Genomic DNA, 72,089 nt, shown 5'->3' on the forward strand with positions numbered 1-72,089 from the left:
ACATATAACTACTGCACAATAAAATGTAAAGAATACAGAGATGATTCCTACAAAACCTACGTAGAAGCTCTTTGGAAACTGTGCACTCACTCGAAAAGCGAATAGGGTTTAGAGCTTACCGGGCTCTGCCATCTCTGTTTGTGCTGATTGATTTGGAAGATTCAACGTCTGCTTGTGCTGCTGTTACTGTGAGTGTATAGATGCTTTAAATAGAGATGAATTTGGAACGCAGCTGCCCACTTCACTGATGCCAATGCACCCCTTTATGGGGCTGATTGTTTGAAGGGACTGGTGCCTGTGAGGTTAGGGCTTTTCGGCTCGCTTGTTTTGACAGTGCACATACTAGCACACAGATCCACAGTGATCAGGTTTTAACTTGTCAATGAATCAAAAGGATAAGGCAGCGTCAACTGGATTTATGATCCATGTAATTGGGCTCAAAGCATACGAAGAGGCTCATTTTCAAAGCACAAAGACTCACAAAGTTACATAGGTTATTCATGTAACTTTTTAAGTCTAAGTGCTTTGAAAATGCCTCTCAATGTAACTTTGTAAGTCTGTGTGTTTTAAAAATGAGCATTTTCATGTGCAGTGATGGATGTCGGAGGATTATTTATGGAACAGTGGTAATGTCCATGGCTGATCTGTACCTTGCTGCTTTTCATGTCGTTGTTTATGCTAAGCTCAAGCCTAAAAACACAGAAGGAATTAACTCAGTTTCATTAGTGAGTATGGAAATAGTTTATTTTTCGCTCATAGACAGCTTTAGAAAAAAACATTTCCAAGTAGGGATCAAGAAGACAAATTATGTTGTATACCTACCCAGTGTGTTTTTTGTTTTTTTTTTGAGAAAAAGGTGCTGGTACTCAAATGCCAGGCCATCCTTCAGCGGTGGGGTGATCACTCAGGGACCCACCCCACAATAGCCAGACCCCCTGCAACCAGTCACACACATGGCAGAATTGGTGTGTAGGGCCTGAGCTCTTTCATTAAAACTTGGGGACCATGGGTCAATTTTAGCAGACAATGGAAAAGGAGCCAGTACTCTCAGTACCCCCTCAAAAAAAGCCCTGTGTATACCTCAAGGTAGTGTTTCACAACTGGATTAGAGAACAGGTTAATAACTAAGTATTTAAGGAAAAGTATGTATTCTAAAGCATACTGTCTGCTAAGGGTGTCATTTAAGTTGTGGTGCTTCCAAAAGAGTATACATTTTGTAAAATGTCTCTGATGGGGTGGCCAATCAGAACCTTGCAAGCCACAAGTAGCTCCCTCACTGTGAAAGTGCAGCTCTTTCAATTCCACTAGCATAGTTATCCACTTATGTGGGCAAATGAGAGAACAAGGAGCCATTCCAGGGTCTACAAGTGAAGAGAACAGGAAAATGCTGTCCAGAACACCAATGGGAAGAGGCAGTCAGGGCCAGCAGTAGGAAGGTACAACTAGGGCAATTGCCCTGGGTACCCATACCAGAAGGAGCTCCAAGCATACCCAAGGAGGAAGGAGGCACAACCTGTTGCAAGTTTTGAGGATTTTTCCCAAACGTCTGCTCTGGGCCCCCAGCATGTTGATCATCAGGCCTGACGGCTGTCCAGGACTCTCATGATAGAACTGAAAAAAAGGTAAGTCTGAAACTTCCACAGTGAAGAAAACAAGGCTAATGGGAAGAGGATGGCCATGAAATGCATGGGCCAATAAGAGGAGGAGGAGGAGGTGAATCCATCGTATTGCTGTAGAAGACAAGGGATAGTTGATCGGGAGCCAGAACGCAGAAGGGAAACATAGGCAATGAGTCTGCAAAATGAAAAGTCATGATGGCAGTTCATGGTACTGTGAAGGAGATCCCAGAGGAGGGGTGAATGAAAAAAGTGAAGACAGGATGAGAGACAGACTGGAGAAAAGAGAGGATATTGAGATAGACTACTGGGGAAAAGCTGTTTGAAAGATTGCTGGGGATGGGTTTAGGTGCTCCTTGAGAGACATTGTGGGGAACACAGATAACACACAATTTTTTAAACTTCTTTCAGTGTACATCATTTTGAATTTTACTTTATCTCCAGCACAGTCTATGAATTTAAACAATACTTCACTGGTCTGTTTGTACTTTGATAGTACTCTGATACTCCCTTGTGTTTGCTAATATTGTTATTGCTTTAGATGACTGGGCAGTGTACTGTTTTCTATTTTGTTTTATTTTAGTAATTATTGTCTGGGTTGCGGTGTTTGTATTCTCATTTTTTTTTTATTTGCATAACATCTAAGCATGGCATTTACACCAGCTAAAGGGCCAGATAAGTCGTCATTCCCTAAATGGAAGCACATTTTCTGCCACTTCCACTAGTCATCTATAAAGAATAACAGGCACTTCCTTTTCTTTATAAATTAGGCTTGAAATAGGTCCCTGCTTACCATGTTATACTTGGCCTCCTGTTATAGAATTACCCTCCTGAGAAGTTCTAAGAGAAGAGGACATTTCTCTGGGTAAGTGACATTATTTTGCTCTGTGCTTGGTAACTTAAAGATTGGGTTTAAAAGAGGAATTGTAGGTTATTGATAAACACAGTTAGAATGTATTTTTTTTAAAGAAGCAAACTTTTATTAGCTAGACTCCAAACCCTTTTCCCCATAGTTTTAAAACTTAAATTTTCTGCCACAGCTTTAACAGACTCTAGAAGGCACAGCAGGGTCTAGTTTGGTCCTCACAGTATTCTAAATGGGGCCTCACCAGAGACTTGTACAAGGACACTGTCACCTCTTTTTTCCTGCTGGTCATCTCTCTCCTTATGCACCCGAGCATCCTTCTGGCTTTAAGTATTGCCTTTTCTACCCGTTTGGCCACCTTAAGGTCATCAAACTTAATCACCCCCAAGTCCCACTCTCCTTTCATACACAGAAGCTTTTCACCCTGTATACTATATCGTTCCTCGGGTTTTTGTGATCCAAGTGCATTTCATAGCATTAAATCTTAGTTGCCAATTTTTGGATCATTCTTCAAACTTCGCCAGATCGTTTCTCATGCTATCTACACCCTCCAGGGTGTCCACCCTATTGAAGAGTTTGGTATCATCTGCAAAAAGACAAATCTTGCCAGAAAGTCCTTCCATAATGTCATTCACAAAGATGTTAAAAAGAGATGGCCCAAGGACCAACCCCTGTGGTACACCACTTGTAACATCCTTTTCCTCAGAGCAAACTCCATTTACCACTACCCTCTGTCTCCTTCCGTTTAAATAGTTTTAACCCAATCAGTCACTTTAGGTCCCATACCAAGGGCAGTCAGTTTACATATCAGTCGCCTGTGTGGAATCATGTCAAAGGCTTTGCTAAAATCTAAGCACACCACATCTAGCACCCATCTCACATCCAACTCTTTGGTCACCCAGTTGAAGAAGTCAATCAGATTAGTCTGACAAGATCTGCCTCCAGTGAAACTATGCTGCCTCGGGTCCTGCAGTCCATTTGATTTGAGAAGCTTCACAATCCTTCACGTTAGAAGCATTTCCATTAGTTCACTCGCCATTGAGGTCAGACTGACCGGTCTGTAATTGGCAACCTCCTCCTTGCTTCCATTTTTGTGCAGAGGGACCACATCTGCCCTTCTCCAGTCCTCTGGGACCACTCTAGATTCTAGGGAAGCATTAAAGAGGTCAGACAGTGGAGCCACCAGAACTTCTCCAAGTTCCATGAGTACCCTCGGATGTATCCCATCAGGTCCCATCGCTTTGTCTACTTTTAGTTTAGCCAGCTCCTCACGATCACAGTCTTCTGAGAATCGATCCTGGTCTAATCCTCATTAGCATTTGTCCTCTGTGGTCCAGCCACTGGTATTTCATCCATGATTACTGAACAGAAATATTTGTTTAGCAGTTCAGCTTTACCCATATCAGCTTCTACATATCCCTCTCCCTCAGCCTTGAGCATCACAATGCTATTATGGCACTTCCTCCTGTCACTTACATATCTAAAAAATGTCTCCTCCCCCCCCCCCCCCCAATTTTACCGCATTGGCTATCTTTTCCTCCATTTGCTTCTTTGCATTCCTGACAGCTTTTCCAGCTTCTCTTAGCTTTTTCAGGTATTTTTGCCTATCTTCCTCTTTCTGAGTCATCATGTAATGCATAAAGGCTAACCTTCTTTCCCTTACCTTTCCAGCTACTGTGTTTGAAAACTGGGCATCCAAATGGCAGATGGCGTTTAATGTAAGCAAGTGCAAATTGATGCATGTGGGAAAGAGGAGCCCGAAATATAGCTACGTAATACAAGGTTCCACATTAGGAGTCACCAACCAGGAAAGGGATCTAGGTGTCATCGTTAATGATACGTTGAAACCCTCTGCTCAGTGTGCGGCAGCAGCTAAGAAAGCAAATAGAATGTTAGGTATCATTAGGAAAGGAATGGAAAACAAAAATAAGGATGTTATAATGCCTTTATATCGCTCCTTGGTGCAACCGCACCTCAAATATTGTGTTCAATTCTGGTCACCGCATCTCAAGAAAGATATCATGAAATTAGAAAAGGTATAGAGAAGGGTGACAAAAATGATAAAGGGGATGGGATGACTTCCCTATGGGGAAAGGCTAAAGTAGCTAGGGCTCTTCAGCTTGGAGAAAAGACGGTTGAGGGGAGATATGATAGAGGTCTATAAAATAATGAGTGGAGTGGAATGGGTAGTTGTGAATCACTTGTTTATTCTTTCCAAAAATACTAGGAATAGAAGGCATGCAGTGAAGCTAGAAAGTAGTAAATTTTTTAAAAATTGGAGAAAATATTTCTTCACTCAATGTGTAATTAAACTCTGGAATTTGTTGCCAGAGAATGTAGTAAAAACAGTTAGTTTAGCGGGGTTTAAAAAAGGTTTGGATAGCAACCTAAAAGAAAAGTCCATAAGCCATTATTAAAATGGACTTGGGGAAAATCCACTGCTTATTTCTGGAATAAGCAACATAAAATGTATTGTACTGTTTTGAGATCTTGCCAGGTACTTGTGACCTGGATGGCCACTGTTGTAAACAGGCTGGGCTTGATGGACCTTTGGTCTGTCCCAGTATGGCAATACTTATGTTCTTATGTTCCTAGTGCTTTTATAAAATAGTCACTCATGTCCAGTCCTAGTGGTATGCAAACGCTCTCACACAAATTTATACTTGCTGGAAAGCAGGTGTCAATTTGTGTAGGTTCTCTATGGGCGCACCCACATATATTGTTTCTCCTCTCCAGGAACACCAGATAAGGAAACGTGATCTTGCCAGCATGCATACTTTCATGCAGTGTTATAAGAGACCTTTTCTGCATATAGAATATGCTTTTCACAAGGATAAAGCTTTATAAAATTATTGTATTTGAAGGTGTTGCTGCTCGAAAAATAGCTTTCATTTTGATTGTTAAAAACTCTGGATTGCATTTGGATCCGGTTTTCTGCAAATTCAAAGATTACCTTTGTAATTTTTTTTTTTTACATAAAATGCTGCTTCGCTTAGGAGTCTGTGTGTCTATAAGATATGCTAAAAATAGGCACCTTCCTGCTCAATCTAGGCGCCCCATTACACAATTACTTTCAAAGTGCTTTAAAACTTCTAATTTCACATCCAAGGTAATGCATCTCAATTTCATTTCACACTTCTGTTCTGATCTTCAAATGATGAATCCTTTACAGATGTCTCCACTTTTTTTCCACAGGATGAGACATGGAGAAATGCAAATAGTTGCACACTTTGTAGCTCAGACTTCCCATTTCAAGAACAGCAGTGTCTCAGTTTGTGGCAAGCCAGCAATTTGGACGAGTGGCCTAGTGGTTAGAGTGGTGAACTTTGGTCCTGGGGAACTGGGTTCAATTCCCACTGCAGTCACAGGCAGCTCCTTGTGACTCTGGGCAAGTCACTTAACCCTCCATTGCCCCAGGTACAAATAAGTACCTGTATGTAATATGTAAGCCGCATTGAGCCTGCCATGAGTGGGAAAGCACGGGGTACAAATGTAACAACAACATGGAATGTTGCTACTATTGGAGATTCTAGATGGAATGTTGCTACTATTGAGATTCTGTTGCTACTATTTGAGATTCTACATGGAATGCTAATGTTGCTATTCCACTAGCAACATTCCATGTAGAAGCCTGCCTTTGCAGGACGTCAGACTCACAGAAACAGAAGCCTGCGCGGCCACATTGAGTGGCCTAGTGGTTAGAGTGGTGGACTTTGGTCCTGGGGAACTGGATTCAATTCTCACTGCAGGCACAGGCAGCTCCTTGTGACTCTGGGCAAGTCACTTAACCCTCCATTGCCCCAGGTACAAATAAGTATCCGTATATAATACATAAGCCACATTGAACCTGCTATGAGTGGGAAAGCGCAGGGTACAAATGTAAGAAAAAAAAATATTGAAGCTCTCTCCAGCGTTGACTCTAAGTCATTATCATCAATCTTTATTATGATGAATCAATTCTTTTAGAAGACTTGGCAGTGTTGTCCTGATGAAGGTTTTTTAGCCAAAACATGGCCTGCGTTGAGGACACTCAGCTGGGACTTTTATATTTTGGAAGAATAAACTATCCTTATTTATCCATCCTGGTACTTAGTGTTCTTCCACTTCTGCGTTGTCCGTATTTGTTTTCTTGCACTTTGGAACTCAATAATGAATCCTTTACAGATGTCTCCACTTTTTTCCACAGGACGAGACATGGAGAAAGGCAAATAGTTGTGCACTTTGTAGCTCAGACTTCCCATTTCAAGAAAAGCAATGAACAGTCCAAAAATACTTCAAAAATGTCGGAAATGGGAAGTAGCAGGCTTTCTACCCCTACGCAAGACAGGATGTAGCTAGAGATTGTGGCAGCCATTTTGGCAGTGGAGGGAACATGAACAGAAATGACTGGGGGTCACTTCTGCCCCGAGTAGCCACTGGACCATCGAGGATGCCTGGTAGGCTGGGAGGGCTAATGGTGAGTCTAGGAGGGGAACTCATTCTGTTCAGGGGGAGAAGAGAGAGGGAGGAGGTCTTCTATTGTTCGGGGGAAAGGGAGAGCTAGGGGACTTAGCATTAAATTTTGGTTTCAGCTGAAAATGTACTGGGACACAAATTTGGGGCTGTTTCAGTGCTGAAACTGAAATGAGAATTTTTGGGCTCAAGTTTGTAGTCCTTTCATCGCAGAATCAACTACTCAGTGTTCATTTTATGTCACACATAGTGCGTTATGGACTCCTTTTAAGTTGCCAGAATTGTCTGAGAACGGGTCAGGTTTGTGCTGGTCCTGTAAGTCAGCTGTTGAGAACTTTTTACCATATGCTGTTTGCATGCTCAAATGTAAAGCAATTCTGGGGTCCAGTTTGAGACAGGATTATGAATGTGTTAAATTCTGAGGTTGAACTTGCTTAGAAAACTGTTAGTTTGAGGTCAGCTACTTTATCTCATTTTTTTGCATAAGGAAAGCGCTAAGCTGTTTACTACTACTACTACTTATCATTTCTATAGTGCTACTAGACGTACGCAGCACTGTAAAGAGCTAAGCTGTTTGATGTACTGATGGGGATATCTCAAGCAAGGCATTCAAACGTTTAAGAAAATTTGGACTCCACTGAATGCTTTTTGTCAACTAGTTAATGTGTAATTTCATTGGGTTCTCGGTTGTTTGAGAATTATGCGCTGTGGGTTGGGGAAAATCCTTATATTTGTTTTTTGGGGTTTTTTTTAATAATAAAAATTATGAAGTTTAAAAAAGTACAAGCAGTGCAAAGAAGAGGTGTACTTTTACACCCACATATAGACTTGTTTAAGGGTTGGGGTGAAGTATGGGGAAAGTAGTGATTTAAATGCATAGTGCATAAAATAACATATGTACACACTTTGCATGACAGCATTCATGGCTGCTCCTCAGCAGGCATAAATATCAAAGGCATCAGTCTAGCTGTGATTTCTGCTGTTTCTCCCCTTGTATTTTATGAAGACACCTACACCCTTAAAGGGGGGAGGGGGTTATCAACATGGGCTACCATTAAGAAAGAATATTATACCACAACTCATGCTATTTTAGCCCACATCAATAACTTCCCTCCTAAGTGCTATTCTTACATAGTCATATATGTTGAGGTTGGGTAGAGTGTAGGTGGGACTCACATTTATTTAGTTATTTTAATTTTATTGATAAAATCATAGCCCACATCATCATCTGCAATTCTGAGCAGCTAATAAAATACAAACATAATTCTAAGCATAAATTGCAAATATAAACTTATGGAATGTGTGCATAACTTCATCATTGAGGCACAATCACTTACCCCAGCACTACAGCTGGTATAAGTGCTCATGCCTAAGCTATAGGCGTATATATATATATGCCAGTTATGCTAGACACACTGGGGCCGATATTCAGACCATGAGAAGGAGCCCAGCTACCACAGTCGGCAGCGAACCTGGAAAATCAATGCTTTGGCCGTATCTGGCAAACAGCATTGAATTTCAGGGGTTTTTGCCCTCTAAAAACATAGTTGGTTAAGTCATGGGCTGACCAGGTAAGTTATAGCAGCCAAAGATAGACCTGCTATTTACGTGGGTCTATCTGGCTGCTAAACTTAGCCAGTCAGCCATTAAATATTGGCACCAACCAGCAATGTCATGCGACATAGCCGGTAACTGGGCTAGCTGCTAAGCACTAATATTCAGTCGAGATAGCCAGCTAAATATTAGCGCTTAGCTGGCTTTAGGCTATTTAACCAGCTAGGAGGCATTCCAGGCCAGTGAAATAGTTTTAAAAATCAGGCAGACTGTTATAGAATTACCCTCCCCACCCCCCACCTCCACACACACACACATGCCCCAGATTCTAAATAAGTCACACAAATTTGGATACCCAGAGCAGATGCGCATGTAAACTAATTAGCTAATGAGATGTCAGAAATCAATAATTGGAGTTATCAGTAGGGTTACCATATTTTGTCCTCTCAAAAAGAGGACACATGTCCAGCCCCCTGCCCCGCCCCTTTCACATCCTCGCCCTGCCCCCGTCACATATTCCCCTCCCCTCACCCCAGGTCACATATTCCCCTCCCCTGCACCCCTGTCACCTCCCCTCCCCCGGGTCACCTCCCTCCCCTTCCCTTACTTACTATCTACTGCTCTGGTGGTCTAGTGACCTCTTTGGGGCAGGAAAGAGCCCTGCATCCTGTTGCTGTGACGGTCTCAGGATTCAAAATGACCACCGAGAGTTGAAGGGGAGGCTAGGATAGGCCCGACGTCCACCCGTTTGTCCAGAAATCTAGACAAACTGATGGACTGGCAAAACCCGTCTGGACGCCCGGACATGTCCTCAAAAAGAGGACATGTCCGGGTAAATCCAGACATATGGTAACCCTAGTTATCAGCAGCAATTTGGATTTCCAGGTGCATCTGCCCTAGTCGCTAATCTATAACATCTGCACCTAAATTTCATAGTACGTAACTCAAAAGGAGCAGAGCTATGGAAGGGGTACCCAGAAATTAGGAGCAATGTTATAGAAGAATATCATATCTGTGCCTAACTTAAGAACATAATTGCCATACTGAGTTAGACCAATGGTCCATCTAGCCCAGTATCCTACTTCCAGCAGTGGCCAATCCAGGTCACAAGCACGTGGCAGAAACCCAAGTAGTAACAACATTCCATGCTACCAATCCCGGGGCAAGCAGTGACGTCCCCCATGTCCATCTCAATAACAGACTATGGACTTTTCTTCCAAACCTTTTTTTAATCCCAGATATGCTAACTGCTGTTACCACAAGTTGGGCGTCGTCATTACACCAGGTTTCAGCAGGTGTAAAGTGAATGCCCGATGTCATTCATGAGATCTGTGCTAAACTAGGATTTTCCAAAGGATGCACGCCTTTCCAGAATACTAATTTAATACAGATCTTTTCAGCACCTACCTTTGAGAGCCATATACAGAATCTGGCCCACACTGACTAAGAAGAAGAAGGTCAACTGCCCCATCTCAAAAGAGAGAGGAAGTGATTTATAGCCTAGAACTTCATCATGTTAGCTGTATAACTGTTAAATATAATGTGGTTTTTAAGTCTAACTATATTAAGCTTGTCTAATGAAAGGTTAAATACAAAAGTGCAATGAAATGTTGGCCAGGAACACAAACAATCTCAGTTTACAGGCAGGCATCCATTTATTATTCCTCCTAGTAAAGATCATACATTCATAATAGCACAATGAGATTTCTGAGAAGGAGAAAAATAGAAACAGATTGATACAATCAAACAAACTGAGACAAAGAAAAGAGTTAATTGCTTACCACTTTTGTCTAGAAACTTGTCACTGGTAAAGTTTTATGAAGTTTTCTCACTACCGTGTTTCCCCGAAAATAAGACACTGTCTTATATTAATTTTTGCCCCCAAAAATGCGCTAGGTCTTATTTTCAGGGGCTGTCTTATTTTTCGGGGAAACATCGGGGTTGGATCGGGGTTGGCCCGCCCGCCCTCCATCGCTCCCGGAACTAACCTTAAATGCCTCCTTTCACCTTCGCAGCAAGCAGCAGCAGGGCAGGCCACTCCTTCCTTCTGTGTCCCGCCCTCGCCTGACGTAACGTCCGCGAGGACGGGGCACGGAAGGAAGGAGAGGTCTGCCCTGCTGCTGCTTGCTGCAAAGGTGAAAGGAGGCGTTTAAGATTAGTTCCAGGAGCGACGGAGGGTGGGTGGAGGGGGGGGGGCCCAGCGACCACGGGGGGGGGGCGGCCCGGGGGCGGTCTTGGGCGGCTCTCGGCAGCTCTGCTTTCAAACAAAAATTTGCTAGGTCTTACTTTCGGGGGAGGCCTTACTTTCGGGGAAACAGGGTAGTATAGGCAAAACATTTTTTGCAACTACTTTACGTTGCCTTATAGTTGAGATACCAAGTTTAGAATTTCTGGTACTGTTTCAGGAGAAAGATATATCTCATTTAAAAAGGTTTTCCTCCCTCTGATATTTTGTTATTACTTGTTTCTTATTTGTAAGTGGCCACATATATAGGGATACATTATATATATATGGTGCCTGAAAAATCTGAGCTGTAAAAATACCTCTAAATTTAGGCATGCTTAATAGAATAAGACTAAATTTCCATGCAGATTATAGAATACGCCAAGCACTCATCTGCGTGATTACATTTAGTCATGGGCAGTTGGTGTAAATCCCGATGCCTAAATTAGGCTTGGACTGGGTGTATTCTATGACAATGTGCATAGGTTTGAGAAACACTCATGACCCGCCCATTCCACACCAATGGCCACACCCTCTTTTCAACTATGTGACTTAGAATTTACGTGCATCATGCTTCAGAATACGCCGAGAAAGTTGTGCAAGTAAATTCTAATTAATGGCAATTAGTGTCAATAATTAGTTAACAAGCCAATCAGCGCTGATAATTGCAACTTAACAAGCAAGTTGCAATTATCAGCGCTGATTGGCTTGTTAAGTAATTACGTTGCACGTGCAAATCCAGAATGCGACTGAATTTGCACACACAACTTAAGTCACGCAATATAGAATCTGGGGGATAGTGTGTATTTCTATAAAAGTGGCACCAGGAATGCAAGCAAATGATTAGAATACTGTCACATACGGGCTCATGTGTGCACGTTGATGGCTCCCCCTATCCAGAGGGCACAGCAATGTCAAAAAGCTGCTCATGGGAAAAACGAATGTGTAACAGCCTTCATCCATGTGTGTGGAAGCAGCATTTTAAAATCATTGCTCTTGTTCTCCATGCACCCCAATCTGGACGCTCCAGTTTCCCCACAATCAACCCTGGCACAGATTTCCCCCAGCACTCCTACTGGTCTTCCTTGGACCCCTTCGCTTTCCTTAACCCCCCCCCCCAATACAATTAATTCCCCTACCCCAGCCAAAGCTCCAATTTTTCCCAAGGACTCTCCTATTGAAAGAAGAACCTCCCCTAGTAACAATTGTAACAGTGAACCCCCAATCCCTATCCCAAGCTTTACTGAGATCACTCATTCAGCAGCCTGACGTCTAGCAGTAGTACTATAAGATTTATAACCCAGGGTCATAACAGTAGGACCAGTGAGGATCTCTCCAGCTCCCACTAGACAACAGGGACCCCAGAAAGGCTGGGGATAGAGATTGGGGGTAGAAGGTGGGGTCTACTGCAGGGACACCTGGGGGCAGGGCTTTTTTTGAGGGGGTACTTGGGGGTACTGAGTACCGGCACCTTTTCCATTGTCTGCTAAAATCAGTCAATCTTTTCTAGCAAAAAAGGTGCCGGTACTCAAATGCCAGGCCACCCTTCAAGGGCAGGGGTGATCACTGAGGAACCCACCCACAATAGCCAGGCCTCCTACAACCAGTCACAGAATCTATGACAAGGCAGAATTGTTGTGTAGAGCCTGAGCTCTTTCATTAAAGCTTGGAGTCCATGGGTCAATTTTAGCAGACAATGGAAAAGGTGCCGGTACTCAGTACCCCCATGTACCCCCTCAAAAAAAGCCCTGGCTAAAATTGACCCATGATCCCCGAGTTTTAATGAAAGAGCTCAGGTTCTACACACCAACTCTGCCTTGTCATAGATTCTGTGACTGGTTGCAAGGGGCCTGGCTATTGTGGAGTGGGTTTCTCACTGGTCACCCCATTCCTGAAGGGTGGCCTGGCATTTGAGTACCGGCACCTTTTCGCTAGGAAAAACGCACTGCCTGGGGGATTGGATGCTTTAGTGGGGATAGGGGCATCAGATGTGTTGAGGGATTCATTGTTGCCAGGGTGAACAGAGAAGGAAGAGGATGCCTTATATGAGTTGGGGGGGGGGCGCACTGGAAAGCCAGCAATGGTGATAGGGAGATATATCCCTGGAGAAATAATTGAACCTCAGCATTGACCCCTGCCCCCCTAAGACAGGCGATTACACATGCCTGGGCAGCTGTAAATGCATGTTGTCTTTTACAAGAATTTCATGATACCAGGTGATTTTCAGTTGATTAGAATGAAAGACTTTTTAGGAATTGTTGCAAAGGAATTAGGGGGTCCTTTTATAAAGGCGCGCAGAAAAATGGCCTGTGGTAGTGTAGGTGTTGGTTTGGGTGCGCGCAGATCCATTTTTTTAGCTTGCCTGTAAAAAAGGCCTTTTTTAAATTTTTGCCGAAACTGGACGCGCGGCAAAATGGAAATTGCTACGCTTCCATTTTGGATCTGAGACCTAAGCACCAGCCATTGACCTGGCAGTAAAGACTCAATACAGTAACTGGGCGGTAATGACCTACACGCACAAAATGCTACTTGGCGTGCGTCTGTTACACATGCCCAAAAATAAAAAATATTTTTCAGATGCGCATATCAGATGTACGTGAAAAATTAAATTACCACAAGAGCCATATGGTAGTCTGGCGGTAACTCCATTTTGGCACGCGTTGGGCATGCATAGATGCTTACGCAGCTTAGTAAAAGGGACCCCAGGCTTGCATTTCTGATGTAGGCTATGAAAACTTTAAGGCTGTTTATAGCTATTCTGCATACTGTTTTAGATTCTTTAATTTTTAATTTTTTAATTTGTATTTCTTATCTTTTCATTACTCTTCATTTAATTTTTGGGGCTGCATTTCAATTAAAAATTGTAATTGTGATTGTGATTAATCACGCAATTAATCAAATGATTAACGGTATGTATGTTTCCCCCCCCCCCCCCCAACACTCACACACACTGCAGCTCCTTGTGACTCTGAGCAATGGAGGGTTAAGGGGTCCTTTTACTAAGCTGCGGTAAAAAGCGGCCTGCGGTAGTTTGGATGTGTGAAATCGGCATGCACTGGGTCATTTTTTAATGTGGCTGTGAAAAAAAAAGGCTTTTTTTTTAATGGGAGCAATAAATGGTCATGCACTAAAATCAAAAGTAGCATGTGGCTATTTACTGCCTGAGCCCTTACTACAACCCATTGACCTAGCTGGAAGGGCTCATTTGCTACTCACACCAATTTGGACACACTGCCGATTACTGCTGGGAATGCCCTCTGCAGTAGAAAATAGAAAAATATTTTCTACCACGGGAAAAAGCACATGCCAACTTCAAAATTACCGCTGGGCACCCACACTACCCCAGCGGTAGTGTCGATTTGGCATAAGCTACTACTACTTTAGGGCAGGGGAGTAGCTACTTGGGGCTACGGGGGCCTGGGCCCCCGTAGATTTGGTCCTGGACCCCCCCTGCCAATGACCCTCTCGACCCCCCCTCCCGCTGCCAACCCTCCCCCGCCGTCGCCGTGGGCTTCCTTTGCTGGCAAGGGACCCCAACCCCCGCCAGCTGAGGTCCTCTTGCTTCTCGCGCAAGGCTTCATTCTGTTTCTGACGTCCTGCACATTGTACGTGCAGGACATCAGACTCACAGAAAGAGAACAAAGCCTTGCAAATCAAAGGGGGGGTCGAGAGGGTCGTCGGCACGGGAGGCAAAGTTGGTGGTGGCGGCAGCAGGGGGGGGGGTCGGCAATGGCAGGGGGGTGCTAAAATGTACCCCCTCACCTGGGCTCTGGACCCCCCTCCTGTCAAAGTCTGGCTACGCCCCTACTCTAGGGAATCAATTTGAAGAGAATGACTTGTTTTTTCTAGAAATATTGGGGATTGGGAGTAGAGCTACATTTTTTTTTTAAGGGATCAAGGGTTTAGGGAGGGTTTGTTTTCTCCCAATCACTGGTCTGTTTCTGCAGGATCATCAGCCCATGCATTCGTTTTAATAGCAAACTGTCCCCCTTGTTTAGTAAACCATGCTAGCGGCTGCTGTGTGGCAATGGGCTGTGTTGGCAATAGTGCACAGCAGCTGCTAGTGTGGCTTAGTAAACAGGGGGGAGGGTTATTTATTTTGCATAATAATAAACAGCTTTGTGTGCATTTGCTTGCTTCATAAGTCATTGCCATTTTCTGTGTGTAAGGGTCATAAATTTTGAGTTTAGCGACTTTATTGGGAAATAATTTGTTATTGTGTATTAATTAGCCAATAACACCTGCTATTCTTATAATGCAGCTTAGGAAAACTTCTTAGATCTGGCTTATATAAGTTCAGTCCCTGAGAGCCAAGAGCAGGCCACATGTACAGAATATCACTAATGATTTGGGTACGGTGGAGGTGGCAGGCATGCAAATCTTCTTGTGCACATGCGTAAGGAATATGATACAAATCGGGCTTTTTTTGTGACCCTCAGAGACTGAAAAGGGACAAGCCTTCCTTAGGTTTTAAAGCCTTCTTGGGCAGAAGAATATCCACCTATATTGGTATCTTGGGCCTGGACTCGAAAAGGAAAATAATGAAATCTAAATCCTGAGCAAAAACAGAGTCTATACAAAAAATCATAACTTGTGTTTTTTTGGGTAATACAGCAAAATTCATCTGCCTATTTGGTGTCAACGTCTTCAAATGGGTTAGTTAGTTCATTGCATAGCATGACATTAATAAACCCTACTCCTAAGCCAAAATATGTAAGTATGATCTCAGTCTCTGCCGTAACAATACCAAAGTGTTCTATTAATATGGACAACAACTAGCTCCTCCCAAATGAACCTTTACATTTAGAGGACAATTGTCAAAGTCATTTACGCTTGCAAAAAGTAAGTTATCTGTGCTAATGTTGCTCTCCACAACATGCATACTTTAAGCTGCATATTGTGAGCACATTCCGGGGTGGGGGTTGTTTAGGTCAGGGTGGGCACATTCCGGGGGGGGGGGAGGGTTGTTTAGGTCAGGGGAGTTAAATAACAAGCATAGATCGCATTTCCACCTCTACACTCATTTTCCAAAGGAACTCTACCCAGACAAAAAGCAGGTGCAAAATGTCAATGGGTACTTTATACTCACAGCAAGTTTCAAAAGGAAAGCGTGTGCCTTCTTTCTCTTTGAAAACTGATGCAAACTTGAAAGCTAAACCTTCCCTGCAGACAATTCTATAAATTTACAGTATTGATGTGACAAGTCCACTTAGGGCCCTTTTACTAAAAGAGTGTTAAGCCCTATTGCGCAGTTACCCCTGATTCTGTAAAAGTCTCTAAAAATTGCACTCTCAAATTTAGGTGTGCACCCAATTTGCACGTGTAATTTAATAGCATAATGAGCCAATTAGTGCAAATAATTGGCTTTTAACAATTATTGGCAATCATTAGATTTAATTGGATCTATGCCTAAAATTTACATGCAGCCCAAAAAAGGGGGCATGGAAAAAAGAGGGCCATGGGCATTGTGGGATGGATTGGGGATGTGATTTAGAGTTATGCATATAATTATAGAATATGGGTGTTCTGCACATAAATTAAGGCATGTGCATTCGAACCACGTTTTCGTTGGTGCAAATGGCAGCACCTAAATTTACACGTGACCTCTCCACTTAAGCGTTATTCTATAAACCATGTTAAACTTTAGGCACAGCTTATAGAATACCACTTAAGCATTAGGTACTATTTAAATAATTTACCCCTTAGTGCACTAAAAAAAGGTTTTAGCACAAAGCTCATTAAAGTGCTTTGCAGTAATTTGCCTGTTTGCACGTGCTAAATGTGCGTTATTTATATTTTTTCAAATTTGTTGGGAGCGCAGGCCATGGGCGGAGAATGGGTGGGGAAGCATTATCCAGCTAGTGCAATGTGATTAGTGCTGATTAATTGGATAACTTAGACGTATAGGTCATTTTACTAAGGTACCCTAACAGATTTACTTATTTAAAAATTCCTATTCCACCGTTTTTTTTTCTGTAGCAAGTTGTGCTCGTCATCTTTCTGATTGGTTTCGTTCCACTCAGTTTTTTTCCTGCACTCCGACAGAGACTTCATGTCTCAAACCATTACACTTTTCTTACTGGCTTCATGCCCCAGTGGGGAGGGCCCCCTCTTTGGGATATTTTGCAGTTATTTTCCGTCCCCTGCACCAAGCTTGGAGATGGATGTGCAAATTCTACTCTGTAAATCCTAAAATATCTCCATTACTCCCTATTCAAGGTAATTTAGCTTTTCCCGCTGGTGATTCTTCACTGGCTTTTTGTAGATGGTCCTCAAGGGGGATTCGTTATCTTTTCCAAGTGGTTACAGAGCAGGGAGCCATAAAGCCCTTTGTGAATCTGTGTGAAGAATTTGGTTTGAATGATTCAGATATGTTTGCTTATTTTCAACTTCGTCACTGTAAATTCTGTAGCTCCTCAAGCATTATCATTAGAGGTATGGGAGTGTCTAAATGATATGCTAGACCTTGAAGCTCAGCAGCAGACGCCATTGAAATATTTTCATTCTTACTTAAGAGTCTCGATTGCAAAATATGACTTCTCCAAAGTAGCGCAGCAATGGAATCTAGAGTTGGGTTTGAAGCTTCGACCAGAACAACTGGAAGCATGTTTGCTATCAATCTATCATTTTACAAAAAATGCGAATTGGTGGGAGCTACACTATAAATTTGCACTGCGGCTACACATCGCCCCCTAGAGCTTTTCGAGCTACAACATGAGACAATAGTCTATGCCCACGTTGCTGTAATGGCGGAGCTCATTTGCTCTGATAGTTTGTATCCAGCATATTCTGTTTGGTGCTACGTGATCAGTGAGTTGACAACACATATACAAGTAGGACTCTTCGTTTTGCATTCATTACTTGGTGTATTTATTGACCCCTGATGCAGACGCTTTTTAGCGTCGAAACACGGCCTGTGTCGGGTCGTTATCTCTGATATAATAAAGACTGTTGGACTCATGTCTCCAGTGGTGAATCGTCTATTAGTCTCTACTTTTGCCTTCTGTGATTCGTCATCATAGAGAACTTTTCCTGTTCTATATTTTGGAGCTCATTTGGGACATATGTTCTGGTCCTGCTCTTCGGCCAAGACTTTCTGGAAAGACCTGCCTCATCATGTTTCGAAGCTTTGGAATGTGATCTGGTGCCCCTCACCCAATCAGTTATTTGACATTTTCCATATCTTGGGCCCTATACCACAAGGTCTGAAGGCTTTTCTTAAAAGGTCTATGCTGATGGCAAAAAAAGTGATTCTTCAATTGTGGCTCGATTCCAATGGACCTACAATATCTCACTGGCGTTCCTCTATGATACATCTCTGCACTTTAGAATGGTCAGGAATTTCTGACTTAGCCTCCAAGAAAGGAGATCTATTTTGTTCAACCTGGGCTCCTTTTTGGGACTCACTCACTCCAATGGCACGCAGCAAGATTTTGAACTTGTAACTGGACAGAGAATCAATGGATAAGGGGAGAGTAGGGGAGGGGTGGGAAGGTGGAGGGTAAAGAGGGAAGGGGCAGGGTTTCTCGGAAGGAAATAAAAAAACTTTTATGTCTATAAATAATGTTTGATTTTGTAAGTTTGGATACTATTTGAGAGGTGCTGTCTACTATATTTCCTATGTATCCTGTTGTTTCTCTCAATAAACAAGATTTATAAAAAAAAATTCCTAGTCCGCCTACAACTAAGTGGATCACAGCAGAACATACACAAAAAAAAACCATAAAACAAATTATAGATTAAAGCTGTTCTCATGACAGTCAAAACAGGAATATCAGCCCCATGCTTTCATAAACAAATATGTCTTTAAAAGATTGCAAAACTGTGCCATGCTGCTATTGATTAATGCACGCTAAATGATAAGACGCCCATAGGAATATAATGGGCATCTTATCATTTAGCACATGCTAATCATTAGCGGGTACACTTTAGTAAAAGGACCCTTCAATGCAGAAACACTTAGGGCTTCTTTTACAAAGCTGCAGTAGCGATTCCTGCGCGGCAAATGAGAGGAAGCCAATAGGAATTGAATGGACTTCCTCTCATTTACCGCATCGGGAATCAGTACCACAGCTTTGTAAACGAGGTCCTTAGTGCCTCCTAAATAGGAGACAGTCAGTGCTCCTGCATTATACTTACAAGCCTTATGCACCAATGGAAACATTTGCCTGGGACCTGCAAAAGAAATGAAAAATACTGCTGGGCAGACTTATATGGTCTGTGCCCTGAAAAGGACAGGTACAAATTCAAGGTAAGGTATACACATGAGTTTGTCTTGGGCAGACTGGATGGACCATGCAGGTCTTTTTCTGCCGTCATCTACTATGTTACTATGTTACTATGTGGTCAAATTTGGCCATGTCAATACCAAACCTATCTTTAGCCAGTAACAACTTAACCAGCCAGCGCTGAATATCGACTTGGCTGGTTAAGTTGGAACCAGCCAAAAAAAACCCCGGATATTCAATGCCGGTCACCGGAAATGGTCCAGCATTGAATATCCGGGCTCAGCGCTGACCGCAGGAGGCAGCCCGGCTACTTTCTGCAGTCTGAATATCGCCCCCCCCTGAATATACTGGCACGTAAAATATAAGCTTAGTGCATGGGAAAGTCTCACATCAAAATGCATTAAGCCCATATTTTAGCAAGTTTAATAAAAGGTAAAGGGAATGGTATTTGATATACTGCCTTTCTGTGTTTACAATCATAACAGTTTATATATTATATACAGGTACTTAGTTTGTACCTGGGGCAAAGAAGGGTTAAAGTTGCTGCCCAGAGTCACATGGAGCTGCAGTGGGAATTTAACCCAGTTCCCCTGGTTCCCAGGCCACTGCACTAACCATTAGCCTTATCCTAATTAAAATAAAAGGGCCCTTTATTTATTATGCTGTGCAATATATATAATATTGGATACCACTAGGAGCTAGGAGGGTACATGTTTGTCTGTCCCTCGCGGGGGGGGGGGGGCAAATTTGAATTGATGGAATAATGGAACAAAGTGAGAATCTCTCAGACAAGTTGAAAACTCAGAAACGTCATCTTAGGTCTTTTGGAGAACAAATAAACCTCTTTAAAAAAAAAAAAAAACCTCATTGCCCTATTATGGGATGCAAGTAAAGGGAAAAGGAAATGGGAGATATACCACCTTTCTGAGCTTTTTGCAACTACATTCAAAGTGGTTTACATATATTCAGGTACTTATTTTGTACCAGGGGCAATGGAGGGTTAAGTGACTTGCCCGGAGCCACAAGGAGCTGCAGTGGGATTTGAACTCAGTTCCCCAGGATCAAAGTCCACTGCACTAACCACTTGGCTACTAGGCTGTGGAATGTTGGTGACTGCTACATTCCAAAAGCCCTGCCCTTCTGAGAAGCTTGGCCTAGAGTAGTGATTCTCAACCAAGTCCTCAGGACGCACCTAGCCAGTCATGTCTTCAGGATGCTCACAATAAATATGCATGAGATAGATTTGCATACAGTAAAAGTAGTGCCTGGATCTGACTGGCTTTGTGTGTTCCAAGGACTGGGTTGAGAATCTCTGGCCTAGAGCAAGAAAAAGAGACACAGAGGAGTAAACAAACACATGACGCAGCTGGCCACACGGCACATATACCCACAACCTCTTTCTACATACGTATGCACTCCTTGACACATACACACAAATCTCTATGGATACACAGTCCTTTGGCCATACCCCAAGGCATACATACACTATCATAACCACAAAATCTTACATGCCTCCCCACATACACATTAATCACCATCCAACATGATCCCCAATATCCAAACCTCACAACCTACCCTGTCCATAGGAGCCAACTCTGTGGGTGCTTGAGCACCCCCAATATTGACCAAACTCCTTGTCTATGTCCAGGGAGGGCTAATTTACATAGGGTTTAGCACCCCCAAATATTTTGGAAAGTTGGCTCCCTTGACCCTGTCACATACAAATACCTGTATGTACCCTACGTACATCACAATCCAAACACACAATTTACAGAGGGGTCCTTTTACTAAGCTGCTTAGGCACATACGTGTGTCCTACAAGCATCAATCTTGAACTAATGCGTGGCTACCACGGTAATTTCATTTTTTATGGATGTCCACTCACGCGCACCAGAAAGTTTCCAGCATGCAGAGCTAACCGGGTGGTAATCACCATTGTACACGTAGACCATTTCCGCCCAGCTAATGCATGAGACCTTTCCACTAAGTCAATGGGTGGCTGTAAGGTCTCAGGCCCAAAATGGACGTGCACCAATTTTTATTTTGCCACACATCCATTTTTGGCTAAAAAAAGGCCTTTTTAGCAGGAGTGCTGAAAAATGGACCTGCACACATCCAGTACATGCGTCTACACCATTACAGGCCATTTTTCAGCATACCTTAGCAAAAGGATCCCCTCTCTTCGTGCACATTCACGCCCCAGAGCACTTTTCGTACATACCATGCCCTTCATGCACACATTCCGAGACCTCCCACAGCCCATTTAATATATATAAAAAAACCCTCATAACACTCACACCCTATCCTCCATACACACTCCACAGCTTCCAAAATTAACATGCCTGACACACATCTCCTAGAAATACATACAACCCCTCTTACACACACATCCTCCCTACAGTACATGTACCTCACCCTTTTACCTTGACTTTACCTTGCTGTACTCTAACCTGTTAACCCCTCCCCCCACACATATATACATAGACAAGCTGTCCCCAAACCTTATTTGTAAAAAAAAAAAAATATGGAGGCACATCTTTACTACAGAGACATCGATAATAGTGAATATAATTTGCCACATAAATTAGACGGTAGAATTGGTATCTAAGATTTCTCCATTCACAGTGTAATCTCCTAGCAGAAATCACATTCCTTTTGAAAGAGAACCCCTAAAATTCAACTGGAAAATTAAATGAACATAGGTAAGAATACTTGACTTTAGATAGGAAATGTTTTCGCAGCCAAGCTAAGCCTCAATGTAGTATTAAGTTCAGGATGGAAGAAGGCGGATTTTGGGATGACCTCATTTCCATGTTCAGTAGAGGATAAAATCAGATGGTTTGTTCCTTCTCATCCCTCATCCCCTTGTCATGTGAAAAGAGAGCAGACTATGAGGGGATTTTTCTAGAATGGCATTTCAAAAGTACTAACTGCACCATGGGCCTGCACTTCATCCTCAAGTCAGTTTGAGTAAGCAGCCTTTTTCTGATCAAATCCTAATATTCTAGGCTTAAAGCTTAGTTATTAAAGTCAATATTAAATCTTCCATTAATAGAGTCCACTTGAAATATTGATTTAAATGATGGTTTTGAGATCATTTTTCAGATGTGGAATAAAACAGCCCAAATTTTTTGGTCACTGCATAGGCATTCCCCCAAATTCTATAATGGGGACCTTAAATTGTGCGTGCCAATTTGGCTGCATGACTAAATTGTGCACACAACTTAATTGATTAACAAGCCAATCAGCGCTGATAATTGGTACTTAACTAATTAGCTGCACTAATTGGCTTTAATTAGAATGTACGTGTACAACATTTTAGGCGTATTCTACAATGTGGTGCATGTAAATTCTAATGCACACAATCCAAAAATGGGCATTGCCATGGGTTTGAAATGGGAAGGTTTTCAAAAAATTATGCGCACTATTATGGAATACACCTGATCTGCGCCTAAGTTAGGCGCAGGTATTTAGGCCTGGTTTTAGGTGGCCTAAACAGGTATACCTACATTTTAAGTGCAGGAATGGCACATGAGCATATTCTATAAACTACACCTAACTTTAGGCATAGTTTATAGAATCATGCTAAGCGCATGGTTTTTCGATGCCAATTATTTTGGCACCATATATAGAATTTACCCCCATTATGTTTAAGATAACTATTTTTTTATTTATTGCATTTGTATCCCACGTTTTCCCACCTCTTTGCAGGCTCAATGTGGCTTACAATACATCATGTATAATGGAATTGAGAAGAGAATAGATATTTGTGTTACCAGGGGCGTAGCCACGGGCGGGCCTGGGTGGGCCTGGGCCCACCCAATTTCAGGTCAGGCCCGCCCAGCAGCAAAGTTCCTGACGGCGATTCCAGTCGCAGCGATTCCCACACGCTGCCTGCCAGTGCCGGCTGCCGCTCAATCTCCTTGCGCTACTAAGCGCTAACCCGGAAGTCTCTCCTCTGCAGGAGAGACTTCCGGGTTAGCGCTTAATAGTGCAAGGAGATTGTTGAGCGGCAGCCGGCAGGCAGCGTGTGGGAATCGCTGCGACTGGAATTGCCGTCAGGAGCTTTGCTGCTCGGCGGGCCTGCAAGGAGGGTGAGATGTTGCAGCTGCACGGGGGGGGGGGGAAGATGTCGCATGGGGAAGGGAAGATGGAAAGAAAGATGCTGCACAGGGGGGAGGGAAGATGGAAAGATGAGGCTTGGTTGGTGGGTGAGGGAGATGCAGCAAAGGGGTGGAGGGGTGAGGAAGGGAGAAGTCTTGGCTGTGTATGAGGTGGAGGGGAGGGACACATGCTGCATACGGAGGGGATAGGTGGGGAGGGGGAGAAATGGTAGGCATAGTGGTGGAGGGAGGGCAGAGCAGAGAAAAGTTTGTGCCCACCCACTTTGGGCTCAGGCCCACCCAAAACTGGCTGTCTGGCTACGCCACTGTGTGTTACAGAAGGATTTTGGTTTGCAAGGTAATGGAATACATGATAGTAATATAACAGAAGGCATTATTAACATTTCTGGATATATGTGGGAGAATCACATGATTTGATCTTTGTGGTATATCTTGTCGAAGAGATGAGTCTTTAGTAGTTTACGGAAGTTAGTCAGTTCATAGGTCGCTTTTAGGTTGCGTGGCAATGCGTTCCAAAATTGCGTGTTCATATAGGAAAAGGTTGATGCGTGCATTAATTTGTATTTTACACCTTTACAGTTGGGGAAATGAAGATTAAGGAATGTGCACATATATCCCTTCCCACTTGGAACAAGTGTTAAAATCAGACTGAGGCATAGCATATGTTGAGTATGTAATGTAAGATCCCTACCATGCTCTTCTAAAAATCTATACTGGAAAGCATTCTTGAAACTATGCCTCTGCATGCTTTCCCCACTTGTTAGGTTTACACTTTGGTTAAGATCACAAAGTAAATGTTTTGTTGCCATAATATGATACATACTCTTCAATACCAGACATTTAAATTTATACTTCAGACACAAATTTTACTGGTATGTGATACCCTGAAGCCAATTTCTAATTAGAAATAAAGGTTACTGCAGGACAGCTTAACCTGAAATATAAAGGAATATATGAATATAGTCCTGAATGTTTTATGGATAATATTCTAATTACAACAGACTGACAAGATCAAAAGAATTTACACAAAGTTTATGCTGTCTAAATGCTGGATTTGCTTTTAAATGCTGTTGTACTCCCACAAGATGGCAACCAAGGACTTTCATTTCAAAAAGATGGATAACAGATGTGGAGGGACATTCGTCTAAATGGTGAAATAAAGGTTATCAGAAAACGTTTAAAAACTGAAGTGCATAATGAAAGAAAGAAAAAAACTAGAGGTTTTCCAATATTCAAAAATACACTACAAAAAACATTTTGAATGAGGATGTTCTGAAAATTTCCTAGAAGTCCAGAAATAAACATTGCTGTCTATCAAAAATACACCAAGCAAAAGATGCAATGGCGGTACTGGTCCCTGAATTGAAAAAACATCCACGGCAATGGCAGGACAGTCCTATATTAATAGAGTCCACTTGAAATACTGAAATACAGTCCTATATACGTCAGAGTACCCAGCTATGTCTCTGAGAAGGGAACCAAATTTCTTTGTGGCGGAGACAGAGCTACTGGTCCTCCTGTGTCCCAGACAAATACTCAACTCAACTACCACCACCACCACCTCCCACCCCACAATGTCTCCATGCGGGCATGGCGATCCATAAGGAGCATGTTGGAAAGGTGAGTGTGAAGAATTGCCCCTCAGGATCACAGCACCATCGTGTGCAAGATCAAAACATAGGCAAGGTCACGTGTACTAAAGTTCCTTTGTAGCTGCAATACAAGTTAATGCTTTTTCATAAGACAGAAAAAAAACTGCACATATCTGGACTCCTACCCCCCCACCCCCACACACACACACACACACATCCTGGCCCATGCCTACATATGGAAACTTTTTCAGCAGCTCAGTAAAGTATACTGAGCCACCCAAAGGCACATCTGCTTTACCGCATTGCCCAAACCCTTCTCCCAGCAACAGTTCACAGGCTATACAGAAAGGCCACCATGATACCTTCTGTCCCCCTGGCCACTTAGGCTCAAACAGCACCTGTGCCTGTGTAATGCATACCCATTCCCTCAGGCCCACAACCACCACCACCAATCTGCCTGTTGCCATCTGTCACAGGTTATGTGAGAAGCATTGCACAACATGTTGAAAAAATAATAATGTATGCAATGCCAAGAAGACCTATCAACCAGTAACGATCCTAGGTCGGCTTCCACCTGGGGCGGATCGCCGATGCGCACCCCCCCCCCCCCCCGGTGCAGCACAACCCCCCTCCTGGTGCAATGACACCCCCCCTAGTGCATCAAACCCCCCCCCCCCCCAGGTGCATTCTTGGCTGCTAGGAGCAGCCGTGCGGCTCTCGGTTCCACTGGCTCCCTGCTCCCTCTGCTCCGGAACAGGAAGTAACCTGTTCTGGGGCAGAGGGAGCAGGGAACCAGCAGAGCCGACACCCCTCCAGCAGCATGCACCCAGGGTGGACCGACCCCCACCGCCCCGCCCTTGGTACACCGCTGCTATCAACTCAACCCTTTGTCCAACGATTCAAGGTCCTGATGAATTCCGAAGCATCTGCAAAACAACTTACGTTTTGCAGAAATTCACCGGTACCTTGAATCGTTCCAGCTCTAACAAAGGCACATCTGATGTGAGGACCCTGCCCTATTCCAGCGCATGTGGGAGCACATGAGGGACCGACGTAAGTACCATAGACATATCACCCCTATAACAGCTCTATCCCCGATCAAGGCTTGAGAATGCAGCTCCCCTCCTTACTATGTGCCCACAACCCCCATATCTACTAAAATGTGTACCAGCCGACCCCCAAATTATGAGACGATGTAGAAATGAAGGGGGGATGAAGGAAGCCCTTTGGACAGCATCCTCCAGCAACCAGTACAAAAGTGCCCAGCATGTCACACACACCTACCTGCCACATTGTAGCCACCATGGCAATGGAAATAAAACAGTAACCCCAAACACCCACACTGATACTCAAATCCGTCACCTTTATTTAGGGCAAACAGCCCTAACCCCTAAACCAAACACACACATCTAACAAAAGAGTGTTCAAGGAGGACAGTACACTGCCCACAGAGGGCCATCACAGCATCAGTTGCCCCAGAAATGGATGTTCTCTGATGCCCCCTAACCCATACACATTGGATATACCATTGTAGGGAAGGGAAGGGAAATGGGACTTGATATACCACCTTTCTGAGGTTTTTGCAACTACATTCAAAGCGGTTTACATATATTCAGGTACTTATTTTGTACCAGGGGCAATGGAGGGTTAAGTGACTTGACCAGAGTCACAAAGAGCTGCAGTGGGAATCAAAGTCAGTTCCCCAGGATCAAAGTCCACTGCACTAACCACTAGGCTACTCCTCCACTCCAAAGGTTTGTATGCTGCTCTGTGAGACATCTCTCAATACCCAAGCTAGGAGGTCCCTGAAATCTCCACATTATTGTGGGCCCTGGTCATGGAAACTCCCACCTCTGTGTACATTTCTCCCCCCACACACACATAAAAAAAATCCAGTAGTGAACATGGTCATTTCAAACCGGAAAACGTTTTGTTTCAAAAATGGTCATTTGCTAGATGTTTTTGTACACAGTGCATCTATCTTTTAGGACCATTAACAAAAATTTCCAAAGGAAAAACATACAAAAACAAGCCATTGAGATGTATGAGATGGGCCAGCATTCTTAGTAGACTGGCCACAAAGACATCTTAGCAGAGCAGTGAAGTACCCTAACGGGCACTGCAGCGGACTTCATATAAAAGGTCCCAGGTACATATCTCACTGTTACTACTACTACTTAGCATTTCTATAGCGCTGCCAGGGTTACGCAGCGCTGTACAAGTTTAACATGGGGAAGGACAGTCCCTGCTCAAGAGAGCTTACAATCTAAAGGTTACAAACTATGTAGTCAGTGTAGGTAGCATGAATGGGGAAGGTGGTTAGGCGCCAAAAGCAAGGGAGAAGAGATGGGCCTTAAGTAAGGACTTGAAGATGGGCAGGGAGGGCGCTTGGCGTATGTGCTCGGGAAGTCTGTTCCAGGCATAAGGTGATGCGAGGCAGAAGGGGCGGAGTCTGGAGTTAGCGGTGTTGGAGAAGGGTACAGATAGGAGTGATTTGTCCTGAGAGCGGAGGTTACGGGCGGGAACATACGGGGAGAGGAGGGTAGAGAGGTAATGAGGGGCTGCAGATTGAGTGCATTTGAAGGTCAATAGGAGAAGCTTGAACTGAATAGTTACCCCCTTATTCTGCATAATGAGACCTTCAAACCCACCAAGAACTTACTGTACCCAACTGTACACTACTACAATAACCCTTATACCTGCAGGTGTCACCTATATGTGAGTACAGTAGGTTTTTGGTGGGTTTTCGAGGGCTCACACTTTCCACAAGTGTAACAGCTAGAATGGGATATGGGCCTGGGTTCCCTTCTCTTCAGTGAATTGCACCGACCACTAGGCTATTCCAGGGACCAGCTTGCTGCTCTAACAGGACTGTCCATAATGTCTGAAGCTGTCATAAAGACTGCTATGTACTGTTTCTTTCACAGCTTTCGGGAGTGGGAGAAGGTCAGTAACCACTGGGGGAGTAAAGGAGATTATGCCTTAATCCCTCCAGTGGTCATTTAGGGCATTTTTGGTCACTTAGTCGTGATTGAAGGTCTAGCGAAAAATGTCTTAATTTTTGGCCCTAGACATTTTCATTTTGTTATATTATTGAGGAAAAACATCTGACTTTTGGTGCCATCCATGTCCCACCCAAAACATGACCCCAACACAACCCCTTGAAATTTAGATAAACTGTTGAGCAAAACATCTAAAATCAGGATGTCGAAAATTGCAACTTGGATGTTTGAGAGAGAAAAATGTTCTTATGCCACCTTATAATGTTTTTGGACTTTTTTTTTATTTTATTTTGAAAATGAACCCCATAATCTCTTTTGGCTTTCCTCAATCAAATCTTATTGTTCATTGCTTGCTCTTTCTAAATTATCTTTACTTTTCATGCTTTCATTTTATTCCAGGTCCTTTCAATCTGCCTAAGAATTCCTTAACCTCTCTAAATGAATCCTCATACCACAGAACATTTTTTTTTCTAGCTGAGGCAATTTAAATCTTCTTGCTAGGAAATGTTACAATTCTATTTACCAACTCTCAGCTCTAAATTCCAACTTTGTACCATAGCAGAAACAGTAAATCTCTGCTCCCATTCAACATTAATGTCACCTTCCTAAGATAACATATCTGAAGTCATTGCTTTATAATTCTAAACAATGTCTTCTCATTCGTACTTAAGAAATCTCATAAATAGATTTTAGAAATGACCAAATGATCTGCCCAAGGAACTGGTCGAATCTCCAGTATCTTCAACTTCCAATTCTCATTATCAACTCTACTGAAGAACTCTAAAAGGGCAATTCTATAAATGGCATGCAAATTTACTTGAGCAAAATTGTGCGCTATTCTGAGATGCACACACAACTAAATTGGTAAGGAGCCAATTAGCACCAATAATTTGGCCCTAACATTCAATTATTGGTGTTAATTGTCAACAATTTGAATTTGCACGTATCTCAGTACCGCAGGTTAGTGGCTCCCACGGTACATGAAAAATGCAGCTTGCAATTAATATTGCACATTTATCTAAATTACCTGAGGATACATAATAATGAAATGCAAAGCAGGTAAATGCACATAAAACAGCTCATTATCCCCTGAATTCTATATAAGGTGTGGTGAGTAGTGTGCATTAAATTGTGTATGCGGCCAATTTACATGCACTACTCAATTGAGTAATGAGCCAATTAGTCATGATAATTGGCCAATAGCAACCAATTGTCATCACTAATTGGCAATAATTGGAATTTAAGTGCATAATTGAAAGGGGGTGTGGCCATGAGAGTATAGGCATGTTGAGGCTGTCAATCACATTTACATGCATCGTTATAGAATTTTGGGGATTATGAGCCTGGGTCAGCTTCTCTACAGTGCACTGCACCAACTACTAGGCTATACCAGGAACCTGCTTGCTACTTTAATAGGCCTGGCCATGTCATAGGGGCTAGTATGTACTGTTTCATTTACATGTCTGCAGAATAGGAGGGGGTTAGTGACCACTGGAGGAGTAAGGGGATGCCATTTCTTTATTCCTGCAGAGGTCATCTAGTCATTTAGGGCACTTTTTGTGTCTTATTAATAAAACAGGTGTAGACCAAAACGGCCAACTTATAGACCTGAATGTTTTTGTTTTGTTCCATTATGGCAAAAAAAATCCAAGTGTTAGAAATGCCCAGACCCCGCCCTTAGCACACCCCTGGCACACCCCCTTGTGAGTTGAACGCACTTCTGACAGACTTCATAGAAGAACATCTAAAAATTGGTTTTGAAAATACCAATTTGGATGTTTTTCTGAGAAAAACATCCAAATGCAGACTTCTGCCACTTTTTGGATGTTTTTCTCTGTTGAAAATGAGCCCCGTGGTAACCTATGGATCTTTGTAAGTGTCAATGCTTTGAAAATGAGCCCCATGGCCTCCAAAAGGCTGAATATCACCCAGGCTGTGTATGGTGGCTTTTTTCACTATGTAAGAAAAAACAGTGCTACATTTAGGGCCCTGTTTACTAAACTGCGCTGTAGGTGCTACTACTACTATTTAACATTTCTAAAGCGCTACTAGGGTTACGCAGCGCTGTACAATTTAACATAGAAGGACAGTCCCTGCTCAAAGGAGCTTACAATCTAAAGGACAAATGAACAGTCAGTCAAGTAGGGGCAGTCTAGATTTCCTGAAAGGTATAAAGGTTAGGTGCCGAAAGCAACATTGAAGTGGTGGGCTGTGAGCAAGGTGCTCTAGTGTTTTTAGCGCGCACTAAAAACGCTAGCACACTTTAGTAAACAGGGCCCGTAGAGTTAAACCTGCTCCCTAGAAAACTATATATTGTGAGCCTTGCTAATTATGTTGCTTGAGAGAAATTCATCCACAGCAACTAACATTCCATTTGTCATTTGAGTGTGTTTCATTTTTATCAGTCCCTCATGTTAGCCTGTTTGACAATGACAGAATATTTCTCCTGAACATAATCAAATTTATGATGCACTACTGTGCTCTGGGCTCCAGGGCTCTCTTTAAATATGATCTCACCCAATTTCATACCCAAATAAAAGAATTTCTACAATTTAATGTGGCATGACTTGAGGCAGTCCTGCTTATTTTTGGAGGGGGGGGGAGCAAAGGGTTAACCAATCTACGTTTATAAAGATCCTGGGTCTGCATATAGTTTTCAGGTAATCAAAAGTTCTTGGGAAAATTAAGAGGGTTTAAAGGAACACAACTAATTGTATCAGAGGATTAGAAGACTGGTCTTATCAAAACATGAGCTATTGCTATGAAAATGAATGTTTTCTTTCTAAATAATCAGGTACAAGTGACCATATACACTTAGGATGTCTTATCTTCCGCCTGGACCGATATACTCATATCACCCCTCTCCTCAAGTCACTTCACTGGCTTCAGATCAGGTACCGCATACAGTTCAAGCTTCTCCTACTAACCTACAAATGCACTCGATCTGCAGCCCCTCCTTACCTCTCTACCCTCATCTCCCCTTACGTTCCTACCCGTAACCTCCGCTCTCAAGACAAATCCCTCCTTTCAGTACCCCTCTCCACCACCGCCAACTCCAGGCTCCGCCCTTTCTGCCTCGCCTCACCTCATGCGTGGAACAAACTCCCTGAGCCCATACGCCAAGCCCCCTCCCTGCCCATCTTCAAATCACTGCTCAAAGCCCACCTCTTCAATGTCGCCTTCGGCACCTAACCACCACACCTTGAGTAGACTACACCAACTTGACATTTTGTCCTTTAGATTGTAAGCTCCTCTGAGCAGGGACCGTCCTTCTTTGTTAAATTGTACAGCGCTGCGTAACCCTAGTAGCGCTCTAGAAATGATAAGTAGTAGTAGTAGTAGTAGTAGTAGTAGGACTCAATTCTGTATATGGCACTGAAAGTGCAAATAAAAATTAGCACTAAGCACTATTCTATAAATGGCACTCAGAGTTGGGCACTATATATTATTATTTGAAGCATTTGTATCCCACATTTTCCCACCTATTTGCAGGCTCAATGTGGCTTACATTGTTCCGTCATGGCGATCGCCATTTCCGGAGTGAGAGATACAAGTGGTATTACATTAGAGATTATGATTGGCATAGTAGATTAAACAGTCAAGTATAAAGAGTTCATATTCGGAATTAGAGATAGAGTGGTATTGCGTTTAAGTTCATTTGTGGTAGAGTAGACTTTGGTAGTCAAGTATAGAGAGTTGGGTTTTATCTAGTTCAGGCTTAAGTTTCATTGTCTGGTAGTTAAGCTGTATCGTTGTGGTATGCCTTTTTGAACAGGCTGGTCTTCAGTGATCTCCGAAAGCTAGTCTGCACCCAATTTTGGTCACAAGCATTTACACCAACTGAACCATAGGCGGTCGGTGGCCCAACTGTTTGGGGAGGCTAAAGGGGGCGTGGTTAGGGGTGGGGCCAGGGGTGGAGCTTAAATCCATAATTGTCTGATAACACACAGAAAAAAATAAATAAATAAAAATAAAAGTCACAATTAATACCTTTTATTAAATTTAGATATTAGCTATGTATCATATGTCAAAGAATAAAGTGGTTGCTCAAAGCATATACTAACCACAATCGCTCAACTGCAAAACACTATGCACAACTTTGTGCAAAAACACACTCAGAACCTTACTGTACCATAAATATTACACTGGGCAGAACCTAATACACCAATATACCACCCATACGGAAAATGCAGACCCTCAACAATATGAAACAAGGGATCATAATATCACAATTCTCATGTAGAGCCACAAAACACCCTAATTCATGTTTAATGTGGGATAAAATGCCATAAATAAGTAAATAAATATAAACTTTTAATGTTGAGCACCTGATTCTCAAAGTGGACATATTCCAAACACTATAATGAAAATAAAATAATCTTTTCTACCTTTGTTGTCTGGTGACTTTGTTTTTTCTGATCATGCTGGCCAAGTATCCAATTCTGCTGCTATCTGTCCTCTTAACTCCGGTTCCAGGGCTTCCTTTCCATTTATTTCTTTACTTTCTGCCTTTCTTCTTCATTTCTTGCCTTACATCCGTAAGTAAAAGCTGGGTCCTCTGCAGACTTGACTGTCCAGTGGATCCAGCTTCTGCCTATTTTCTCCATCGATGTGCAGGTTTTCTCCCTTTTCCCTCATCTCATCTCCTTCCTCTGTCTTCCCTCCCCTCCATGCATGTCCAGAATTTCTCCCCTTCATTCATGTGCATCTCCTTCCTGTCTTCCCGTCTCGCCATCCATGTCCAGCAACCCTCTTCTCCCCTCTAGCCACCCACCCATGTCCAGCAAATCTCCTCTCCCCTGACCTCCCCTCCACCCATGTCCAGCAACCCTAGGGTTACCATTCGTCCGGATTTCCCCGGACATGTCCTCTTTTTGAGGGCATGTCCGGGGCGTCCGGCGGATTTTGCCTGCACCCACGTTTGTCCGGATTTCTGGACAAACGTGGGCGCGGGTGCGGGCAGGCGCGTGCGTGTGGGCGGGCGATCGGCGCCGCGGGTCTGGTCTCCCGTCCCCTCCCCTTCCTTACCGTGTTCCCTGGTGGTCTAGTGACATCTTCAGGGCAGGAAAGAGCCCCCTCTTTCCTGCCCGGAGCGCTGCCTCCCCTGTCTATCATCCTCCTCGGTCTGGCTGGGGATTCAAAATGGCCGCCGAGAGTTGAACTCTCGCGAGGCCGCTTCAACTCTCGGTGGCCATTTTGAATCCCCAGCCAGACCGAGGAGGATGCAGCAGGCAGTGCTCCGGGCAGGAAAGAGGGAGCTCTTTCCTGCCCCGAAGAGAAGACGCTACTAGACCACCAGGGCTAGATAGTAAGTGAGGGGGGGGTATGTGAGAGAGGGGGAGGGGACTATGTGACGGGGGGGCGGGGAATAGGGGCGGAATGAGGACCCGAAGGGGGTGTGGTGGGGGCGGGGCATGAGGCGTGGCAGGGGCGGGCTAGGGGGCGTGACATGTGTCCTCTTTTTCAGAGGACACAAAATGGTAACCCTAAGCAACCCTCCTCTCTCCTCTATCCACCCATTCCAGCAACCCTCCTCTCCCCTCTAGCCACCCACCCATGTCCAGCAAATCTCCTCTCCCCTGACCTTCCCTCCACCCATGTCCAGCAACCCTCCTCTCTCCCCTGCCATCCCCTATCCACCCATTCCAGCAACCCTCCTCTCTCCCCTGCCATCCCCTCTATCCACCCATTCCAGCAACCCTCCTCTCTCCTCTGCCATCCCCTCTATCCACCCATTCCAGCAACCCTCCTCTCCCCTGCCCTCCATGCATATCCAGCGAATTCCCTTCTGTCCCCTGCCCCCCCCTCCATCCATACCCGGCAGCGCCAGCGCGATTCTCCTCTCCCCTTTCCCTCCTCTTGTTTACTATCTGCCCCGCGCCATTTTTAATTTACCTGCGTTTCAGCATCGGCCCGCCGCGTCATTTCAAAGCCCGCCCTGCTGCCTGTCTCTATTCTTCCCTCCCTTCGCGATGTGATTCGTTTGGCAGAGTCCCGCCTTCTGACATCATTTCCTCGAGGGCGGGACTCTGCCAAACGAACACATCACGAAGGGAGGGAAGAATAGAGACAGGCAGCAGGGCGGGCTTTGAAATGACGCGGCGGGCTGACGCTGGAACGCAGGTAAATTAAAGATGACGCGGGGCCGATAGTAAACAAGGGGAGGGAAAGGGGAGATTCACTGCACCGCTCGCTCGCCCGCCCGACGCCTAACTCTTTCCTGCTGGCTGGGCCTCTTATACCGGGCGCCTATGAACTGAACCCTGGTGTAAATTCTCATGCCTAAATTAGGTGTGGATCCCCCAGATTCTACAATTCTGCATGCAAATTCCAGGAACACCTCTGATCCGCCCATGCCCTTCTCATGGCCACGCCCCCTTTTCAGATTCACATGTAAAATGTATGCATGGACATCAGCACCTAAAGATGTGCATGCAAATTTTCATTACTGCCAATTAGCACTGTTAATTGATTAACACCCAATTACCAGCACTAATTGGCTTGTTATTCAATTAAATTGCAAATGCAATTTGAGTGCGCTCCCAAATTTGCGTGCACAATTTTGAATGCCATATATAAATGAGGGGCCATTTTACAACGGCACAGCAGGCTCTACGCACCTGCAGCATGTGCCAAAATGAGACTACCTCCAGGGTAGTACACCCCCCTGGCGGTAATTTCAGATTTGGTACACGTCCATACTGCCTGGACAAATTATTTTTTTATTTCCTACCATGAGCAGTGTTTCTGGCATTAATCAGGAGTTGACGCATGCCAACCAATCACTGCTTGTGTAGCATGTGAGCCCTAACCACTAGATCAGAAGTGTGCGCAGTTTCAATCATTTTAATGGCGCTATCTTTTTTTTTATATATATTTTATTTGGGGGTGGGTGTTTTGTTTTGTTTTGGGGTTATTGTTGTTGTTTGCTATTGTAGAATAGTAGATGAGCGCAATGAAAGACAGCCAACCTGTTCTGTTCCGTTATTTCCTGCTCACACTGCTAAAGATATTTCCCATTTGTCAACCATATCGCATGACATTTTTTATCCAGGACAGTTTTTGTCATCTTCCTTCCTTGTACTCACAGCTGGCTTAAGCAGACTAAATGGTTGCCCAGGGTGGTAGCTTCGGGGGGACAGCAAAGAGCCGCTGCCATCAAAATAAAGCAATAGGTCCTGACAGTCACACAAAGGGTGAGCAACATCGTCTAATCATATAGACAATCCCTACAGAAACTGTTGATTTATGCCAACAGACTTGGAGTGATATGAGACTGAAGCCTCCAAGAGAAGATTGTTGGTTCACTGTGAGATTTCTTATGTCTTACAGTTTCCACCTTCATTATCTATAACATTGTGTGCCTTTGCCCTCATTTGTGTAAGGGTTAAATGAAAAGAGTACTTCAAGCTCAAGTCATAGAAGCACTGCAGGTGTTTAAATACGAGGATTGAGCAGCACAAAATTTCTGTTTTATTTCATTTCCTAGGTCAATCAAATCTCCAATATTCTTTTTTTGTTTGTTTGTTTCATCTACCTTCATTTTCATTTTGAGAAGCATATGAAAAGAACAGTATTTTCTTTGTTCTGATGAAAATCAGATAATGGTCAGATTTAGAAACTTACCTAGCTAACATCTAGATCTCTACAGGGTCTTTTTACTAAGATGCACTGAAAAATAGCATTTCACTGGTGTAGACACGTGTATTGGACGCGCGCAGGTCCATTTTCAACGCACCTGCAAAAAAATGCCTTTTTTTGGGCCGAAAATGGACATGCGGCAAAATAAAAATTAGCACACATCCATTTTGGGCCTGAGACCTTATGGCCACCCATTGACTGAACGGTAAGGTCTCACACATTAACCGGGTAGTAATAGTCAGCTCGTGTACACTGCCGATTACTGCCTGGTTAGCGCCACATCGGAAATTTTCTGGTGCACATATTAGACATGCGTAAAAAAATGAAATTACCACACAGGCCACACGGTAGCCAGGTGGGAGTTCAGAATTGGGGAAGGGGCGGGGAAACCCGTATTATCGAAACAAGATGGACGTCCATCTTTCATTTCAATAATACGATCAGGGATGCCCAAATCCTGAAATTTAGGTCATCCCTAGAGATGGTTGTCCCTAGACTTGAAAACCAAGGACGCCCATCTCAGAAAAGACCAAATGCAAGCCTTTTGGTCATGGGAGGAGCCAGCATTTGTAGTGCACTGGTCCCCCTGACATGCCAGTACACCAACGGGGCACCCTAGGGGGCATTGCAGTGGACTTAAGAAATTGCTCCTAGGTACATAGCTCCCTTACCTTGTGTGCTGAGCCCCCCAAAACCCACTGCCCACTACTGTTCACCACTACCATAACCTTTAGGGGTGAAGGGGGGCACCTAGATGTGGGTACAGTGGGTTTTGGATGGCTCACATTTACCACCACAAGTGTAACAGGTAAGGGGGGGATGGGCCTGGGTCCACCTGCCTGAAGTGAACTGCACCCACTAAAACTGCTCTAGGGACCTGCATACTGCTGCAATGGACCCGAGTATGACATTTGAGGCTGGCACAACATATTTTGAAAGATGTTTTTTGAGGGTGGGAGGGGGTTAGTGACCACTGGGGGAGTAAGGGGAGGTCATCCCTGATTCCCTCCGGTGGTCATCTGGTCAGTTCAGGCACCTTTTTGGTCATTAGAAAAACAGGACCAGGTAAAGTCGTCCAAGTGCTCATCAGGGACACACTTTTTTTTTCCATTATGGGTCGAGGACGCCCATGTGTTAGGTACGCCCAAGTCCCATCTTTGCTACGCCTCCGACATGCCCCCATGAACTTTGGTCATCCCCGCGACGGAAAGCAGTTGTGGACACCCAAAATCGTCTTTTGATTATGCCGATTTGGGCAACCCTGTGAGAAGGACGCCCATCTTCCGATTTGTGTTGAAAGATGGGCGTCCTTCTCTTTTTAGAAAATAAGCCTGATAGTCTTCCTATTGAACTTTGAAGTTCCATTAGTTTTTTGCAATTTAATAGGAATCCTAAGACTTACTTGTTTAAACGTTTTCTTTCTTAACTGATTCACTTTTTTATTTTTAAATTTTGTTACCCACTTTGACCTACCGATAGTGGGAGTTGGAGGGATACAAGAGATACATTACATTACAAGAGTGGTGATGGGATGATAACAGTTGTTGAGTCTAAGTATCAAAATCTCGGAGGGCAGCCTAGGTTCTGAAAATTAATTGACGACACATAGCTGAAGATTTCCCTAGGGAATTTAATACCCTTACAGCTGCCTGCTTCTGCTCCACCATCTCAAGCAGAGGAGAACCCAAAAACCCCATGTTAGAATGTAACCTGTACCCCTCTTTTCCAGTGTTTAACCTAAACACTTTGTAACAACAAAGACAACAAGAAAAGAAGTTTCACTAGAGAATTGTTTTATTCCTTCCACCATCTTTTGTTTTGTTTTTTTCTGTTACATAAGTACATAAGTAGTGCCATACTGGGAAAGACCAAAGGTCCATCTAGCCCAGCATCCTGTCACCGACAGTGGCCAATCCAGGTCAAGGGCACCTGGCACGCTCCCCAAACGTAAAAACATTCCAGACAAGTTGTACCTAAAAATGAGGAATTTTTCCAGTCCATTTAATAGCGGTCTATGGACTTGTCCTTTAGGAATCTATCTAACCCCTTTTTAAACTCCGTCAAGCTAACCGCCCGTACCACGTTCTCCGGCAATGAATTCCAGAGTCTAATTACACGTTGGGTGAAGAAAAATTTTCTCCGATTCGTTTTAAATTTACCACACTGTAGCTTCAACTCATGCCCTCTAGTCCTAGTATTTTTGGATAGCGTGAACAGTCGCTTCACATCCACCCGATCCATTCCACTCATTATTTTATACACTTCTATCATATCTCCCCTCAGCCGTCTCTTCTCCAAGCTGAAAAGCCCTAGCCTTCTCAGCCTCTCTTCATAGGAAAGTCGTCCCATCCCCACTATCATTTTCGTCGCCCTTCGCTGTACCTTTTCCAATTCTACTATATCTTTTTTGAGATACGGAGACCAGTACTGAACACAATACTCCAGGTGCGGTCGCACCATGGAGCGATACAACGGCATTATAACATCCGCACACCTGGACTCCATACCCTTCTTAATAACACCCAACATTCTATTCGCTTTCCTAGCCGCAGCAGCACACTGAGCAGAAGGTTTCAGCGTATCATCGACGACGACACCCAGATCCCTTTCTTGATCCGTAACTCCTAACGCGGAACCTTGCAAGACGTAGCTATAATTCGGGTTCCTCTTACCCACATGCATCACTTTGCACTTGTCAACATTGAACTTCATCTGCCACTTGCACGCCCATTCTCCCAGTCTCGCAAGGTCCTCCTGTAATCGTTCACATTCCTCCTGCGACTTGACGACCCTGAATAATTTTGTGTCATCGGCGAATTTAATTACCTCACTAGTTATTCCCATCTCTAGGTCATTTATAAATACATTAAAAAGCAACGGACCCAGCACAGACCCCTGCGGGACCCCACTAACTACCCTCCTCCACTGAGAATACTGGCCACGCAATCCTACTCTCTGCTTCCTATCTTTCAACCAGTTCTTAATCCATAATAATACCCTACCTCCGATTCCATGACTCTGCAATTTCTTCAGGAGTCTTTCGTGCGGCACTTTGTCAAACGCCTTCTGAAAATCCAGATATACAATATCAACCGGCTCCCCATTGTCCACATGTTTGCTTACCCCCTCAAAAAAATGCATTAGATTGGTGAGGCAAGACTTCCCTTCACTAAATCCGTGCTGACTTTGTCTCATCAGTCCATGTTTTTGTATATGCTCTGCAATTTTATTCTTAATAATAGCCTCCACCATCTTGCCCGGCACCGACGTCAGACTCACCGGTCTATAATTTCCCGGATCTCCTCTGGAACCCTTCTTAAAAATCGGAGTAACATTGGCTACCCTCCAGTCTTCCGGTATTACACTCGATTTTAGGGACAGATTGCATATTTCTAACAGTAGCTCCGCAAGTTCATTTTTTAGTTCTATTAATACTCTGGGATGAATACCATCAGGTCCCGGTGATTTACTACTCTTCAGCTTGCTGAACTGACCCATTACATCCTCCAAGGTTACAGAGAATTTGTTTAGTTTCTCCGATTCCCCCGCTTCAAATATTCTTTCCGGCACCGGTGTCCCCCCCAAATCCTCCTCGGTGAAGACCGAAGCAAAGAATTCGTTTAATTTCTCCGCTACGGCTTTGTCCTCCTTGATCGCCCCTTTAACACCATTTTCGTCCAGCGGCCCAACCGACTCTTTGGCCGGTTTCCTGCTTTTAATGTATCTAAAAAAGTTTTTACTATGTATTTTTGCTTCCAACGCTAATTTCTTCTCAAAGTCCTTTTTTGCCCTCCTTATCTCCGCTTTGCATTTGGCTTGGCATTCCTTATGATCTATCCTGTTACTTTCAGTTGGTTCTCTTCTCCACTTTCTGAAGGATTGTTTTTTGGCTCTAATGATTTCCTTTATCTTACTGTTTAGCCACGCCGGCTGACGTTTAGTCTTTTTTCCCTTTTTTCTAATACGTGGAATATATTTGTCCTGAACCTCCAGGATGGCGTTTTTAAACAGCATCCACGCCTGATGCAAGTTTTTTACTCTGCGAGCTGCTCCTTTCAGTCTTTTTTTCACCATTTTTCTCATTTTGTCGTAATCACCTTTTCTATAGTTAAACGCTAGCGTACTTGATTTCCTAGTTTCACTTCCTTCAATGCCAATATCAAAACCGATCATATTATGATCACTGTTATCAAGCGGCCCTCGTATCGTTACCCCCTGCACTAGATCATGAGCACCACTAAGGACTAAGTCTAGTATTTTTCCTTCTCTTGTCGGCTCCTGAACTAGCTGTTCCATGAAGCTGTCCTTGATTTCATCAAGAAATCTTATGTCCCTTGCGTGTACAGATGTTACATTACCCCAGTCTATATGCGGGTAATTGAAATCCCCCATTATTATTGTGTTGCCCAGTTTGTTTGCGTCCCTGATTTCCTTTAACATTTCCGCATCCGTCTGTTGCACTATGTATATAGATACAGAAAGGAATGTTTCACTTACTTTGTTTAGCTGTGACCATGTGATTAGTTCTCTAGTGGAAAATGTCATGTATTCCTTCCTGGTTCCTATTTAACTGTTCTATTCATCCATGCAAGCATGTCAGAGGAACAAGCCATCTGTCACAATGTTTTCAAAATGCCCTGCCAGAGCTCCAATTTCTCTTGTAAAGTTCAGGCTGAGGAGAAAAATTAGAACTATGCTTTTCTATTAGGAGAACGGAAAGATGGTCTCCATTCAGACAGGAGATTGAACGTTACATGCATACATCTGAATATCCCTCAAAACCAAATCAGTATGCCAACAGACTGTGAATTAAAAGTAGGATGGAAGGAGATGATGCTCAAGTGCATATCTCTAAGAAGTAATCCCCTGAATTCTATATATGGCGCTCAGAATTGCATGCGTCCAATATGTGTGTGTAATTTAATTGAATAATGAGTCAACAAGTGCAGATAATTTGGGCCTAATAGTCAATTATCACTGCTATTTGGGATTAATTTAAATGGACGCATGCATATTTACATGCCGGGATTTGCATGTAAATTTTACGTGCGGGTCCAAAAAAGGGGCACGGCCACGGGAGAATCAGGGGTAGATCACGGGAGTTCCTGCAATTTCCTGTGCTTAGTTTAGGGGGTCTTTTACTAAGTCAAGCTCATGTTTTTAGCGTGCATTAAAATTGGGCACATGCTAAACATTAGAGACCCCCACAGGAATGCATTGGCATCTCTAACGTTTAGCGCGTGCCCAATTTTAGCACACGCTAAAAACGTGAGCGTGCCTTAGTAAAAGGGGGTATTAGTTACAGATTCTGGCACTAAGCGCTATTCTGTAAATGATGCCTAACTTTGAGTGCCGTTTATAGATTAGCGCTTGGCACAATTTTATTTTTGACGCCTTTTATAGAATTTGTTCCAATAGACTGAAAAAGATAAAGGAGATCATTTAAGAAACATTTAAGTGCATAAATAGCAGATGCCATATTGCCCCAGTACTTAAGGCGGGTGGTATTGTTGTCTTGTGACATCTGTCTGCTCCCTGAAGAAGCCTGTGGAGGGTGAAACCAGTTGGAGCAAAGACTAAAAAATTTTTATGGCAGTTTGGAATTATTGAACACTTTTTAAAAATGTCTGGGTGAGATTACTCACTTTTCAGCAGAAACAGCACTTGACTGGTTAAATGGTACTTAACCAGCTATCCAGCAATATTCAGAAGGAGATAAATGGCTATCTCCCGCTGAATATTGCCTGATAGCCGGTTGAGGGGCTCTTTTACTAAGCCGCATAGGCACCTATGTGTGCCCAATGTGCGTCAATTTGGAGTTACCACCTGGCTACCGCATGGCCTGTGCGGTAATTTTATTTTTGACATGCATCCGCTGCACATGCCAGAAAATATATTTTATTTTCGGACGCACGGTGAAAATCAGGCGGTAACTCCAACTTGACATGTGTAGGCAATGACCGCCCAGTTAACATAAGAGACCTTACCGCTAAGTCAATGGCTGGCAGTAAGGTCTCAGATGCAAAATGGACGCACACCAATTTTTAATTTGCTGCACGTCCATTTTCGGCAGAAAGTTGAAAAAGGCATTTTTACAGGTACACTGAAAAATGGATCTGCGTGCACCCAAAACACGCGCCTACACTAGCGCAGACCATTCTTCAGTGCACCTTAATAAAAGGACCCCTAAGTGTCTTTTAACTGGTCAGGAGCAGTTCCTGGCCGGTTAAACGGCTGTAAGTATCAGGCGGTTTAACTTTCTGTGAGAACTCAGCCCTGCTGGAGAGACTGCGGATAGTATTGGAGTAATAACGTATTGTTTACATTTTTCAATAAAGTTTTTGGATTCTCCTACAAAGATTTTTTTTTTAATAAAATATATAATAAGGATACTACTTGTTTGTAGGATATACTTTTTGCCCAGTTTGAGCTGATGGTTTCTACCCTCTTTACCAGATTGTAATAAATAGCAGAATTTACACATGCAAATTAGTACTTGCATAAAGTAAATGGTGATTTTAGAATGCCACTATCTACACACGTACATAACTGGGATGCAGAGATTTCAAGGAGGGTTTGGTCAGGGCTTATAATGAGGGATTTCCCTTAATTCTCCTTATCTTGTTTCGACCACTGGCTAAATGGCACCACTTATAATAGGTTTTTGAAATCAAAGCACTTTATACAAAAAGCTCTGCATTCAGTTGTGCTTTTCTTCTTTTTTTTTTTTTTTATAAATACAAAGCAAATTTGAAGCTCCCAGCCTGGACATCCCATGTCTTACATTCTGCCCTAATGCAAACTGGGGTTAATAATCCTACCTCCCAGTATTCAAAGTGACTTGAGCGGGCATGAGAGGCTTCTGCCCACTTAAATCACCTGTTGCCACCTAACCCCTAATATGCACAAAAAGTGGGCAGGTCAGATGCAGTATTGGTGGCGGTGTTAGGGAGGAATGCGGGGTTATGCAGGAGTTGGCAATATTCAGTGCTGGCACCCTCATAGCTGAAAACCGGGGACAACCATCTCTAAGGTCGACCATCTCAACATTTAGGTCAGCCATCTCTAATGTCAACCTAAATGTTGAGATTTGGGCATCCCCGACTATATTATCGAAAAAAAAAGATGGACGCCCATCTTGTTTCGATAATACGGGTTTCCCCACCCCTTCGCAGGGCCGTCCTGCGAGGACGCCCTTATGAAAACTTGGGCACCCCGTTCGATTATGCCCCTCCACGTGTGATAATTTGAGGAACGCCCTGTTCTGCCCATGACCCTCCCATTTCTGCACCCCCTTTTTGAACTCACACATAAAATTTAGGTATGGATTCCCCACCTAAATTTACACATGTATATTCCAATTAAATGTAATTAAATCTAATTACTGCCAATAATTGCTTAACAAGCCAATTATCAGTGCTAATTAGCTCATTATTCAATTAAATTGCATGCTCAAATTTGCACATGTAATTTTTAGCGACATTCATAGACTTCAGGGAAATGTACAGCACTGCATATGTCTAGTAGCACTATAGAAATAAGTAGTAGTAGTGAATATTAAATTATTATTTAGCATAAATAGTTGTCAGTTAATGTCATTGTTACTGTATCTATAACATTGCCATCTTCTTCTTATATCAAATTCACATCAATGCTTAGGTTTGTCTCCAAACCTAAGTGGAGGAGTGGCCTAGTGGTTAGGGTGATGGACTTTGGTCCTGGGGAACTAAGGAACTGAGTTCAATTCCCACTTCAGGCACAGGCAGCTCCTTGTGACTCTGGGGAAGTCACTTAACCCTCCACTGCCCCATGTAAGCCGCATTGAGCCTGCCATGAGTGGGAAAAGCACGGGGTACAAATGTAACAAAAAAAAAACATCTGAGCATTCAAAATGTGTTCACCTCTGATAGAGTTATTGCAATTAATTAACAATAATGCCCCCCAACAATGATAAATTGATGCTGCCAATTTAAGTTGAAGGACTATCAGCTGCAATTAGAAATTAGAATGAATTGGTGTCAGTGTTACTGATGAAGAAATTGCAGTGTAGGGTAAAATATTAAAAATCAGCTTCAAAGATTTCAATTAAAGCAATCAGGTTTCTTCAAAGAGAATATTTAAACTATTCTCAAAGAAACATAATGGGTGGGGGGAGGTCCAAGGTGTTTGGGGAATGCCTTGTTGAATTAGTTTATGAAAATAAAAGAAAACCGAAGATAGCAAGAACTTCTTGATAACTAATTAATAGCACATTACCAATTCTAATTCTCCAAAAGAATAGAATGAAATATAAGAAACATTATTCTAACAGAAGGGTAATCTACAATGTGTTTCCTTTTAATAATGAGTACAGCAAAATCTATGACACCAGTTCCCAGGTTTTCAGAATATCCACAATTAATATGCATGAGCTAAATTTGCATACAATTGAGGCAATACATACAAATCTCTCATGAATATTCATTATATAGACCTGAAAATCTGACTGATGGGTGGGGTCAGTCCTGCTAAACATTTTATCAATGGTATTCACTTCTGACTCAAAAAAACAGAAGAAACAAGTCTTCGCAAAAAAACAACAGAAAAACAAAAACAGCAAAGATGACTCACAGGAACAGAAATAAAAATAAAATAGTACAGAAAAATAAAAAAATAATAAAAATGATCAAAATGTAAAAATAATCACAAAATATGTATTTAAAAATATAAATACATTAAAAAGACGACACTTTGGTTGTGAAAATTTAAAAAAATGAACTTTATTAGTCATAAGATACCAGGGAGAAAGGGACTCGACACAGCTGTGTTTCAGCCATACAGGCCTGCGTCAGGAGTCTTCTCACCATATGTAGATTATTAATTCTATCCAAATGTTGGAGAAATATATAAATCTCTTTTGGATATTGTAGCGCTAAATCATGCCCGAAGCAAAGTCGAGCGGGGACGATCGGAGTAGCGTCTCATGTCAAAGAATGCATTCTTTGACATGAGATGCTACAATATCCAAAAGAGATTTATATATTTCTCCAACATTTGGATAGAATTAATAAGCTACATATAGTGAGAAGACTCCTGACGCAGGCCTGTATGACAGCTGTGTCGAGTCCCTTTCTCCCTGCTATCTTATGACTAATAAAGTTCATTTTTTAAATTTTCACAACCAAAGTGTCATCTTTTGAATGTATTTATATTTTTAAATACATATTTTGTGATTATTTTTACACTTTGATCATTTTTATTATTTTTTTATTTTTCTGTACTATTTTATTTTTATTTGTGTTCCTGTGAGTCATCTTCGCTGTTTTTGTTATTCACTTCTGACCCTTATGGTTGGCACAGTTTGGTCTTCAGGACATTCCTAATAAATGTGCATGAGATATTTGCATACAATGGAGTTAATATGCATACAAATTTCTCACACATATTAGTGATACCCTGAAAACCTGGTTTATTTTCAGCCCTTGAAGATGATCTGTGAATATTTCTATTATATGTAGTAACTCAACAATCAACATTTGTAATCATATATAATCAAACATCTAGTTAAAATATATACTTATTTATTTATCAGATTTATATCTCACATTATCAAACATATCTAAGTAGGTTACAAAAGTGCATACATAAATCATTAAGAAAAACAAAATACACTAACTCTTACAACATTGTAAAATGCAAAATCATTACCTCCTGGAAGATAACATCATGCATTTGTCTGCAAACTATTTTTAATTAATTTCATCAGAAAATGTATCACAAAACAAATATGTTTTTAGCTGCCTCTTAAACATGAGTAAAGAAGTTATATAACGTAGCTCTAGAGGGAGATTTTCCACATCGTTAGATCTGCTATAAAAAAATTCACAACGATCTTCTTCTAGATGGACCTGGTGAAAAGAGGGAACATAAAAAAAGACACTTCCCCTTTGATCTTAAAATTCTAGATGGATGATAAATTTTCATACTTTGTGAAATACTTATTGGTGCCTCTTTACGTAGAGTTTTGAAGACCAACAATAATATTTTGAACTTGATATGCCAAAATATAAGGAGTCTATGAAGCTCACTAAGTTGTGGTGTAATATGATCCATTCTATTCAATCCTTGAATCACTCAAGCCGCAGAATTTTGAGCAACCTGCATTGCCCTCAAAGATGTATGAGAAAGACAGCATTGCAGTAGTCCAAATGTGGCATAACATAACTTTGCATTACTAAACAAAAATTATTTGCCGGCAATAGGCTCGTAAGTCTCATCACCAAATGAATCTTTAAAAAGGCAGTTTAACAACAGTATGTTTGAATGATAAAGAGGAGTCTAAAATGACTCCTAGACTTTGAACTGAATTTAACACAGGAAGAGAAACATTCTCAAACTGAAAACTTGACAAGCAACATTTCTCACCAGAGCGAGATTCTCTAAATTCAGTGAAATACAATTGGCAGTCACCCAAGCTCAAACTGTCCTAACAAAAAGTTCAATCATTTTAAAATCCATCCTCAGTCTTTGACAGAACTGAAAAATAAAATTGAAGATAATCAGCATATAGTCAATAAATAATACCTACATTTGCTAATAATTTACAAACTGGAAACATGAATAAAATTGAACAGAAGAGCAGATAAAGATGAACCCTGTGGGACTCCAAATTTAAATGCAGTCCAATCACTTGAAATCAATGGAGATTAAAACCAGAAATGTACTTTACCAGAAATTCCAAAAGACTGCAAATAATGAATCAATAGATTTGGCAGCTACATTTGACACTGTAAATCACAATATAAGTATTATATTGAGATTTACAGTGTCAAATGTAGCAGCTGCCTTATCTAATGATATTAACACATAGCACTCGCCCCTATCAAAACCCAATCAGATTTCATCAAGCATAGATATTAGCAAAATCTCAGTATTGTGTTTTATTCTGAATCCAGACTGAAATCTATCAAGTAAATGATGTTGTTCCACAAAATTTGAAAATTGGGAAAGAATATTTTCTCCATAACTATAGACAAAATCATTAAATTTAAATATATGCAAAATATTGATGCAGACAACAGTCCTCAATCTGGTTTTAAGAAATAGTACATGTGGGATAGAAGGATGGAAGCTGAAGAAACAAATTAAGGGCTATCTTCAAAAAGGGTGTGTCCTCATTCAGACCTAAGTTTGATCCCCACTCTAGATATGAAGAACAAGGGGCTTGATGGTCCAAAGAAAAACAAGACCCTTGGCAGCCCTGATCAAACCACACTGCAAACACACACACACAAAAACGATCAACTGACTTAACCCCCTCAACTGACTTCCTCCCAGCTTCCCTTCTCCAAACTAAAGATCAAGGAACCTGGAAACCTTGACAGATTCCCCACGTAGAACATCAAGAAGCCTGGTAGCCCCAATTGCTCTTCCTATATCTGTATGGATGGAAGATCAAGGGCCTCAATACCGTTTCCTCTCAGTTTTCCTAGTTAATAAAGAAATAAAGAGACAACCATTTGGAACCCTAGAAGGCGCAAGCTTTTCCTGCTAATTTATTCAAGAAGCTTGAGAAGTGAATTGGCAGTATAACAAATTAGTATGAACTGCGAGTTATTTCAATTTCATTGATATGCTTTCGTATTTCAGAACTGTGTAATTGCAGAAGATTGAGACTCTAGATTTTCCAGATTATTTTGATATAGTTTTCTTTATTTTTCCTGCAGTTGTGATTTTTTTGTTTTGTTTTTCTACATGTATGCTAGGGCCGTTAGGGCCCCTTTTACTAAGCTGCGGTAAAAGGGGCCCCGCGCTAGTGGCAGTGGCCATTTTTTATATACATCAGAGCCCATTTTTACCACAGTGGTTAAAAGGCCAAAAAACAGAAATGGCCATATGGTAAGTTTGCACTTGCCGCACAGCCATTTCAGGGGGAGCGCCATTGAAGTGGCAGTAAGGCTCCCGTGCTAACCCAGCGGTAACCGGGCAGATAACCCCCATGGTATTCATTTTTCAAAAATTGTGGCAGCACCAGAAATGCCACATGCTGGGGGTGGAACTACCACCGGCAGCCATATTGAGCCAGCAGTACTTTGGGGATTGCTGCGCTTTAATAAAAGGGCCTCTTAGTGCATAGCATGCTCAGTATTACCTAGCATGTCACCTTAAGTGCGTAGGCCCCACAACCTACTGTCTGTCAGTCATCTCACCGTTTTGTGAACACATCACCCTCTTCCACCCTTCTCTCCACCATTTTGATGCACATCCAGATTGTAATTTAACATTAACTTAATTCTACAGCTTATCATCCTTTGCATTTCTTTCCCAGCTTCTTTGAAGTAATGAAAAAAAAATACAGCCTTCAAAACCTAGTAGGAAATAATTTAGTACAAGTAAAGGACTTTGAGTAACTTCAAAGGAATATACTTGGCAGTGTTACTACAAAGCCAGTTGCGTAAATACATCAGGAGTCCAAAGATGTGTGCACAGGAGTGTAGCGAGAAGTCCCGTTGCTTCCATCACCTGTCAAGTTTTACTGGCTTTGCCACATAAATGAAAGAAAAAAGCCATTTCTTGAATTCTGTGTAATACTGTAGAACTGCTGAATTCTGTGTAGCACTGTACAACTATCTCCTTCCTGGAGCTCCCTTTACAGCAATGAATTACAATAAACGAATAAAGATTCTTGAAATTCAAATAGCATAGCAACCAATAAACAGAAACATTTAGCATGTGTTAACTGCTATCCCACAAGCACACCGACTGTTGCATTAACCCCGGGATTCTATATATTGTGCTCGAAGCATATTCTATAACAATGTACGTAACTTAATTAGTTAACTAGCTAATCAGTGCTGTCAATTGGATGTTAACAAGGAATTATCAGCACTAATTGGCATCAATTAAAATTTATATGCACAACTCCATAAAGTGTATTCTGTGACTTGGTGCACTAAGTTCTAAGTTGCATAGTTGAAAAGGGGGCGTGTCCATGGGTGGGGCATGGGAGTTTCTAAAATCCATGCATTTTGTTATAGAATACATCCTCTCTCCTCCAGATTCTATATAGCGTGCCTAGAGATCCATGCCAAAATCGGCTCCATGGTGCGACCGCATCTCGAATATTGTGTTCAATTCTGGTCGCCGCATCTCAAAAAAGATGTAGTCCAAGTTCAATATCAAGATACACAGGTAGGGAACTCAGTAAAAGCAAATTCTTAAATTGGTATACAACTCCCCACCAAAAAAGATGCACAAGCTTTCTGACTGACGGTGTTCTATCTGTGTATCTTGATATTGAACTTGGAACCCTGAGGCAGGCGTTGTTTACACCGAAACACAGCCCATGTTGGGTCTGATCTTAATAAAGGACTCCTGTTGTCTCAGTCTTGAAGGCCCAGTTGTGCATTGTCCCTGGAAATAGCTTGTTGTGATAATCTGTCTCTCTAGCCATTAAGTCAGCTCAGTCAACAAGAGAATTTCCAGTGGTCCCTGGCTGGTTCGCAATTTGATGAGGTCTGCAATGTCTTTGCTGACTATGCCCACACATGCACGCGCACACACATACATACACACACACACACACAGGTCTTAGCAGTGAAAGATGAAGTTAGCCAAAGTCTGTATTTAAAATCAGGTTGGACATGCTGATTAGTGCCATGTATTATAATCCCATATATATATATATATATATATATATATATATATATATATAGTGCTTTATGCAGGGACCCTTTGCCCCTACAGTGCTACTTATTGGCCTCCAACCTACCAGCCAACAACTCCCTCCTCTACCCGACAACCACAGAGTCAGGATGTTGATGCTGAGACCTACATTTGCCAGCCCAAAAATAATTCTGGGGCTTCATTCTTATGATAATTTGCAGTTAGTGTTACTAACATGTACAACATAAAGTATAGGTACATGATGCAAGGTTCCAAATTAAGAGTCAGTGTGCATGGTATTGTACCGCCACTTTGTAAAAGGGCCTCTTATTGAACTGACCCCTGACGCAGGCAAATTGCTGAAACACGACCCATGTCGGGTCCTCTAATAAAGTTACAATTCTTATGGCCTATTGTGCTCTTTTTTTTACTGTGCTCCATCTCTGTGCTTTGAATTACCTTTTCCCTGTTGCTTGAACCATAGTGATTAGGCAAGTGATAAATTCATTAAACAAAACCTACAAACAAAACACTGATGAATAAAGAGTACTATGTTTTGTACACTACTTTATTTTGGGTTAACACAGGGTAATGTTAGCTGAAATGAACAAAGACAATCCATGATAATAAAATAGATTGAGAGTGAAGGTTGGGATAGTTGGATAGCTCTGCTCTCTGCCCTGGTAGAAATTTCTTCAGTAGAAATAGGGACTAGGGAAAGACTTGGCTGGTTGTAGTTTGGGTGGGAAGAGAGATAGAGGAGTACTATTGTGTTATAATTTTTGCCTTTTTGCAATGCATCAAAACTAAAAAATATATATTAATAAAGATTTATTGCTAAAAAAAATGTCTTCATGACCTAAGGGATATTAATATAATAAGACTTTAGTTCATTAGATTAAACTGAAGAGGGATACAGATATGTTAGCAGGCTTCCCTACCCTTACCTTGACAGTCTATCAACTAAAAACCTGTATTTAGTAGAGTAATATAAAGAATTTATATTCCACAAATATTTAAAAGACCACATTCATTATGTGTTTCAACTTTTGTGATAAAAGTGCCTCGATGTTCCCAAAGGGGAATCTGTATTTTAATTTTGCTGCACATGTCACAAGATACCTTCTTAATTACAGCAATGCCAGGAGCAGAAAGGCAATTCCCTAAGCTTCCATTCATTGCTCAGTTTAAATATACCTCATGGAAATTATTACCAGGAAAAATTGAACTTTGGTGCATTCGTTTTTCATAAACTAAAAGTGTAGTTATATCCACCCCTGCTTAAAATTCAATGATCATTAATAATTCAGACAGCATAGTTTCAGGCTCTGAGGGATTGAATCTTCCCTGAAAGGTTAGCCTCTCCACTAAATTCATGTAAGAGAATTAGAATATCTTCTGTCATAGAAACATAGAAACATGACAGCAGATAAGGGCCAAATGGCCCACCCAGTCTGTCCTTCCTCAGTAACCACTAATTTTTCCTTTTCCTAAGGGATCCCACATGCCTGTCCCACACTTCCTTAAATTCTGACACAGTCTTCGTCTCCATGACCTCTACCGGGAAGCCATCCCACGCATCTACTACCCTTTCTGTGAAAGAGTATTTTCTTAGATTCCTAAGCGTATTTCCTCTCAACTTCTTCCTGTACCCTCTCATTCCAGAGTTTTCCTTCATTTGAAAATGGCTCACCTCCTGTACATCGATGCCACTGAGGTAATTAAACGTCTCTATCATATCCCCTCTCTCCCTCCTCTCTTTCAGCATATACATGGTGAGGTTCATAAGCCTGTCCCCATACATTTTCTGACATAGACTGCTTACCAATTTTGTAGCCGCCCTCTGGACCGACTCCATCCTGTTTATGTCTTTCCGTAGGTGCATAAAAGGGGATATTTGACCACTGTTCTTGCTGTTTTGGAAGACACCAAAAGATATTCAGCGGGGTCTGTAAAGAGGTATTCATAACATGCAGGAGGAGAAGCTAACCATATACTCTCTATTTGTTGGGCTCTGCTGCACTTCTGGCCTTCCTCCTGAAAACTTACTTACCCATTTTGTTTTCCTCAGTCTTCAAGAGCAAGCCCCACTGGCTTCCTCTTTTTCCTCCATCTAACTCCCGTTATTTCCTAGTGGGAAAAAAATGTTTTCTATTCCACCCATGTAAGCTGATCTACACCATCTTTTCATTCTATTCTGCCCCATTCCACCGTACTGGAAAAGAAGTGATGTACCAGGAAACCCACCAAAAATAATCAGCTAACCTAGAAACTACATACCAAATTTCTGAATAAAAATTATAACAACCTTAAAATATTTATTTATTTGTTACATTTATACCCCACATTTTCCCACCTATTTGCAGGCTTACAAAGTATCGTAAGGCGATTGCCATTATGGAAGATAACAAATACATGGTTGTGTTATGGTCACAGGTAGAAGTGTTTCAGGCGTCATGGGGTCAAGGATAATAAATTGTCCAGTATGATCATAGATTATCTTGTGTTGTTGGGTGTGGGGTTTTATGTTGGATCAGTGGGATAAGCTTTTTTGAAGAGGTGGGTTTTCAATGATTTCCTGAAGTTTAGGTGGTCACGTATTGTTTTCACTGAATACGGGAGTCCATTCCATAGTAGTGCGCTTATGTAGGGGAAGCTAGATGCGTGAGTTGTTTTGTATTTTAGCCCTTTACAGTTTGGGTAATGTAAGTTTAGGTATGATTGTGCTGATCCGAGTCTGTTTCTAGTTGGTAGATCAATGAGGTCTGTCATGTATCCTGGGACTATGCCGTAGATGATTTTGTGGACTAAGATGCAGATTTTGAAGATGATCCGTTCTTTGATTGGGAGCCAGTGCAGCTTTTCTCAAAGGGGTTTGGTGCTGTCAAATCGTGTTTTTACCATATATCAGTCTGGCTGCTGTATTTTGGGTGGTTTGGAGTTTTTTAGTGAGTTGTTCTTTGCAACCCACATAGATACCGTTGCAGTAGTCTGTGTGGCTTAGGACCATTGATTGTACTAGTTTACGAAAGGTATCCCTCGGGAAGAAAGGTTTTATTCGTTTGAGTTTTGAAATGCAAATGGTATATACTTTTATCAAGTCTATGCAAAATTAAGAAACTAGCAGTGCCTGAGAATTTTGTGAAAAGAAAAGCTGACATGGAACCACTAGGTAACTGAACACTAAAGTCCCACGAAGCAATAGCGTAACACCAAAACGTGGGAAATGGAAGGAGGCTCAACAGACCATGGGATAGTCAAACAAAATTCAATAGATTCTTGTATAGCTTCAAAACCAAAGACTCGACACAGCACTGCGATTCGGTACAGATGTGCTTGCCTCAGGAATCTGACGAATATCAGTCCTGCAAATGAAACTAAACAACTGCATAAAATGTCGTTTGAAGGTATTGAAAAAGACCATGCATGAATGATTAGTGCACTTTTCAAATAAATCCACAGCAACCACTTATTAATACTTCAATAAAACAAACTCAGTAAACAATGCAGATCCTGAGGCAGGCATGTCTGTGCCGAAATACAGTGCCATGTCGAGTCTTTGGCTTTACAGCCAGGGGTGTAGCTACATAGGGCCACGGGGGCATGGGCCCCTGTAGATTTGGCCCTCCCCGCTGCCAACACCTTCGACACCCCCCCCCCCCCCCCCCGCTGCCAACCCTCCCCCACCGCCGTCGGGTACCTTTGCTGGCGGGGGTCTCCAACCCCTGCCAGCCAAAGTCCTCTTCTCCAGCGCGTCCGCTTTGCTGATCTGCAAGGGCAGGCTTCTGTTTCTGTGAGTCTGACGTCCTGTTTAGAAGGGATGGATCCACGGAATCTTAGCAGAGATTAGGTGGCAACACTGGTAATTGAGAAGCAAAACCGGTGCTGGGCAGAGTTCTATGGTCTATGCCCTGATCGTAACTGAATAGATATGGATGGGCTGAAGTGTAAGTTTTAAGGAGTTTCGACATTAGCTTCAGAACTTGTGGAGTGGAGGAGTGGCCTAGTGGTTAGAGCACCGGTCTTGCAATCCAGAGGTGGCCAGTTCAAATCCCACTGCTGCTCCTTGTGATCTTGGGAAAGTCACTTAGCCCTCCATTGCCTCAGGTACAAACGTAGATTGTGAGCCCTCCTGGGACAGAGAAATATCCAGTGTACCTGAATGTAACTCACCTTGAGCTGCTACTGAAAAAGGTGTGAGTAAAATCCAAATAAATAAACTTAAACTTAGCTCAAGAACAGTGCTGGGCAGACTTCAACAGTCTGTGCCCTGGGACTGGCAAGGACAAATCAAACTCTGGTATAAAGTATTACATACCATGATAAATGAGTTTATCTTGTTGGGCAGACTGGAGCATAGAGGACTTTATCTGCCATCATTTACTATGTTACTATGATTACATCAAATGTCATGGAGGTCCAGGGATACTGCTGGTGCAATAAAGCCTTCATCAAACTTCTGAATATGTCACTTAATAGAGAAGTTAGCACTTTAGGCAAGATCAGTAAAGCATGTAATCAAGTGGAACGAACGAATAAAAACAACACTTATTTATCCCCTAGACATTAAGGGGTCCTTTTACTAAGCTACAGGAAAAAAGGGCCCTGCAGTAGAGGTGGGGGTCATTTTTCCTGCTCGTCAGGGCTCTTTTTACCGTAGCGGGTAAAAGGCCCCTTAAAAAATGTCCATGCAGTAAGAGTATTCCTACCACGTGGCCATGCTGGGGGGGATGCACTTACCACCACCCATTGTGGAGGCTCCTGTAGTAACTCAGCGGTAACCAGGCAGCGTGCAGCAATGACCGATTACCGTTGGGTTAGCGCCGCGCTATTAAATTTAAAAATATTTTCTGGTGTGCTGGAAATGGCACATGCTCGAGCCAGAACTACTGCCGGTGGCCACATTGGGCCATAGTAGTTCCGGGATAGCATGTGGTAAGCCCACATTAAGCTTACTGACGCTTTGTAAAAGGGGCCCTTACTGCATATGATGTCACCCTCACATATACAGGTGGTAGTATTTAGTTTAGCGAACAGTTGTGGTCAAATTAGCAACCAGTCTAGTAGAAGAGCAGAGGAGTCATCCCTCAGGCTAAACTCAGAATTTTCTTCTCCAAACAATCAATCTTTCATGCTCATTTATTTCATTTCCTGATGGGATTCAAAGATTAAATTCCATGTGCACATCCACAATCATAATAAGACTGTACTAATTTTATTAAGAAACCAGCAACCTGGAAAGAAAAGTTAGAAATCATTATCTGATTGACTTGATATAATTGTATCGGTGTAAGTAATCCAATAATATACAAAGTCATTTTCTGCTATTGCATACTCTTAAAAAAGCCTGTGTAACTTGAGATTGTAATATTCATATACTTCAAGACCACATTAGAAGTAGTTCATAGTGGCTTTTCAATTGATCACACAAGAGAATTAATTTGGCATGCAAATGTTAGGGGCACTCCAGATGGCTGTCTAAGTTCTGTAGATGGTCACTGATACTAAGAGCAAACCCTGCATTAAGTATTTACATTTATTTGCATGATTGGGATATCAGTTTATTCTTCTTCCTGGCTTGAATAATCACCTGCGTTATTCCAGTTCTCCTGTTATAAGAGTCAAATGGGCTCTTTCCAGACATTAGCTCTTCACTAGTGCTCATATGCATTAGCTGCAGTCGCTCCTACAAACCAAATTGTTCACTTTCTCAGCGGAACCTGATCATAGTACTATGCAATGACCATGACATACAAGTGATTTGAACATGGTGAGGTGGAAGAATACATTTAAACCAAAATATGTTTATGCAGTTAAATTTGTGCAATAGATGTTTGTTTATGATTCCATGCCTACACTCACCTTGCCCCCGGGTGACCAGGCTCTGTGGTTGCTGTGGACTGTCTTTTCCTGTTTCCCAGACATCTTCCAGGCTCCATTCAGGTCCTGATGTTCCAGCACTCCAGACTTGCCCCAGTGTTTCTGCTGCCAAGCCTCACCTGTGACCTCATCTGTAATTGCCTTTATTAAGCTCCTGAGAATTGTCAGGTCTTCAGGTGAGCTTCGTCTGTGAGTGCTTGTTGCAGTTCTAGCCTTGCTAGTTCTGGTCTTGTTTGTCTTCAACTCTAGCTCCCTTCTGTTTGTATTTGCTCTTTCTGTTTTCAGCTTTAGTTCCTTCCTGTTTCTAGCTGCCCTGTTCGTCTTTAGCTTTAGTTCCCTTCCTGTTTGTTCCAACCCTGTTTGTCCTTAGCTTCAGCCCTACCCTGCTTGTTTCTGTTTTGATTGAGAATCCTGAAGCCTGCTCCAGTTAAGCTTGCTTGAGTATCCTGAATCCTGTTTCTGTCAAGCTTGTTTGGAAATCCTGGATCCTGCTTGAGTACCCTGAATCTAGTTCTAGCCAAACCCAGTCCGTTCGCCTGCTGTTGCCGATCTCTGGCAGCGGCCCAAGGGCTCACTACTCCGGAGCATCCTCACCGGCGTCACAGATTACCAGTAAACTTAGGGGCCCTTTTACTAAGGTGCACCAAAAAATGGCCTGTGCTGGTATAGGCACATGTATTGGACGCGTGCAGGTCCATTTCTCAGCACACCTGCAAAAAAGGCCCTTTTTTGCCAAAAATGGATGTGTGGCAAAACAAAAATCAGCGCATGTCCATTGTGGGCCTGAGACCTTACCGCCACCAATTGACTTAGCGGTAAGGTCTCACACGTTAACCATACAGTAATCGTCAGCGTGCATGCAGGTAAATCAGCGTGCATCAGGTAAAGTCAAAATCAAACATATCATCAACGTGGAAAATATATTGCGGAGTACCACAAGGCTCACCGCTATCCCCGATCCTCTTCAACTTAATGATGATCCCACTAGCCAAGGCTTTATCCAATCAAGGTCTTAACCCTTTCATCTATGCAGATGATGTCACTATATACATCCCTTACAGATCCACACTGACAGAAATGGCTAACGAAATCAAGACTGGCTTGAATACCAATGTACTCTTGGGCAAATGCATTTCAACTAAAACTCAATAAAGAAAAAACTCACTGTCTTATCCTGTCATCCCAATACACCACGGACAATCCTGCAACTATCAGCACCCCCAGACCACACTCTCCCTGTCTCAGACAGCTTGAAAATCCTTGGCGTTACACTGGACCGCAACATTACACTAGAAAGCCAAGTAAAATCCACAACAAAGAAAATGTTCTACTCAATGTGGAGACTCAAACGCGTGAAACAATACTTCCCGAGGGAAACATTCCGCAATCTGATACAATCGATGGTACTGAGCCATGCTGACTACTGCAATGGAATCTACACAGGATGCAAAGAACAAATCCTAAAGAAACTTCAGACCACACAAAACACGGTTGCAAGACTCATCTTCGGAAAAACACGATTTGAAAGCGCAAAACCCCTTCACGAAAAACTACACTGGCTCTCAATCAAAGAATGCATTGCCTTCAAAATCTGTACTATGGTTCATAAGATCATATACGGTGAAGCACCGGAGTACATGACAGACCTAATCGACCTACCAGCCAGAAACTCATCCGTATCAACACGAACGTACCTAAATCTACACTACCCAAGCTGCAAAGGACTCAAATACAAATCAACTTATGCATCTAGTTTTTCCTACATCAGCACACGACTATGGAACGCACTACCAAAAGACTTGAAAACAATATACGACCATCTACACTTCAGAAAGACACTCAAGACCCACCTGTTTAAAAAGGCATAATCTACAGATCCAATGTAAATGCCTGATCTCTGCGACACAACAACGCAAAAGTTCTTAATGGCCATCACCAAAGTCTCCCGTTGAACGATTCCTCTATGTGAACTTTACCCTATCGCAACTTCACCTTGTATTTGTATACACCAGAGTCTGCAACTGCTCTCTGACACTATTAAGCCACATTGAACCTACAAAGAGGTGGGAAAATGTGGGGTAAAAATGTAACAAATAAATAAATACACTGCTGATTACCGTCCTGTTAGCACAACGCAGTAGGAAATAAAAAATTCTTTTCTGCTGCACGTTTTGGACACACGTCACAATTAGAATTACTGCCTGGGGCTCACGGTAGCTGGACAGTAGTTCTAATTTGATGCACGTTGTACGCACATAGGCACCTATGCGCCTTAGTAAAAGGGCCCCTTAGATGTTTACATAATATAAATATTCTTCCACATAAAAAAAGTGGAGGTAGCTTAGCTCACATCTTTCTCAGTAATTCAAGGTAAGTTACATTCACGTGCTGTAGTTATTTTCCTGTCCCTGGAGGGCTTACAAATTTGAACCTGAGGCAATGAAAGATTAAGGGGTCCTTTTACTAAGCTGCGGGAAAAGGGGCCCTGCTGTTTTTTCCACGTGCCAGGGTCCTCTTTACAACAGCAGGTAAAACGTCCCCCCCCCCCAAAATGGCCACGTGGTAAGATAACCCTTATCGTGTGGCAATGCAGCAGGGAGCACTTACCGCCACCCATTGAGGTAGCAGTAAGAGCTTCCATGGTAACCCAGCGATAACCAGACAGTGCACAGCGATGCTCGATTTTCACTGGGTTAGCACCATACTAGGGGGAACAAATTTCCTGGAGTACCAAAAATGGTGTGCGTTACAGCCAGAACTACTGCCAGCAGCTGCATTGGGCCGGCGGTAGTTCCTTTCACTGTTCGGTAAGCCCAAGTTGGGCTTACTGCCGCTTTATAAAAGATGCCCTTAGTAACGTGCCCAAGATCACAAGGAGTAGCAGCGGGCTCTTCACTTCTCAGTCTGAAATCTCAGTAATAGAAGATATATTCAAGCCATTTTAATAGTGATGCCCTGGGCTGCTAAGACATTTTTGAAAGATTATAAGGTGAGATACCTTGCATATTTCCCCAAGTGAAAGAAACTCTCATAGCAATATGTTTCATGCACTGTTTAGGAAATAAAACGTTGCCATATTTATATAATATGTACTGCTCAAAACAAATTTCATTGAATTACCTTATCCTAAGGTTGTGTGTAAGGCTTTTTTTTTTCTCTTTCATTTTTAGGGGGCCTTTAATAAGCTGCTCTAAAAGGTGACCTGCACTATGACTAGCGCATGGATTTCCCCATGCACTGAAGCTGCTTTTAGTGCGGCGTTAAGATGGCTGCATTTCCTATTTACCCCATTAATGGCCACGTGCTCATTTTCCAATTAGTGTGTGGCCATTAGCGCATGAGCCCTTACAGACACCTATTTTGTAAGTGGAAAGGGCTCGTGAACTAACCATGCGCTAATTGGGTGGCACGTGGCAATGTAGTTTCGCTAGCCGATTGGCACTGGGCAAGCCTACTCTCCGCCCCCAAACATTACCCCAGAACTAAAAAAATAAAAAGTATTTTTTAGCACGTGGGAAGCACGTACAGATCCAAAATATACTGTGGGATGCCTGAGAACGCCCCATGGTAGCCTAAGCTCTCATTAATGCTTACCACAGCTTAGTAAGAGGGCCCTTACTTTGTTGGTTGGAATTTTTCATTCATTTCATTTAAGGGCATAAGTGCCAATTCTGTGGATGCCCAGCACATCCTCCTTCACCGAGTCTGGGGAAGGATAACTTGTGTAATGTTTTTTTTTAAATTTGTTTAGCTTTATTGCATGCTATTGTACGATAGCACACACTAAAATCTGACCGCCAACCCTAAGATTCAGAACTTGAAGGGAAGCCCCGGGGCTTTTCTTGTATCCATCCCCTCTGTATCTTTCTTGCCTCTAACCACATAAGAATATAGAAACATAGAAACATGACGGCAGATAAAGGCCATATGACCCATTCAGTCTGCCCATCCTCTGTAACCCCTAATTCTTCCTGTTCCTAAGCGATCCCACATGCTTATCCCATGCCTTTTTAAATTCTGGAACATTCCTCGACTCCACCACCTTCACCGGGAGGCCATTCCACGCTTCCACCGCCCTTTCTGTGAAATAATACTTCCTTAGGTTACTCCTAAGCCTATTCCCTCTTAACATTGTCATATGCCCCCTCATTCCACAGCTCTCTTTCATTTGAAAAAGGCTCTCTTCCTGTACATAAATGCCCTTGAGATATTTAAACGTTTCTATCATGTCTCCTCTCTCCCTCCTCTCTTCCAGCGTATACATATTGAGGTTCATAAGCCTGTTCCTATAATTTTTGCATTCAAGACTGCTTACTAATTTCGTAGCTGCCCTCTGGACCGACTCCATCCTGTTTATATCTTTCCGTAGGTGCGGTCTCCAGAACTGCATGCAGTACTCCAAATGAGGCCTCACCAGAGTCTTATACAACGGCACTATCACCTCCCTTTTCCTGCTGGTCATGCCTCTCTTTATGCACCCAAGCATCCTTCTGGCTTTGGCCGTCGCTTTTTCTACCTGTTTGAAAGCTTTATGGTCGTCAGACACAATCATGCCCAAGTCCAGCTCTTCCTTCGCACACTGAAGCACTACACCCCCTATACTGTACCATTCCCTCGGATTTTTGCGACCCAAGTGCATGACCCTGCAATATGAGTGTTGCCATAATGGGACAGACTGAAGGTCCATCTAGCCCAGTATCCTATTTCCAACAGTGGCCAAGCCAAGTCACAAGTACCTGGCAAGACCCCATTTCAGCTTCATTGGCCAGCATCATTTTGAACTACCCAGGATTGTTCCTGCTTCATTTGGAAACATGAATGGTGTAAGAGGCAGGAAACTCCAAGACATAATGAGAGCACAGTAGATAGACAAGGGTTAGAATCATGTGTAACAGGAAGCCAAAAGGTGCCTTCCTTGCAGCAACAGGAGCAAAATTCTGGATCCCTGCTCCAGAATAGTGCCTCTCAAAAGTAATGAGCTCCACTTGGAAAAGAATGTAACAAGATCAGAGAAACTACCAAAAAGGAACTTCATCCTATAATGAACCAATCAAAGTTTCAAGTTTCTCTTTATTTATTTCAAGTTTCTCTTTATTTCTTATGCCTGGAATAGGCTTCCTGAGCCATTACGTCTAGCTCCATCCCTGGCTGCCTTCAAATCCGGGCTAAAGGCCTACCTGTTTGATGCTGCTTTCGACTCCTGACTTGGAACTTTTATCTTATCCTTATGTGTCCTTCTGTCTGTCCTCCCCTTATCCTTTTTGGTCCTGTCTGTTTGTCCTGATTTAGATTGTAAGCTCTTTTGAGCAGGGACTGTCTTCTTCATGTTCAATTGTAAAGCGCTGCGTACGACTGGTAGCGCTATAGAAGTGATTTATAGTAGTAGTAGTAATTTGATATACCACCCCAAAGTCGATCCATCTAGGTGGTTTACAATACAATTAAATAAGAATGGAAGAGAAAGAAACAGAGAGAAGTGAAATATAATTTATGAAAAGGAAAGAAAGAAAGAATCACTCTGTCATTACTCCCACATGTGTCTATACCCCACATTCTGCACATCCCTGGAAAATAGATAGGGGGGAAATGGAGGAAAAATTAACTCTGAAAAGCTTTAAAAAAAAAAAAAAGTCTTGAGAGCAATCTTGAACTTCTGGTGTGAAGTCTCCAATGACAGGGGAGTTTATAATGTTGAACACAATCTCAAAACATGTCCAGAAATACCTGATGGAATGATGAAACAACTAAGTTTTTCTTGGGACAAGTGAAGAATACAAGAACTAGAGTAAGGAATTAGATAACAAGACAAAACAAGTGGCAACCCTGTATGATGGATATTGTGGACTAAAATTTTGTACATCCTATGATATTGGATAGATAAGCAATCTTTTGCTTTCAGAAGTGGGGTGACATGATCAAATTGTTTTGTGCCATTGATTAATTTGATGGCAATATTTTGCATCAACTGCATGTGTCTAATCTCTCTCAAGTTAAGTCCTACAAGCAAGGTGTTCCAATAGATTAAAGGGGTCTTTACTAAGCAACAGAAGTACTGCTGGGCTACCTCAATCATATCCCCCTTCAGCCATCTCTTTTCCAAGCTGAAGAGTCCTAACCTCTTTAGCCTTTCCTCATAAGGGAGCAGTTCCATCCACTCATCATTTTGGTCGCTCTTCTTTGAATCTTTTCTAATTCTTCTATATCTTTTTTTTTTTTAGATATGGCGACCAGAATTGAACACAATACTCGAGGTGAGGTTGCACCACGGAGCAATACCAAGGCATTGTAATATTTTTGGTCTTACTTTGCATCCCTCTCCTAATAATTCCTAGCATCCTGTTTGCTTTTTTGGTCACTGCAGCACACTGGGCAGAAGGTTTCAGCGTATTGTCTACAATGACACCTAGGTCTTTTTCTTGAGTGCTGACTTCTAAAGTGGACCCTATCTTTAGATAACTATGATTCGGATTCTTCTTCCCAATGTGCATCATTTTGCATTTGTCTAAATTAAATTTCATCTGCTATTTGGATGTCCAGTCTTCCAGTTTCCTAAAGCCTTCCTGCAATTCTTCATAATCTGCATGAATTTTGACAACTTTGAATAGTTTCATGTCATCTGCAAATTTAATCACCTCACTTGTCGTTCAAATTTCCAGATCATTTATAAATATATTAAATAGCACCAGTCCCAGTATAGATCCAAGCGGCACTAAAAACTTCAATTATCTATGGACATATTTAGAACTGGTTTGATACTGGCTTCAAATGCATTTGTTGGGAGATGTTAAGTGAAGCTCACATAGCATATCATATTTTAAATTAGTGCATAAAGAGACTTTGATGAAGAATTACAATTCACAATTTAAAAAAAATATCTAGAATGACTTGGCAAAACAAATTGTATGATCTAATGTCATTCAACACAAAGTAATATATGATACAGTGTAATGAGATATTGCCTACTTCTCAATAAAAGACAAACGAAATTAACCTCTAGAATAAACAGACAGCTACAATAATTTATAAAGATGAAGTTACCTGTCTTTGGAAATGTAGTTATGATTTTTTTTTACCCAACTTGAAAATGGTACTTGGAAGAGTTTATGTTTGAGAGAAGAGGAATTTATTACCAAAATGCTGGTGTATCAACCCCATAGGTTTAGCAGCCTTATTCATATGCAACTTTGCTTGCTATTAAAATGAATGGGATAAAAATGATGTCAGAAAGTTTGCTCCCATGATGGCCATAAAAGATGCATTTTTTGCAAAATCCAGCCCACAAAGAAATTTTCAGGTTCTGGTTTTCATTGTATACAAGATTAATAAGCTACCTTGCATGATTTTAAGGACCCTGTTTACTAAGCCGCATTATAGGTGCATTAGTATCTTTAATGTGTGTTAATCATGTATGCACATTAACCATGTGTGTGCCTACAATATCTCTATAGGTGCCTAAATGGTTAACACGCGCGCTAATTGTAGACTCATTACAAACACTAACACGCCTTAGTAAACAGGGCCTTACATTTGCAGCTCTCATTAATTTTGAATTTAAATACAGTTTTACACCAGTGGCGTAGCTATGTGGGCTCACGGGGTCCTGGGCCCCCGTAGATTTGACCCTGGACCCCCCTGCCGATGATCCTCTCGACCCCTCCCTCCCTACCTTTGCTGGTGGGGGACCCCAACCCCCGCCAGCCGAGGTCCTCTTCTTCCTTCGTTCTGTTTCTGAGTCTGACGTCCTACAAACAGAACAAAGGAAGAAGAGGACCTCGGCTGGTTGGGGTTGGGGTCCCCCACCAGCAAAGGTAGGCGGCGGCGGGGGGAGGGTTTGCAGAGGGAGGGGGGTCGAGAGGGTCGTCGACAGGGGGGGTCAAAGTTGTTGGTGGTGGTGGTGATGGCGGCAGCGGCAGGGGGTGTCGGCAATGGTGGGGGGGTTGGCGGCGCCGGGGGGCTAAAATGTGCCCCCTCACCTCGGGCTCTGGACCCCCCTCCCGCCGAAGTCTGGCTATGCCCCTGTTTTACACATAACAAATTATATTCAATATTCTAATTTTGCCAAAGAAAAACTACAAAGCTTTTTGCAAATAAGGTTTCCAAGCATTTTAGGAGGTAGTTAAGGTGCATTACAGCCAGAATGCACATTATTCGCCCCTTAACATTTTTTAAATGCCATTTCTGCTTATTATATCTACTCTTGTCTTCCCGTTCTTTACAGGTACAGCTGTGGATTTCTTACCCATGTATATTTCCAAACTGTCCTGATTTTTAGTTTAGACTGGTGGCCTGATTCAGCTATCCTCTTCCCTTTACCCTTTATTTTGAGTAAATTTTTACCAATGTAAAACATGATTTATTTGCCCAGAACTATGATTCTCCTCTCAGACAGATTCTATTGTCTTTCATCTCTCCAGGTGCTGTACAATCTTAGCTCTTAAGAAAGCCAAACTCTTCCATCTTCCGTGCACTAATTCTTCAGAAATGCTTTGAAGCTCCAGTGAGGTATTTCTTTGGCCCTTCCTTATCAAAGACAGGCTACATTTAAGGGGAAAACCATAAATCTTGACAGCTGTATAAGAGCCATTCCTAATTCACTGAAACTCCCCTTTTTAATTATTTTTATCCATAGACAGATTGCTATCCCCAAGTGGAAAATGATATCAGATTTGTTCCTGTCTTTTGTCACAGCGGGTTGAAGAATGTATCTGATAAACCTGTTAGCTATGGATCCTTGTTCTCTTCCCATCCCCCAAACTAATCCATTATCAGAATGTGTTTCCTTGCTTTTGGAGATATGTGGCTACCTTTCTCAATCTGTCCTTCCTACAGATTCTACTTATCAGGGCAGTTTTGGACTTTTTCCCAAAATGGTTTTCTATGTGCATCCCTACTTGAAGACCTAATCGGCAATGATCCAGCTCACAGTACAAACAAGACACAAAATACAAGGGACTCAGTGAGTCAGCATGGGAGACAGGTCCAGCTGATTGAGGGTTTATTATTTATTTTATTTGTAGCATTTGTATCCCACATTTTCCCACCTATTTGCAGGCTCAATGTGGCTTACATTATGCTGTAATGGCGATCGCCATTTCCAGACTGAGAATTACAGATGATGTTACCTTAAGGTGCATGCATGGTAGAATATGATACAAGAGGTTCCTGAGTGATAGAGTTAATTATAGCATAAGTTGGATAGTCAGCTAACCATAAGGAAACCTAGTTCCATAAAAAATGGGCAAGGTTTTTCTGATAACAAAATCCAAGAGAAAGTAAAAATGGCCATGGAAATGGACAAACATATTGACAGAAGCCAAAATGAAGGAAAATTGTATTCATTGACCCGACATGGCCATGTACTGGCAAGTCTTTCACTTTTTGGATAGCAATGGCTTTCTCCTCTCTTAACATGATGAGGTTTAAGGACCTTCTCTGAATTCTACAGAACACATGTTTTGTTGTGTAAAAACTTTCAGGACCCCTGATAAAGGCACTTGCCAAAACACAGTTGTGTTGGGTCAATGGGACTTGATATACTGCCTTTCTGAGGTTTTTGCAATTACATTCAAAGTGGTTTACATATATTCAGGTACTTATTTTGTACCAGGGGCAATGGAGGGTTAAGTGACTTGTCCAGAGTCACAAGGAGCTGCAGTGGGAATTGAACTCAGTTCCCCAGGATCAAAGTCAACTGCACTAACCACTAGGCTACTCCTCCACTCAAGTTGCCTTCATTCTGGCTCCTGGCAATCTGTTTGTCCATCTCCTTGATTCCTCTTTCTGTTTCCAAGGTTCTTTTGGTGCCACAAACACTAGACAAGTGTAAAGAAGGCAAAAACAATAAGTACAAGAAATAGTGTTTCTTCTACTCTGAACAAAACTCACATGGATTTGCACGTCAGTATATTATTGTTCCAAGGGGGAGGGGAGGGAGAAATTATGTCTATTATAACAAGCAAGGAAAAAGGCATATGATAGCAATGTATACCCAGTATTAACACAGGTTCAGATCAATATAGAATGAATTAAATCCTTAAAGGCATTCTAATATTACGGTCTGTTTAACAAGAAGAGGCAGGCAGGGAAGGAGTCTTCACTTTATGCTTGCTGCCTTCTCTTTCATGCAATTAGAAATGATTTTGAACACTAATTGGACAGATGTTCCAAATTTAGGGCTCCTTTAACTAAGCGGCATTAAGCCCAACACGGGCATAACAACTCACTAAACAGGAAGTACCACTAGGCTACCTCAGCAGCCCGGCGGAACTTCCTACACCTAGCGCGCCATCATATCCTTACATTTTTGTAGCGCCAGAGTGTACCCAGCGATAATTGGGCAGTGCCGCATGCTGCACAGTTACCGATGGGTTAGCGAGGGAGCTCTTACCACCACATCAGTGAGTGACAGTAAGGGCTCTCCCCTCCTCAAAATGGCCGTGTGGCAAGTGCTTTACTTGCTGCACAGCCATTTCCTGCAGGAAAGAGAGACTTCCCTTTTACCAGCAGCAGTAAAAGGAGGCCTCGGCACATGTGAAAAACACACACTGACGCCAGCGCAGGCCCCCTTTTGCCGCAGCTTGATAAAAGGGGCCCTAAATACTTTAAAAAGGAGACACTAAAGGAACCAAGCTAAAAACAGAAACAAGAAGGGGCATGCCCCTTACTACTGCAGCTTAGAGAAAGAGAGAGAGAGGTGCTATCCTATAAAAGCTTAGAATTTGTGAATGCTGAGAGATAACACATCTGAAATGCCAAGAGGGAAAGACTGCTAGAAAACCAAGAGCTAAAAGTATAATATTTGGTGTTTTCTGATTAACATAGACCAGGGGTAGTATACCGACTTGATTTATTTTTTTTTAACCTATTGAATTTTAAGTTTGTTTGTAATCTTTACAAAAAGAACTTGCAGAAAAATTAAAAAAAAACCCTCTGTTTCTGAGATTACACTCCTCACATCTTACGCACGTCACTATAGGGCCCTTTTACTAAGGCATGATAGGCCTAACACAGGCCTACCATGTGCTAAAATGGCACTACCACTGAGGCATCCCGCGGTAGCTTCCTGCTCGGCGCACGCTAATCCCACACTGGAAAATATTTTTTTATTTCCCAGTGTGGGCGGTGTGTCCATGGGCAGAGAATAGGCATGCCTGTGCTAATCGAGTAGTGTGGGTATACTGACACGTGCTACCCAATTAAAGTAGCATAAGAGCGCCTCCTAAACAGGCAGTCATAAGTGCTCCCTCAGTAATGGCCACCCACTGATGGGGAAATTAGCATGTGGTCATTACAGAAAAATATGCCAAGGTGGCCATTTTACCTCTGTACTAAAAGTGGCCACAGTGTGTGGAAAACCCACACGCTGACACCAGCGTTGACCAGTGAATAAGAAGATTTACCACTCCACTCGCTATACAGATTGTAGATCTTATGTGTTTTATGCGTTGCAGTGTCCGTGTCCAAAATTATATATTGGCAAGTCCATCAGACCCTTAAATATTTGGATCAACGAACACAGGCACAGTATTTTGCACCAAAGAGTGGGGGTATCTCTAGTGTCCCATTGCCTACAACATCTACATTCCCTGGAAGACTTCACAGTCAAAGTGGTCGATAGTGTGACTCCGAGACCCCGTGGAGGCAATACCGATAGGCGTTTGTTGCAATTAGAACAACGTTGGATATTTCAGGTACAATCCGTGAAACCTGGAGGTCTGAACGCGAAGATTGATTGGACAGCATTTTTTTAATAAAGGGGAGTTGTATATACGCAAAAAGAGGACTGTTTATCGGTTTGATTATCATTATTACTTTATTTTTTCTCTTTTTTTTTTCTTTCCTTCATTGGATCCTTGCGGACATTGCCTTTCATTAATGTTTGACAGATGGGTCGACAGCTGTCAAGGTCAGCTGTCGAGTTCTTGATTGACTGCCCATGATGCATGCTCGGGCGTCCGGCGTACAAGAGGCGCCATTTTTTTCCATGCATTTTGTGTAAGACTCTAAGTGCACAGTACTTGCTGAGGTTGGTTTACTCAGTTTTGTATTTTACTTTTGGTATGGGTGGCACTACATGATAGATTTGGTAGTGTGCGGTGATTCTTTGTGATTTTCTTGTTTCCCTACAGCGCTACTGTTGAGCCATAACCTACATTCAGGATTTTGGTATCCACTATCCCCTGAAGAAGCCCCATGGTGAAACGGGTCAGTCGGGTCTGGATGCCCTCCCGGGATGGTGTACACAGCCAAGCTCAGCCAGTTAAGTTGAATTTATAAAGAATGATCGCAGCACTGTGGTGGAAAGTGTTTGTTTATTTTAAAAAAATTTCACACACAAATGCAATAGGAAAAACAAAGCAAATTTAAAGATTCGCTATAACACGTGCAGGTTGGATTGGGGTTTTTTTGTGACCGATGATTAAAGAGAAGAACTGTGACCAGTAAGATTCAGACTGTTCATTACAGCTTTGCAGCTAGTGGCCACAACTTTCTGAGGTCGTTTCCCCCGTTTTTTTTTTTTCATTTTTTAACGTGTTTAACCCATATTTATTTATTTGTTACATTTGTATCCCACATTTTCCCACCTATTTGCAGGCTCAATGTGGCTCACATAGTACCGTAAAGGCGTTCGCCAATTCTGGTATAAAGTTACATTTTACAGAAAATGATGGCAGATAAAGACCATATGGGCTATCCAGTCTGCCTACGTACAAAATCTATAGCAGTGTTTCCCAAGTCCAGTCCTGGAGTACCCCTTGCCAGTTAAATTTTCAGGATATCCACAATGAATATGCATGAAATTGATTTGCATACAATGCCTACATTATATGCAAATCTCTTTCATGCATATTCATTGTTGATATCCTGAAAACCTGACTGGCAAGGGGTACTCAAGGACCAGACTTGGGAAGCACTGATCTATAGTACCATCTCTTCCTTTCCCTTAGAGATCCTACATGATTGTTCCATGCTTTCTTGAATTCAGATACAATCTTCATCACGACCTCCACCGGGAGGCCGTTCCATGCATCTATCACCCTTGCTATAATGATTACTCTCAAGTCTATCCTCTTTCACCTTCATCCCATACCCCCTAATTCCAGATCTTCCTTTCAATTGAAAGAGACTTATCTCTTGTGCATTTATGCTATGGAGATGTCTATCATATCTCCTCTTTCCTGCTTTTCATCCAGGAGTGGCCTAGTGGTTAGGGTGGTGGACTTTGGTCCTGGGGAACTGAGGAACTGAGTTCGATTCCCACTTCAGGCACAGGCAGCTCCTTGTGACTCTGGGCAAGTCACTTAACCCTCTATTGCCCCATGTAAGCTGCATTGAGCCTGCCATGAGTGGGAAAGTGCAGGGTACAAATGTAACAAAAATAAAATAGATACTATTGGAGATTCTACGTGGAATGTTGCTACTATTGGAGATTCTACATGGAATGTTGCTATTCCACTAGCAACATTCCATGTAGAAGCCTGCGCGGCCACATTTGTGATCTGCAAGGGCCGACTTCTAGTGGAATAGCAACATTCCATGTAGAATCTCAAATAGTAGCAACAGTGGAGGAGTGGCCTAGTGGTTAGGGTGGTGGACTTTGGTCCTGAGGAACTGAGTTCGATTCCCACTTCAGGCACAGGCAGCTCCTTGTGACTCTGGGCAAGTCACTTAACCCTCTATTGCCCCATGTAAGCTGCACTGAGCCTGCCATGAGTGGGAAAGTGCGGGGTACAAATGTAACAAAAATTAAAAAAAAAAAATATATATATATATATATATAGGGATCTACAGTGGGGGAAATAAGTATTTGATCCCTTGCTGATTTTGTAAGTTTGCCCACTGACAAAGACATGAGCAGCCCATAATTGAAGGGTAGGTTATTGGTAACAGTGAGAGATAGCACATCACAAATTAAATCCGGAAAATCACATTGTGGAAAGTATATGAATTTATTTGCATTCTGCAGAGGGAAATAAGTATTTGATCCCCCACCAACCAGTAAGAGATCTGGCCCCTACAGACCAGGTAGATGCTCCAAATCAACTCGTTACCTGCATGACAGACAGCTGTCGGCAATGGTCACCTGTATGAAAGACACCTGTCCACAGACTCAGTGAATCAGTCAGACTCTAACCTCTACAAAATGGCCAAGAGCAAGGAGCTGTCTAAGGATGTCAGGGACAAGATCATACACCTGCACAAGGCTGGAATGGGCTACAAAACCATCAGTAAGACGCTGGGCGAGAAGGAGACAACTGTTGGTGCCATAGTAAGAAAATGGAAGAAGTACAAAATGACTGTCAATCGACAAAGATCTGGGGCTCCACGCAAAATCTCACCTCATGGGGTATCCTTGATCATGAGGAAGGCTAGAAATCAGCCTACAACTACAAGGGGGGAACTTGTCAATGATCTCAAGGCAGCTGGGACCACTGTCACCACGAAAACCATTGGTAACACATTACGACATAACGGATTGCAATCCTGCAGTGCCCGCAAGGTCCCCCTGCTCCGGAAGGCACATGTGACGGCCCGTCTGAAGTTTGCCAGTGAACACCTGGATGATGCCGAGAGTGATTGGGAGAAGGTGCTGTGGTCAGATGAGACAAAAATTGAGCTCTTTGGCATGAACTCAACTCGCCGTGTTTGGAGGAAGAGAAATGCTGCCTATGACCCAAAGAACACCGTCCCCACTGTCAAGCATGGAGGCGGAAATGTTATGTTTTGGGGGTGTTTCTCTGCTAAGGGCACAGGACTACTTCACCGCATCAATGGGAGAATGGATGGGGCCATGTACCGTACAATTCTGAGTGACAACCTCCTTCCCTCCGCCAGGGCCTTAAAAATGGGTCGTGGCTGGGTCTTCCAGCACGACAATGACCCAAAACATACAGCCAAGGCAACAAAGGAGTGGCTCAGGAAGAAGCACATTAGGGTCATGGAGTGGCCTAGCCAGTCACCAGACCTTAATCCCATTGAAAACTTATGGAGGGAGCTGAAGCTGCGAGTTGCCAAGCGACAGCCCAGAACTCTTAATGATTTAGAGATGATCTACAAAGAGGAGTGGACCAAAATTCCTCCTGACATGTGTGCAAACCTCATCATCAACTACAGAAGACGTCTGACCGCTGTGCTTGCCAACAAGGGTTTTGCCACCAAGTATTAGGTCTTGTTTGCCAGAGGGATCAAATACTTATTTCCCTCTGCAGAATGCAAATAAATTCATATACTTTCCACAATGTGATTTTCCGGATTTAATTTGTGATGTGCTATCTCTCACTGTTACCAATAACCTACCCTTCAATTATGGGCTGCTCATGTCTTTGTCAGTGGGCAAACTTACAAAATCAGCAAGGGATCAAATACTTATTTCCCCCACTGTATAAGGGGATCACTGACCATTGTAGTAGCCGCCCTCTTGACCTGTTCATATCTTTCTGAAGGTGTAATCTCCAGAACTGTACACAGTACTCTAAATGGGGTCTCACCAGAGACTTATCCAGAGGCACTATGATCTCCTATTTCCTGCTGGCAGTCCTCTCCCTGTGCACCCACATATCCTTCTGGCTTTAACCGATACCTTTTCTGCCTCTTTGAGTATTAATGCAGGGTGAAGGTTTCTTTCCTAGTAAGAGCACATAAATTAGTGCCCAATACTACTACTACTACTATTTAGCATTTCTATAGCGCTACAAGGCGTACGCAGTGCTGCACAAACATAGAAGAAAGACAGTCCCTGCTCAAAGAGCTATGTAATAAAAGTGAGCCAAGTATAGGACAATCAAGCCATTGTGACATCACTGATGAGGTTGGCTCTTATTGGTGGACTGAGGCATTATGACATCACAATATTAGCTCTGGTTACAAGAGACTACTACTACTACTTATCACTTCTATAGCGCTACAAGGCATACGCAGCGCTGCACAAACATAGAAGAAAGACAGTCCCTGCTCAAAGAGCTTACAATCTAATAGACAAAAAATAAAGTAAGCAAATCAAATCAATTAATGTGTACAGGAAGGAGGAGAGGAGGGTAGGTGGAGGCGAGTGGTTACAAGTGGTTACGAGTCAAAAGCAATGTTAAAGAGGTGGTGGTCTAGGTCTACCTAATAACTGTTTCCTGGAAATGTCTCTCTGAACATGAAAAAAAGATAAAATTCTTATTTATTGGGTCATTTACATCTTCTGGAAGCAAGACTTTACCATACTGCACAACTTTCATGTAGGACATCACAGCCTGCTGCTTTGCAAATGATGATAGCTAAGTTGATTTGATTACTTTATTTTTTGTCTATTAAATTGTAAGCTCTTTGAGCAGGGACTGTCTTTCTTCTATGTTTGTGCAGCGCTGCGTATGCCTTGTAGCGCTATAGAAGTGATAAGTAGTAGTAGTAGTCTCTTGTAACCAGAGCTAATATTGTGATGTCATAATGCCTCAGTCCACCAATAAGAGCCAACCTCATCAGTGATGTCACAATGGCTTGATTGTCCTATACTTGGCTCACTTTTATTACATAGCTCTTTGAGCAGGGACTGTCTTTCTTCTATGTTTGTGCAGCGCTGCGTATGCCTTGTAGCGCTATAGAAAAGCTAAATAGTAGTAGTAGTAGTAGTAGCTAAGATCATGACATTTACTGCAAAAGTTGGGAGGAAAACATAGAGCAGAATATAATAGGCAAGAATCATTAATCTTCTCCAGTCTACCCAGTCCCATAGACTTCAGTTAATCACCAGCTTACTCTTCACAATTAGGGATCCTCTATGCTTATCCCCTGCTTTCTTAAATTTCATTACTACTCTTGTAATGAGGAAATATTTTCTAAAGTTGCTTCTAGGTCTACTCCCTGGAATCTCATAATGTGATCATAAGTAGTCTGAGAAGCAGTTGCTTCTTGTGCTAGACTGATACCTTTCAGATATATGAATGTTAAGGAGTCATTATTGATTCTATTACCTCTAAGTACCATCACTATAGTGCAGGGTTTCTCAACCTAGACTCCAAGTCACACCCAGCCAGTTTGGTTTTCAAGATGCCATGAACATGAATGAGAGAGATTACCAAACACTGCTTCTCTAGTCTGCAAATCTATCTCATGTATGTTTCTCTGACCTCATGTGGCACTTTCTAACTCTTCTTACTGTCTTACCTATCTCTGTTACATCTTTGCTTTACCCTTCACAATCAATTAAAATGTTTTATTACATATTGTGTTGACATTGTAAGTAGTCTACTATGCCATACTTTGTATTGTTATTTGAATATTTT

General features: G+C 42.4%; 1 protein-coding gene across 1 annotated transcript in view; it reads right to left on the bottom strand.

Annotated features, from left to right (window-relative positions):
• Positions 1-291, bottom strand: part of STRIT1 (small transmembrane regulator of ion transport 1) — a 6,960-nt gene extending 6,669 nt beyond the window's left edge. The window contains exon 1 of the mRNA XM_030216836.1: positions 120-291. Coding sequence (XP_030072696.1) covers positions 120-132 — 13 coding nt within the window. The 5' untranslated portion in view covers positions 133-291. The remainder of the gene's footprint in view (positions 1-119) is intronic.
• Positions 292-72,089: the final 71,798 nt, after the last annotated feature.

The sequence above is a fragment of the Microcaecilia unicolor genome, chromosome 10 (genome assembly GCF_901765095.1).
Source record: "Microcaecilia unicolor chromosome 10, aMicUni1.1, whole genome shotgun sequence".
NCBI classification, from domain to species: Eukaryota; Metazoa; Chordata; class Amphibia; order Gymnophiona; family Siphonopidae; genus Microcaecilia; species Microcaecilia unicolor.